The 72,089-nt window shown below is 45.8% G+C and overlaps 2 protein-coding genes across 2 annotated transcripts; both read right to left on the bottom strand.

The window, feature by feature from the left end:
* Positions 1-18,128: 18,128 nt before the first annotated feature.
* On the bottom strand, positions 18,129-49,029 carry LOC147102845 (uncharacterized). Its single transcript, XM_085963728.1, has 4 exons — positions 48,856-49,029; positions 38,001-38,154; positions 25,634-25,804; positions 18,129-20,137 (listed from the first exon to the last, which is right to left on the bottom strand). The coding sequence occupies exons 2-4, from the start codon at positions 38,148-38,150 to the stop codon at positions 19,367-19,369; spliced, it is 1,092 nt and encodes a 363-aa protein (XP_085819854.1). The 5' UTR covers positions 38,151-38,154; positions 48,856-49,029; the 3' UTR covers positions 18,129-19,366.
* A 4,635-nt stretch (positions 49,030-53,664) lies between these two features.
* LOC147102844 (uncharacterized) lies at positions 53,665-69,990 on the bottom strand. Its single transcript, XM_085963727.1, has 4 exons — positions 69,844-69,990; positions 64,535-64,688; positions 59,230-59,400; positions 53,665-58,044 (listed from the first exon to the last, which is right to left on the bottom strand). Exons 2-4 carry the CDS (start codon positions 64,682-64,684, stop codon positions 57,247-57,249), a joined length of 1,119 nt encoding a protein of 372 aa, XP_085819853.1. The 5' UTR covers positions 64,685-64,688; positions 69,844-69,990; the 3' UTR covers positions 53,665-57,246.
* Between the last annotated feature and the right edge of the window lie 2,099 nt (positions 69,991-72,089).

Genomic DNA, 72,089 nt, shown 5'->3' with positions numbered 1-72,089 from the left:
TTCAACATACATTTGGCTTGTAATACATTAACATAAACATAACCATAATAAAGTGCATTGGCAGATGTGCAGGCTTTAGAGTTTATTTGTGGAGTTCAGTAGGATGACAGCCCTGGGAAAGAAGCTGTTCCTAAATCTGGTTGTACGGGTGCAAATGCATCTGTAGCGTCTCCCAGATGGCAGGAGGGCGAACAGACTGTGGCTGGGGTGGGTAGGGTCTTTGATGATGGACCGTGACCTCCGTAAACAGCGTTTCTGGTATATGTGCTCTATGGTCGGTAGCCGGGTGCCGGTAATGCGTTGGGCAGTTTTGACTACCCACTGCAGGGCTTTCCGGTCATAGTAGCTACAGCTGCCATACCATACTGTGATACAGTTCGTCAGGATGCTCTCTATTGTGCAGCGGTAAAAGTTAGAGAGGATCAGGGGTGACAGGTTACATCCCTTCAGCCTCCTTAGGAAATATAGGCGCTGCTGGGCCTTCTTCACCAGAGAGGAGGTATTGAGGGACCAGGAGAGGTCTTCCGTGATGTGGACTCTGAGGAACTTAAAGCTGTCCACCCTTTCCACCACAGCCCCATTGATGTGGATGGGGGTGTGACTTTTGCCTTTAGACTTCCTGAAGTCCACAATGATTTCTTTGGTTTTCTTGATGTTAAGGGCCAGGTTGTTATCGGCGCACCACTTCACGAGATGCTGGACCTCCTTCCTGTAGGCTGACTCATCGTTGTTGGTGATCTGGCCTACTACTGTGGTATCATCCGCAAACTTGATGATGGTGTTGGAACCATGAACAGCCACACAGTCGTGGGTGAAGAGGGAGTAGAGGAGGGGGCTCAGCACACATCCTTGTGGGGCCCCCGTGTTCAGGGTCGGGGGGGGGAGGTGTGGTTACCTAATTTGACAGACTGGGGTCTGTTTGTTAGGAAGTCCAGGGTCCAGTTGCAGAGGGAAGTGTTCAGGCCAAGAGTGTGGAGTTTGGTTGCCAGCTTGTTGGGGACGATAATGTTGAATGCTGAGCTGTAGTCTATGAACAGCATTCTGATGTAGGTCTCTTTACCATCTAAGTGATTAAGTGCAGAGTGTAGAGCAGTTGTGATTGCATCCTCCGTTGATCTGTTTGCACGATAGGCAAACTGGTGTTGGTCAAGAGAGGCGGGAACACTGGCTTTGATGTGAGCCAGGACCAGTCTCTCGAAACACTTCATTATGATGGGTGTGAGTGCGACAGGTCGATAGTCGTTCAGGCACGTCACAGCCGTTTGTTTTGGCACAGGAATAATGGTAGCGGTCTTGAAGCATGTAGGGACTACTGCCTGGGCCAATGACAGATTGAAGATGGCGGTGAAGACATCAGCCAGCTGATCAGCACATTCCTTGAGTACCCGTCCAGGGATGCTATCCGGTCCAGCAGCCTTTCGTGTGTTCACTCCGCGTAGAACACCCCTTACGTCGGAGGTCGAAAGAGTGAGCACCTGGTCTTCTGGGGGTGGCAAGGCTTTGGTAGCCGGCTCCCTGTTGTCCCTGTCGAAGCGAGCGTAGAAGTTGTTAAGCTCCTCCGGAAGGGAGGCATCGCTAACCGGGGGTCTGGTGTTTTTGCTCTTGTCGTCAGTGATGGACTGGATGCCTTGCCACATGTGCCGGGGGTCCGAGTTGTTGTGGAAATGATCCTCTATCCGCAGTGTCTGTTTCCTTTTGGCAGTCCTGATACCCTTTTTTAGGTTGGTCCTAGCTGCACTGTAAGCCGCCGCGTCGCCAGATTTAAATGCTGCGTCGCGTGCTTTCAACAGCGAGCGGACCTCTCCGTTCATCCAGCGTTTCTGGTTGGGGTATGTCCTGATATTTTTATGGGTCGTGACGACCTCGACGCAACTGTTAATGCAGAATAGCACTGTGGATGCGTATTCCTCGATGTCATTATGGGCAAACATGCCCCAATCAGTGCGTTCGAAGCAATCCTGAAGCTCCGAGACTGCCCCCTCTGGCCATACTTTCACTGATCTCACTGATGTTCTCACTCTTTTGATGAGCGGTTTGTATGCCGGGGCTAGAAACAGGGAGAGGTGGTCAGACTTCCCAAGGTGGGGGCAGGGAATGGCCTTATAAGCATCTACAATGCTCGTGTAGACTTGATCCAGTGTGTTCTCCCCTCTTGTGGGGCAGGAAACATTCTGGTGGAATTTTGGTAGTACAGTTTTTAGGTTTATGTGATTGAAGTCCCCCGCGACGATAAAAGCTCCGTCTGGGTGCGCAGTTTGTTGTTCGCTGATGGCCCTGTAGATGTCCTTCAGTGCTAGTTTGGCATTAGCGTGTGGTGGGATGTAGACCGCAGTGATGATAACAGCCGTGAATTCCCGAGGCAGGTAGAAGGGTCTGCACCTTACCATGAGGAATTCCAAATCAGCCGAGCAGGATCTATCGATTATGTCCGTGTTAGTGCACCAGGCATTGTTAGTGTAAATGCACAAACCGCCTCCCTTGCTCTTACCGGAGTCTGCAGTTCTGTCGGCGCGGAAGACTGTGCGTCCTTCTAGTTGGATGGTGGTGTCAGGGATGCCGTTGTTCAACCAGGTCTCTGTGAAGATCATGGCGCAGCATTCCTTTGTCCTTTTCTGTGAGGAGAGATCAAGTTTGATCTCATCCATTTTATTTTCTAGTGACCTGACGTTGGCCAGGAAAATACTTGGGAGGGAGGGTTTGTGTGGGGCCCTCTTCAGCCTATTTTGGATTCCGGCCCTCTTACCCCGCTTCTGCTTGCGTTCCCTGCGCGGTCTGCGACGACTTCCGGCTGGGGAAGGACGCCACGCTGGTCCCGGGGGTCGGGCGATGTCAGGAGGCAGATCGATGGCGCCGAGTGTGAGCCGCACGCAGTCGGCCCCGATGTCGGGGAGCGTCTGCCGGCTGTACAGTAGGTCTGCCCTCAATTCCTGTATCAGCAGAGTCCAGAAGAGACTCAGAAAGAGGGTGAAAACGCTCAGTCTCGGGAGAGACAAAGCCGCTGCGTCCGTGCGCGCCGCCATTTTTTTTTTTTTTTGAAAAATAAAAATGAAAAGCCTTGCTAGGGCTTATGTGTGGTGGCTGGGAATCGATCAACAAATCGAAGACCTAACTAAGAGCTGCTTAGGATGCCAGACGGTCCAAAATGCACCACCACATGCCCCTCCACACCCATGGGAGTGGCCCTCCTCTCCATGGCAATGGGTGCACATTGATTTCGCTGGTCCATTCATGGACTCAATGTTCTTAATAGCAGTGGATGCTCATTCAAAGTGGCCTGAGGTGATAAAGATGTCTTCAACCACTACAGAGAAAACGATTGCAGTCCTACGGACCATATTTGCCAGAAACGGTTTGCCAGAGCAGATCTGCTCTGATAATGGACCACAGTTTGTGTCCGACGAGTTCCAAAAATTCATGAAAAGGAATGGGGTAAGGCATTACACATCCGCCCCGTATCATCCAGCCACCAATGGATTGGCTGAGAGGTTCGTACAAACCTTTAAGAAGGCGATAAAGGCCATGTGCGACAAGGAAATTCCACTACAGCATAAGATGGACAATTTCTTATTAGCCTACCGAAACGCGACACATGCAGTTACCAACCAGACCCCAGCCATGATGTTCTTTAACCGAAGGTTGAGATCTTGTCTGGACTTGCTCAGACCAAATGTGCGAAGAAATGTTGAGGACAAACAATTCCAGCACATCAATGAGAAGCCGACAAGGAGCTTCAATGTAGGGCAACCAGTCTTGGCCTGTGACTATCGACCAGAGAAGTGGCAACCCGGAACGATATGTACAAGACAGGGGCCATTAATGTACACAGTGGATGTCGGGGAGAACATTGTGAGACGCCACGTCGATCAGATCTTAGCGTCACAGGAACGCGTCAACCCCATGTCTCGAGTACCTGGGGATGAACGCGACATAACGGTAGTGATGCACTATCAATTGCTACAAAAGACTGGAGATTGAGAAAGTAATAAACAGGCTTTTATTACCAAAGAACAGAGCATGCCTCTTGTGGTTGCCTGGTATCCAAAAGGGCCGGAGGCTTCTGAGCAGCGACCTTTATACCCAGCCATGAGGGTGGAGCCAGGGGCGGAGTCAGCTGAGGCATGCACAGACAAGTACAACAATATGCAAGAGTGAACAACAGTACTAACAGTGAACAACAGTACTAACAACAGTGGTGAACAACAATACTAACAACAGTGGTTTACCACATTCACCCCTTGTTTAGAATTGAGTCCGGCGGGGTGAAGTGCACTAAAAATTCGTGTACTGAAGTCTATCAGGAGGCCTTGTAAGCCGTCCTGAGCGTCGCAGCAGCGGCGGTGATGGTGCAGCATCCAACGGTGAACCCGGTGTCTCGTTCAGAGGAGGTGTAGCAGGTGGCGGACCCTGGGGCTGCTGCATGCCGTCTACAGGGGTCAGAGCATGGGTAAATGGGAGGTAGCGATGGTGGTCTCTCAGAGGCACCCGAAGGTGCGAGGTCTCGTGCGGGGACTGTGTCCTGGGGGTAGGCAGGAGTAGCGGTGGGTGGCGAAGAAGGTGTTTCAGGAGCACCTGCAGGTGCGAGGTCTCGAATGGAGACTGTGTCCTCCCGCCCGTCCGGGTACACCACGTAAGCATACTGCGGGTTGGCGTGGAGGAGGCTCACCCTCTCGACCAGGGGGTCCGCCTTATGGGTCCTCACGTGCTTCCGCAGTAGGACGGGACCTGGAGAAGTCAGCCATGTTGGTAGCGAAATCCCCGACGTGGACTTCCTGGGGAAGGAGAACATTCTCTCGTGAGGAGTGGCATTGGTGGGTGTACAGAGCAGCGACCGAATGGAATGGAGCGCCGCAGGGAGGACCTCCTGCCAGCGGGAGGTCGGAAGGCCCTTAGATTTTAAGTTTAAAAGGACTGCCTTCCAGACTGTCGCATTCTCCCTTTCCACCTGGCCGTTACCCCGGGGGTTGTAGCTGGTGGTCCTGATTGTAGCAATGCCTCTCGCGAGCAGGTACTGCCGAAGTTCGTCGCTCATAAAAGATGAGCCCCTGTCGCTATGGATATAGCTAGGGAAACCGAACAAGGCGAAGAGGTCATTCAGACATTTAATGACCGTGGTACTGGTCATGTCCGAGCAAGGGATGGCAAACGGGAAACGGGAGTACCTATCAATTATATTGAGGAAGTACACATTGCGGTCAGAGGAGGGGAGGGGCCCTTTAAAATCGATGCTCAGCCGCTCGAAGGGGCGCGTGGCTTTGATCAGGCTCGCTCTGTCTGGCCTATAAAAATGCGGCTTGCACTCGGCACAGATCTGGCAGTTCCTGGTCATGGTCCTGACCTCCTCGATGGAGTAGGGCAGGTTACGGGATTTGATAAAATGGAAGAACCTGGTGACCCCCGGGTGGCAGAGGTCATTGTGGAGGGTCTGTAGTCTATCAACCTGCGCGTTGGCGCACGTACCACGTGATAGGGCATCTGGGGGCTCATTGAATTTCCCGGGCCGGTACAAGATATCGTAATTGTAGGTGGAGAGTTCGATTCTCCACCTTAAGATCTTGTCATTCTTGATTTTGCCCCGCTGCTTATTATGAAACATAAAAGCCACTGAACGCTGGTCAGTGAGCAGGGTAAATCGTTTTCCGGCTTCCACAATGGCCTGGGCCTCCTTTTCGACAGAGGAGTGTCGAATCTCGGGGCCCTGGAGGGTCCTTGAGAAAAAGGCCACGGGTCTCCCCGCCTGGTTAAGGGTTGCAGCTAGGGCAAAGTCGGATGCGTCGCTCTCCACTTGAAAAGGGAGGGACTCATCCACAGCGTGCATTGTGGCCTTCGCAATGTCTCCTTTTATGAGAGTGAAGGCTGCACAGGCCTCTGCTGTCAGGGGGAAGGAGGCGGACTTGATGAGGGGTCGGGCTTTATCCGCATAGTTGGGCACCCACTGAGCATAGTAAGAGAAAAACCCCAGGCATCTCTTCAGTGCTTTCTGGCAGTGGGGGAGGGGGAGCTCCATAAGGGGGCGCATTCTATCGGGGTCTGGGCCGATGACTCCGTTCTCCACTACGCAGCCAAGAATAGCAAGGCGCGTAGTACGAAACATACATTTGTCTTTGTTGTATGTGAGATTCAGCCGCTGGGCCGTCCGGAGGAATTTCTCTAGATTAACGTCGTGGTCCTGCTGGTCGTGGCCGCAGATGGTGACGTTGTCTAGATATGGGAAAGTGGCCTGGAGCGCGTTCTGGTCAACCATCCGGTCCATCTCCCGTTGGAAGACAGAAACTCCGTTGGTGACGCCGAAGGGAACTCTGAGAAAGTGATAGAGCCGACTGTCAGCTTCAAAAGCTGTGTACTGGCGGTCCTCAGCCCTGATGGGGAGCTGGTGGTATGCCGACTTCAGATCAATCGTCGAGAACACCCGGTATTGTGCTATCTGATTGACCATGTCAGATATGCGGGGGAGTGGATATGCATCCAGCTGGGTGTAGCGGTTGATCGTCTGGCTGTAGTCAATAACTAGGCGCTGTTTGCCGCCAGCCTTCACCACCACCACTTGTGCTCGCCATGGGCTATTGCTGCTCTCGATAATCCCTTCCTTCAGGAGTCTCGCTACCTCGGATTTAATGAAACCCCTATCCCCGGCACTGTAACGCCTACTTTTGGTAGCGATGGGCTTACAGTCGCGGGTGAGGTTAGCGAACAAGGAGGGGGGGGAGACTTTAAGGGTGGAGAGGTTGCAAATGGCGCGCGGCGGGCGATTTAAAAACTGCTGGCTGCAGACTGTGAGAGGGGGGAGGGGTCCACCATATGCTAAAGTGACACTCTTAAGGTGGCACTGAAAATCCAACCCCAGTAGGACGGCAGCGCAGAGATGGGGCAGGACCAGAAGTTTAAAATTTTTGTATTCAGTACCTCGCACTGAAAGAGTCACCATACAGTAGCCACCGACGTCCGCTGACTGGGCTTTGGAAGCCATAGAGATGCGATGACGCGTCGGCAGGACCGGGAGAGAGTAACTGCGCACCGTGTCGGGGTGTATAAAACTCTCCGTGCTCCCGCTGTCAAAAAGGCAGGTAGTGGCGCGGCCGTTTACCGTAATGTCCATCATGGACCTGGACAGTTGATGCGGGAGAGATTGATCCAGCGTCACGGAAGCCAGCGTATGTTCAAGCGTGTCGATGCGGTCGTCCGATGAGGCGGTGGTGGAGTCCGGGTCCCCCGTAACCGAAGTCGGAGGCGTCCAAGATGGCGGACAAAATGGCGGCGCCCACGGTCCCGATCCCCACGCGGCTGGGGGAGCCCAAGGTGGCGGACAAGATGGCTGCCCCCACGGTTTGCACGCAGCGCTGCTGGTGTTAGCGGTCTTCCCTTTGCAGGCGCTAACGTAGTGACCTTTCTTCCCGCAGCCGGAGCAGGTAGCATTCTTCGCGGGGCAGCGTGCTCTAGGGTGTTTAGCTTGGCCACAAAAATAGCATTTTTGTGCCTTGGACATCGCTGCAGCAGTCGGAGGTGGCGGTCCCATGGCCCAAGATTGCGGCGTCCACGGCGCGGGGCGATGAGGGGAGAAAGCGTCCATATTTCTGTGGGCCGCGTCGAGCGACAGCGCAAGGGACACTGCCTTTGTCAGGTCTATTTCACCCTTCTCCAGCAGCCTCTGCCGGGAGTAGTCGGACCTTAGACCCGCAACGAAAGCGTCTCGTATCAGTCCCTCCGCATGTGCCGCGGCCGATACTTCCTTGCAGTCGCAGCCGCGTCCGAGTACCCGCAGTGCCCGTAGGAAGGCTTCCACCAATTCCCTGGGCTGCTGTCTGCGAGATCTTAAAAGGTGCCTGGCATAGACCGTGTTAACCGGGCGTGCATACTGCCCTTTCAGTAGGTCGATAGCCGCCGCGTAGGTCGTCGCATCTTGGATTAAAGTATAGACTTGGTGGCTCACCTTCGAGGCCAGGATTTTCAGTTTATTTTCATCAAGAGTCACGGTCGAGGCTTCCAGATACGTCTCAAAGCAACGCAGCCATTGTGCGAATTTAGTCGACGAACCCGCTTCTTGGGGGTCTAGGTCCAGGCATGTTGGTCTGAGGGCTCGCAGCAGCGCCTGCTGCTCAGCGTTTTGCGCCATCGGTTGATCAGCATCCGCAGCCAACATTTAACTTTGGTAATAAAATTGATGCACTATCAATTGCTACAAAAGACTGGAGATTGAGAAAGTAATAAACAGGCTTTTATTACCAAAGAACAGAGCATGCCTCTTGTGGTTGCCTGGTATCCAAAAGGGCCGGAGGCTTCTGAGCAGCGACCTTTATACCCAGCCATGAGGGTGGAGCCAGGGGCGGAGTCAGCTGAGGCATGCACAGACAAGTACAACAATATGCAAGAGTGAACAACAGTACTAACAGTGAACAACAGTACTAACAACAGTGGTGAACAACAATACTAACAACAGTGGTTTACCACAGGTAGCATCTACGTCAGACCCAGTAGCAGTGGAACCCGATGAACTACCCGATGAAAAGGGGTCAGAATCGCCTCTGCACCAAGAACAAGTACCTTTGGAAAGGCGCTATCCCGAAAGGGTCAGGAAGCCGCCCCAAAGACTGAATCTATAAATGGACTTTTGTTATTTAATGTACATGTAAAAAATGTAATTGTTATTTGAATATTAAGGGGGTATTATTAATCTAAAAGGGGAGGAATTGTAGTGTATGTGCCTTTAAGTCAGAACTACTTTTTACAGCTCCTGTATACTGTAGTACCGGCAGTGACCACACCTGTATATAAGCTGTGCGTATGCCTCTGTACCCCAGTCTAGAGATTACCCTCCTCCAGTAAAGACCTGTTATTTGTTAATGTACAGCATCCGTGTGATTATTTATCCACTGAACCACGGATCTAACACCCTCAACAATTGAAGATCTCCAGCAAATATTAACACACTCCCAGGCAGGCAGGGCCTCAGTTTAACGTCTCATCCGAAAGACAGCACCTCAAGACAGTGCAGCACTTACTCGGTCCTACACTGGGAGTTTCAGACTAGATTTTTCTGTGCTCAAGTCTCTAGAGTGGGACTTGAACCCACAACCTTCAAACTCAGAATGTAACTAAAACTTACAGATAAATACACACTCCAAAGATTGCACATATTTAAAGATACTGTTAAAGTGACTTAACATTTAGTTACAATATTTTTAATGTCAGTAGCAACTATTTTTCTGATAATTTGTGGCACTACAAGTATTTTCTGACTAATTAAGATGCACAAACAGAATTGTATGTAAAGATTGGTACTTCGATGTCCTGAACAGGAAAAAATAAACATATTGAAGCTGATGGATGACAGTTGTACAAAGATTGGCTGGACCCATTATTTCAATGTTTCAGTCATTAAAAATAACATTTTCTATTAATAGTAAAAGTGCTGTTGGACTGGGATTTCACCCTCATTCAATGGATACGCAACCTCGCACTATTTCAGTGAACTGTCAAAGCACACAGAAAATCATTAATCAAGTTTCAATTGATTGAATTACAGAAACCAGCCTATTTGAAAAGCAAGTGTATCAGCACATGTGAGTTTATGGTATCCTGTTCACTCTTCTCCACTGGTCCTAGTTCAGGCTCGCATCCATACCTCTTCTCCACTCCTGGACCTAACTGGTGCTGCTCTTCTAAGGAATGTGATTCTACTGCACACATGAGCAGGAATTCCCGTCCTTGCAAAACTATTGAGAGAATTTCTGTTCCCAGTGTGCAGTAGAGTTCCATCTCTTGGCTGCCATGATAGACCACACCTGGAGTACTGCATCCAGTTCTGGCCACTGAATCGCAAGGGAGACATTCGAATCCCGGAAGAAAAAGCTGCAAAACCGATGCCTACCGTCAGAGGAATGAGTTATGAGAAAAAACTGGATAAACTTAAAACTACTTTGAAATAGTGAAAGACTGTTGGTGAATTGGTAACAAGGGAGCATAAACTCAAGAGTATTATTGGAAGAATGAAGGGGGAAGTTAGAAGAAGTGTTTTCACACTGCGGCTTATTAGAAAATGGAATGTTTTACGAGAAGTACTTAGGCAGATAATATAACATAATTTTAAAAATAATTGGGTATGTATCTGAAAAGGAAGGCTATAAAAGAAAAGGGAGAAAGGGCAGGGAACTGAGATTAAACTTGATATCACCGATGAAGAGCCAGTGACAGCAACAGCACCAGTATAGGCACGATGCGTTGGATTCTGTGCTTTAATTTTTATGATTCTATTCAGTCTTGAAAGGAGGCAACTGAGAAATGATCTTTTAGAGGTATATAATATAATATATACCTCTAAAAGTATAGTCCTTGAACATGTTGTCACCTCCCAAATCTGTGTCCATCCTTCCCGTAACGCTACCTCTGAATCTCTCCAATCAGGTTTCCACCCTTGCCACAGCACTGAAACGGCCCAAACAAAAGTCACAAATAATGTCCTCTAAGATTGTAACCATGGTACATTTTTCTGCCTCGTACTGCTCAAACTCTCTACAACCTTTTACACGGTTGACCACAAAATTCCCCATCCAACACTTTTTCTCTGTTGTACAGCGTAGTGGGACTGCCCCAGTTTGGACCCACACTTGGCCATCCAATCATAGCACCAGAGCATCTCCAGCAATGGCTTCTCTTCCCACCCCCACACCATTATTTCTGGAGTCCCCTAATGATCTAACCTTGGCCCCCTTCTCATCTACTTGCTGCCCCTTGGCACAATCATCCGAAGACGTAGGCCTCGATATTAAATCCCCCACAATGTGTGGGAGAGGGGCGGGGGGGTGCATTAAAAATGAAAAAATGGGCAACGCAACCCCCAACCAGCCGCGCATGCGGCCATTGTCATTTTTATGGTGGCGGGTTCATGGCATCCGAGTTTCCTGCCATGGAGAGGCAAGGCACCTAATTAACATATTTAAATCAGGCTCCCACAGTGTAATTGGGAGCCTGATTTAAATTTTACATTTGCTGCGTGGGTTTCCCAGGGCTCAGGAAACCTGGCAGTGAAAGAGAGGCGGGAGCTGCCGGCTCCACAATAAGTGCCTTTTACAGCAATCCTTGTGGGCCAGGAGGAGCAGGAGTGCTTCAAGGAAGCCTTCGGCCGCCCCTCTGCAAATCACGGGCGATCCCAACCACCCTGAAGCCCCGATCATTGACCTTCCTGCCTCCCGCGATGGCCTCTCCCCCCACCACCTCCCCCCCCAATCAAGCTCCGATCGCCGACCTCTCCATGCTGTGATTGCGGCCTCCCCCCCCCTCCCCAAGCTTCAAATGCAAACCTTTCCACCACCTGATTGCCAGGGACTGCCCCAGCTCCACCTCTCCATCACCCGCCTCGCCCCTCCATTAGAAAGAAAGAACGAACCTGCATTTATATAGTGCCTTTCACGACCCCAGGACATCCCAAAGCACTTTACAACCAATGAAGTACTTTTGAAATGGAGTCATTGTTGTAAACTGGTTGTCTTGGATGAGTTGCAGTTTCCTCCAGTTGAACATTGGGAAGACCAAACCTAGAGGGCTGGATTTTACCAGCCCTGTGGAGGTGGGCTTGGAGGCGGGACTGCTGGCAAAATCAAAATGAATGGTGGCAGGTCCCAAACCTGCTCCCAACCCGCCTCCAAACAATCTTCCTGGGAGTCAGGTCCCTGATTTGCGCAGGGAACCGACTCCTAGTGGCAGGAAGAGGATTATAGCCATTTAACTGCCTATTAACAGGTAGTTAACAGGCGGTTAAAGAGGCTTTTTATCATTTTGCGACTTCTGCTGCGGGCTGCCTGATATCAGGGAACCCCGCCAGGGTAAGTGAGGCGTGCTGTAGGTCTGTTGTAATGTCTGTGTATAGATGACAGCTGCAGAAGTGGTGTGAAGGATCCAATGGGACACTGGTGAGTATCAGAGGTAAGGAGATGTTGGGGAAGTCATTTTTAGAATGTGTTTAGATTTTTCTGAAGGTAACAAGCTTTGAAGTGTTTGTGTGGCCTCACCTCATTGGGAAAAATGACAGATCGCTTCTGTAACCTCACCTGCAGCTGCCATCTGTTTTATCCTAAGGAGAGAGTCATTGGAGAGCCTGGGTTCAAGGGCTCACCTTTGTACAGTGATTGTCAGTGTTTGACAGCACCTCAATGCTGTCAAACACTGACAGGTCATCTGTCAAAAATAAACGGTACATGTCCCTTTAAGAAAACCGGCAGATGAAGCGTCATCTGACACCGGCTTTCCCTTAATTGGCCAGCAAGCCCGCAGAGTGGGCTTAACAAGGCCAATCAGGGGAAAATAGCATCTGTGCGTCAGACATCGCTGGGGGCAGGACTAGAAACCGGAAGGCAGCAGTCCCGCCCCCAACTTGTCTCAGCAGGTAAAATCCAGCCCCCTTCGCCCCCGCCACCAACTCCATGCCCTTGCCACTGATTCCATCCCCTTTCCTGGCCACTGTCTTACGTTGAATCGGACTGTTTGCAACTTTGGGGGGCGATTTTGTGACTGGGGGCGCATTGGAGGCGGGACTGCTGCTTGTTGGGTCGATGTCCCGCCTCCATCAATTTGTGGCCAACCCACACTATTTTCCCTTGATTGACCTTGTTAAGCCCACCCAGCGGGCTTAGCAGGCCAATTAAGGGAAAGCCGGTTGCAGAGCAAGTTAATGTATGACGTTTCATCTGTCAAAAATTTTTGACAGATGAATTGTCATCGTTTGACAGCTCTGTGAAGCTGTCAAACAGTGACATTCTCTGCAGTTTGATGAGGTCTTGAATACAAGACCCCATCAAACTTCTTTCTTTAACATAATTGAGATGGTTGTTGCATCTGTGAATGCAACGGCCACCTGTCAATCCCAACACGGAGGTGCGAGACTCCCCGCATACAAACCGACTGAAGCCTGCAGGAAGAAACAAAGGTAAGTACACTTTTAAAAACACTTTCCACTCACCTCAGATACTCACCTCTACACTGTTGCACCCATCACTTACCTTCACACCACACTTTTGCACCCCCCCCTGAACCCCGCAGACCCAGTACTCTCTTCGCTGAGCTGGCGGGTTTTGGAGCCTTTGGGAAGCCCGCACTTGTGAGGGCAAAAAGGGGATAATCCTATTTTCTGCCTGTTAATTACTTGTTAACAGGCAGTTAATAGGCTTTAATCCCTTCCCGCCACCAAGGAGACAGGACCTGGCGCGGGACAGCTACCTGCCTCCTAGGAAGATGGCATGGAGGTGGGTTGGGCGCGGGTTGGGCACCCACCCCCAAATTCTGCCATTTTCCCGGCAGTCCCGCCTCCATACCCACCTCCCCAGGGCTGGCAAAATCGTCCCCTTGGAGTCCAATTCAACCTGCGCTGTGCTTCCAACCCTATATCCTCTCTATCACAAGGACTGCCTACTTCCACCTCAGTAACGTTGCCTGTCTTTGCCCCTGCCTCAGCCAACCTCCTGCTAAAATTCTCATCCATGCTTTTGTCTCCTCCAGACTGGACTATTCCAATGTTCTCCTGCCTGCCTCCTATGCTCCATCATTCTTGTTCTTGCTGATCTATATTGGCTCCTGGTATCCCAACGTCTCCAATTTAAAATTCTCAACCTTGCATTTAAATCCCTTAATGGTCTTTCCCCTACCTATCTCTGTAACCTCCTCCATCCCTAAAACCCCTCCAGAACTCTCTATTCCTCTGCATCTGGCTTCTTGTATATCCCTGCTCCCTTTACTCCACCACTGGCAGCCATTTGAGCCCCACACGCCAAAATTCCCTCCCTAAATTCCTCCTTCTCTTCACCTCCTTCTCTTCCTTTAAGACCCTCTTAAACCCCACCTCTATGACCTAGCTTTTAGTCACCCCTCCTAATATCACCTTCCCTAGCTTGGCGTCTATTTTTGTCTGATTACATCTCTGGGAAGCACCTCGGGATGTTTTTTATGTTAAAGGTGTTATATAAATGCAAGATGTTGATGCAATAAACAGTGAAAAGGTAAATCAGGATAACTACAAACGAAAGCATTATTGGAGGCATAAGTTCAAATTAGTAAAAGTCAAATTTAGGACAGATTTCAGTAAATTCTTCACACACAGAGTGATCACCCCCTTTCCCTTCCCTTAAGGTAAAAGAGCTTAAAATTTGTTTGCAAGCGAAATATAGCCTTTTAGTGGGAGGGTCAACCATTTTCTCCTCAATTAGCCGGCAGGTCAATATTATTCATAGGCAAACATTCTGAACTCAGCAAATACACAAATTATAGATAGTGCTCAAAGCAACACATCTGACTGGGATAAATGTCATTTATTCACATATCACTAAAAATGTTGCGGCAGGCTGGTATGAGCAATATGTATTAATCCACCATACTTTCTTTCCTGTCTATCTTGTGTACCTATACTAGTATTATGCTACATTCACACATTGTAAGTGAACAGGAGGGACAGTAAAGACGTGAAAGAGAAGGTCCACGTAGTATTGTTTCACCCTGGTAAAAACTCTGATTTGTTAGCCTGGTAAAACATCAGTAAAATTTACCGATATCTACACATTCATAGATGCAAATATTTTACCATGCATTTCACAGAGTAACATTTTCTGAACTTTGGTCTCTATTACATTCTTAATTTCAGCTGGCCCAGAAATTCGGGTCGGGGGCTTCCCGCGGGTGTAAGCCCCCGACCTGCACTTACCTTGCGCGCCGGCCGTTGAGCTGTGGGCCCCCGTGGTATTCCGATCCTGGGTCTGGTCCAGCTGCCGGCGCGCAGTGCTTGTGTATCCCAGGGGTGCCGTTAGTTCGATGCATCCCCTGGGATCACGTGGGCCATGGAGAGCCAATCGGAGCAGGGAATGCTCCATTCATAAGATTGACAGGAAGGCCTGTCAAAAGTTATAAATACTACGGCCCCAAAACAGCACTAAATCTTCAAATAAATTTTTAAAAAACATCACATTTTTTAAATAAACTATAAATTACATGAAATAACTATTTTAAACAAAAATTTAAATTTTTGAAAAAAATTATTTTATTTTCTAACAGGGCTAAAAATAAACTTACCTTGCTTTAAAGTATTTAAAAATAATAAACCTGTGGAAAAAATGTTTTAATTTTAATTAATTCACCACTTACTTTGTAAAAAGCAGGCCTTGCGCCTGCTTTTTATATGTGTAACTTCTGGAGACTTACCCTCCCGGGAAAACCTGCAAAAAAAAACGAAGTTCGATGCGCACGCGCAGCCTCTCCTGCGCACGCGTTCGACCTCTGAACCCCTTCGTTCAGGGGAACGGAAGTGCCGGTTTCCCACACATGCGCAGTGTATGCAGGAAACTGGCACTTCCATTGGGCCTACGGGTGAGTACCCCGTGCGTGCTCACCCGTGGAGACCCGAATTTCTTGGCCTATATAAGCTACTTGGTTATTTTTGCTTTTGAATATATTTTGTGAATTAACCTATGGCTTTGCTGCTTAAATATAGTAAATTACAACTTGAATAGCTTCAACCATCTTACTGACAATTCGCATTATTAACTGTAGAATAATATGCTTCTCCGCCATGGTCCAGCTGAATGGCGCTGCCCTTGCTTGGTTCCACTCTTACCTATACAATTGTAGCCAGAGAATCTCCTGCAATGGCTTCTCTTCCTGCCCCCACATTACAGTTGGAATCCCTCAAGGATCTATCCTTGACCCTCTCATATTCCTCATCTACATGCTGCTCCTTGCTGACATGGCATCAGGTTCCATGTGCATGCTTACGACACCTAGCTTTACCTAGCTAAGACTTGCAGAAGGGGTGTGTAATTGGCAAATTAATTTCAATATGGATTAAGTGTGAGGAAGAATAAGGAGGCCACCTACTTCTTGGAAAATACTGTAAGCATCCAAATGGAGTAGAGGAGATTCACAAATCATTAAAGGCAGCAATGCAGATTTACAAAGCCATAAAAAAATGCAAACAAAGCACTGGGTTTCATTTCTAGAGGAATAGAATTCAAAAGCAGAGGAGTTATGTTAAACTTGTAGAGCTTTGGTTCTGGCCTCCATATTACAAAGGGATACAGAGGCACTGAATAAAGTGCCAAAAAGATTTACAAGGATGATACCAGAACAGAGGTTATAGCTACCAGGAAAGACTGAATAGGCTGGGGTTCTTTTCTCTAGAAAAGAGAGGCTAAGGGGTGACCTGAAAGAGGTCTTTAAAATTATTAAGGATGTCAATAGGGTCGATGCAGAGAAGATGTTTCTGCTTGTGGGGAGTCCAAAACTAAGGGCTATAAATATAAGATAGTCACCAATAAATCCACTAAGGAATTCAGGAGAAACTTCTTTACTCAGAGAGTGGCTAGAGAGTGGAACTCGCTACCACATGGAATATCTGAGATGAATGGTATAGATGCATTTAAGGGTAAGCTAGATAAGTACATGAGGGGGAAAGGAATAGAAGGACCTGTTGATAGGGTGAGATGAAGCAATGTGGGAGGAGGAGGCTCATGAGGAGCATAAACACCGGCATAGACCTGTTGGGCCAAATGGCCAGTTTTTATGCTGTAAATACTATGTAAAATTATATATCTACCTCTCGAACTACCCTCCATGTTGTCTGTCATCTAGTCCTGCATGAGCTGCAATTTTCACCAAACATTGGGAAGCCATTGACTTCAGCCCCCATCTCCCCCACTCCCACAAACTCAGTTCACTTGCCACCAATTTCATCCCCCTCCCCAGCCACTGTTTCATGCTGAACCAGACTGTGCAACTTTGGCGTCCTATTTGACCCTCAGTTGAGCTTCCAACCCCATATCCTCCCCATCACAAAGACCTTCGACTTCCACCTCCATAAAACCGCCCATCTGTGCCCCGCCTCAGCCCATCCGCCATGCTTTAGTCACCTCCAGACTCGACTATTTCAATGTTCTCCTGGTCAGCCTCCAATCCTTCACTCTCCATAAACTTGAGCTCATCCGAAACTCTGCAGCCCTTATCTGAACCCGCGCCAAGTCCTGTTCACCCATCACTCCTGTGCTTGCTGATCTATACTGGCTCTTGGTGCACCAATGCCTCAAATTTAAAGTTCTCATCCTCCTGCTCAAATCACTTCATGGCCTCGTCCCTCCCTATCTCTGTAGCTTCCTTCAGCCCTACAACCCTCTGAGAACTTTGGCTTCTTACCCATCCATCATTCCCTTCACCCCACTATTGGCGGCTAATTCTTCAGCTAAGCCCTTAGCTCTGGAATTCTCTCCCTAAATCGCTCTGCCTCTCCACCTTTAAGACCCTTCTCAAAATCTACCTCTGACCAAGCTTTAGTCAAACCTCGTAATTTCTAAATCTTTGGTTCAGTATCTATTTTAGTCTGATGAAGCACCTTCGGATGTTTTAGAATAAAATAGAAACTGTCGGACCAGAAGTGGAGGCCCTTGAAGGTAAGTAAAAATCTTACTTTTGTGCGACCACAAGAAGTAGGAGTGTTGCTCCGGACTCCACAAAAATAGTTGGGCTGCTGCCACCTCAGGGTACCCATTTTGCGTTCCCAAAACGCTCCCGAACCTCCGCCCATCCACCAACTTTGCTGTTGGCTGGATGGTTTTGGGCTGCCCAATATTGCACCTGGCGAGTTGCCTCTGGACTCCTGTTAGGGACGGGCAGTTCGCCGGCTCCATTTAAATGAGGTGCCACTGTTAAAACAGACCGGGCTTCCCCCCCACCCCGGACAGTTTGCTCGTGAAATTGGCCAGCTGGCCACCCGGGAGTTAAAATTCCCCGTTGTGACAAAAATATAATGAGACATGAAAGTAAATGAAGGAACAAAAGTCTGAATATTGCACAGCATTAAGTTTACCTGTAAATACTTGTATCGCCACGAATTACCAGAAAAATAGTTCTTGCTGACATTAAAAATATTGCAACTAAATGTTAAGTCACTTTAACAGTATATAGCTTTAAATATGTGCAATCTTTGGAGTATGTATTTATCTATAAGATTTAATTAAATTCATCTCATCAGTTTCTCTGAAAATATCATTTGTTATTCATACTTGTGTGAACCTCACTGTGCAAACTAAGTGCAAATAGATAATACAGTAATTTGCATGCAAAAATATTATTGTCATGTTCATACTGCACGTTCATCTTTATTCAAATAAAAAACACTGAAAATTGGAATTTCCTTTGCACAATTTTTATTTACATTGAGTTTGATGAAATAACAGTGTATTAAATTCAGAAACTTTTGGTTCCTGGTGGGTTATATCCTCTCTATACTTTTTTCTGACAAACATGTATTGTTTCCAACATACACTGTAGCCGAAATCTACAAACAATTCATGGTTCTGATCACACAAGTCATCAGTTTCTTGTTGTATTCCAACCCATCAAATACTGTCAACACAGACAAAATGCTATTTACGCAAAACCTGTCTTGTCCACCAAATTCTCTGACAAACTGAGAATCTTTTGATAGTTGTTAAAAGTTGACAGGTTAAGTCAAACTCTTTGCTGAATGCAAAAGAATGTAATAATCCCACAGAACAGATCAGAATATAAAACTGAAATGATTTCAGTCTGTAAAACTTATCAGATAAGTGCTGCAATAGATATAAAATACATTATGTCATGAAGTCTCCTACAAAGTTGTTTTATTCTAATTTTTGTTTGTGTGTTATCTTTAAAGGAGGTGACATTAATGTAGAATAAATTGTACTCAAAATGAAAGATAAAAAGAGCCCCTATGCATGCATTGTAAACCACGTCACAGTCCCAGGCTAGGGATTTATTTACAAGTACTTATTTTTCATCTGCAGTTTTATAAAATATATTTAACCTGTGCTCATAAATGTCGTCATCTTTTTAAATTGATTGATTTTGATTGATTACTGAAATGCCAACCCCCAGGATATGTGTTGCATTTCGGGGCGGTTATATTATGATACCATGCAAATGAGGGAAATAAGCTATACCACATATTTCCTGTCATTTGTACCCTAACAATGCTGGGTCCTAGGGGTGCCTGGGCATCCAGTATTGCTATCGGCATTGGGGTTTAGTTAAATCTGAAAAGGCCAGTTTGTCTACTGCAATTGATTGTAGAGCAATTGATTGAATTACAGAAACAAGCCTATCTGAAAATTGGGAATTCAAAAAAAATTAAAATTTCCTCAGACAGGTCTCGTCCTGGTGTGAACGATCACCCACAGGAAGCACAAACTGGGGAATTGTGCGGGTGCTGCCCAGAATTTTCAGTCCATTAAATTGTATCTTATAGTACAAAGAGTGAGACTTCTCAGGTGTATACATGCAACTGGATTATTAGATTACCAGGTATGTGACGTACTGAATGATATAATGGGCTTTCAGTGTTGGAATCTCTCCAATGCAGTACTCTCTATGCAAACGGATCATAAAATAAAAAATTAGTTCCCACATTAAGCCCTAATGATCTGAGATTATCTTTAAGTCTTTCCCATTTTCTACCAATCAGCTGATCAAGTAGATCAATTTGTTCAAATAAAGGATTTAGAAATTGTAGTCTCCTGACAATTTCCGGGTTAGTGTACAGAAGCTGGCTTAGAGATTCACACTCAGCACAGTTGCCATATTCGCAATGTTTATGAGTTACTAGAATTGGATCATAATTAATGTCTGTGAGCATATTGTGGCATTTCTCACAAGGTGCTCTGGGAATTAAGCTTATAGGTTGACTGAGAATTCTGCTAATTTCAAGGGAGTTAGGCAACTGGACACCTGATGGGAGATAATGTTGTCTGTCTGGTGTAGTGCCGAGTGCAGGAGGGTTTATCTTAAAAGCTATGGATTGTACTTCAGGGGGAAATCTAAAAGCTTGTTTATTAAACCAGTTGCCAATACATACTGCCAGGCAAATGGCCTTGTGCCATGTTCGATAGCACAATATATCTATCATAATTTCTTTCTGCTTCCTTCCTTTACATGACACTGAAGCACCAAAATAATTATCTGTTGTCTGCCTTCCGAAATCAACATCCCAAAAATGGCAGTAGCTGATGACTGTTGACACAAAGACATTTCCACATTTGCTGCTTTCAGCATCAGTAATTTCCACAAACATTTGTTCAGTCAGATCCAACAGACAATTCAAAACTTCATCAACCTTTCTTGTTTTTGTGATTTCAACAACCTGTAAAACAAACACGTACCAATCAATAAAGAAACAACTTGCATTTGTATAACAACTTGCATGGCCCCAGGGCAGCCCAAAGCACTTCACAATCAATGAATTACTTTGGAAGTAAGTCACTGTTATGTAGAGAAATATTGAAATGTGATAAACAATGGGGGGGGGGGGCAGGGAGGGAATGTTAACCCCCCACAATGGGTGGGAGAGGGTCAGAGGGGGTTAAATTGTTAAATATGTGAAACCCAACCCCAATCCACCGCAAACGTCCCTACTTCTGGTTTAACCACGGCGGGTTGGTTGGTGGCTGAGTAATCCGCTCTGGGGAGGCAGGTCCAAGTTTATAATATTTAAATGAGGCTGCATTCCTCAGATTTTGACAGCCATTTATATTTAATGGCTGCGGGCTGGGTTTCCCAGGGTGCTAGGTCATGTCAGAGATGATGGCCTTGATTGGATGGCCAGCCACTGTGTAGTGATCTTTGAACACTGAAGCTAAAGGACTTACAAGGTAGAGTCTTAACCTGGCACATTTCCTTAAATCCTACCAGCAGAAACTTTTAAGGAAAACAGTACAGAACCTTGGAGTGCAATAGGTCCTGGATAAACATAGTAACATAGAAGATAGGAGCAGGAGTAGGCCATTCGGCCCTTCAAGCCTGCTCCGCCAATCAATGAGATCATGGCTGATCATCCAAATTCAGTACCCTGTCCCTGCCTTCTCCCCATATCCCTTGATCCCTTTAGCCTCAAGAAATATATCCAACTCTTTCTTGAATATATTTAATGAACTGGCCTCCACCGCCCTCTGTGGCAGAGAATTCCACAGGTTCACCACTCTCTGGGTGAAGAAATTCCTCCTCATTTCAGTCCTAAATGGCTTACCCCTTATCCTTAGACTATGACCCCTGGTTCTGGACTCCCCGGTCATCAGAAACATCCTTCCTGTATCTAGTCTGTCCAGAGCTGACAGAATTTTATAGGTTTCGATGAGATCCCCTCTCAATCTTCTAAACTCCAGTGAGTATAAGCCCAATCTCTCCTCATACGTCATTCCTGCCACCCCAGGTATCAGCCTGGTGAATCTTCGCTGCACTCCCTCCATGGCAAGAATGTCCTTCCTCAGGTAAGGTGACCAAAACTGCACACAATACTCAAGGTACGGTCTCACCAAGGCCCTGTACAACTGTAGCAAGACATCCTTGTTCCTGTACTCGAACCCTCTTGCTACGAAGGCCAACATACCATTTGCCTTCTTAACCGCCTGCTGCACCTGCATGCTTACCTTCAGCGACTGGTGCACAAGAACACCCAGGTTTCTTTGCACTTCCCCTTCTCCCAATCTATTGCCATTCAAATAATAATCTGCCTTCCTGTTTTTGCCACCAAAGTGGATAACCTCACATTTATCCACATTATAGTGCATTTGCCATGTTTCTGCCCAATCACCCAACCTGTCCAAATCGTACTGGAGTTTCACGACATCCTCCTCACAGCTTACCCTCCCACCCAGCTATATAGTTAGCAGCAGGTGTACTGTTATCTCTTCCACTCCAGATTTTCACCTCATCAGTGGCCAAAAATATATATTTAACTCTCTTCTCTTGTATTGTACATTGGGACTCTTAATACCTTGCAGAAGATTCAAAGCTTTATTAATCTCAGCCAGAATCTATATTGTTCCTCCAAGCACTAATCTCTAGACCACCTCAGTGTTCTTTTTTTTCTGTGCCAGTGTCCTGAGTTGCTGGACATTTACTCAGGTCATAGTCTGTTAGTGGCGCCACTTTTCAAGGCCTGCAAGATTTCCTTTCTCACTTGAAACTCCAGTTTACCGTCCAGCACACAGGGGGGAGAAGCAGAAGCTCCTCCCAACATGTTAAGGGACCATTGTGCCTATGATATTTATCAACTGATGGTGAGCTAATATTTGGTAAATGTTAGATAATGAATGAAGAAAGACTGTTACGGTACTAATCACTGTGCATTGCCTAACACAGTCTTTAGTTCAACATCCCATTTATTATTGAATGAACTCAAGGTGGAGAGCCAAGGCCCACAGTGTAAGATTCCATCAAGACTGGAAAGAGTGAAAGAGAAGGCAAGGTAAATTGGGAAGTAATGATTAGGCGACACAAAGCTTGAGTTTTAAATGTCTGAAGATTACAAGAGGGAAAAACTATGGGAAGTAGTGAGTTCCACAGTATTGATGTCCTGAGAAAGAATAAGTTGTAATAGGAAACGTGATGATGTGTTGATTTGATCAGAGTGAGAATTTGTGGAGGGGGAAGAGCTTATAAGATGGCAGCTTAGATAGAACAAGAATGCTCAGCAGAAGAGTGACTATCACAGATTATCAATAAAATAGAGTAAGACAAGAAAAATTGTAATGGAGAAAGAGAGGGACTGGAAACTAGCAGTGGAAAGGGATCTTCTATCAGACTCCAACACCAACTACTTTGTAAAAATTGCATCCTGCCATCACAGTCCCCTTTGACAACAAACTCAACTCAGTCGCTAGCTGGCATGTAGTTCTCCTTTATAACTAACAAGGCCCCCATTTTGGAGATCATTTTGAAACTCCTTTGCTGAGGCATTCTCCCACCATTCCACAGATATTCCATCAGTGACAAAAGTATCTCACTGAAAACAAATCTAACAGCCTTCCTACTGTTTAAGACCACCGAGTCTCCCCTGGATGCCTGCTATATTTGCCCTACCATCCTAGCCTTCTAATTCTCCTACAGTGGTAGGAGGTTCTGAGGGAGCTGGCCAATGACTTCTAGCAGGAGCCTTGGGTGAATTGAGGCGATACATCGTTGTCTTTGGTTGTGGGCCATTTTCCCATTAATAAGGAAGTATTGAATGAAGATACTCTATATGCCATCATATGGAATACAATTCGGCTTTCTTAAGACGTTCCATAACGTGGGGGAGAACAGGTGCTGGCAATGAAAAACCCATCATCTAAGCGTCCCACAGCTTCCTGACATGTTCAGCTGTGAAAAAAGGAATACATAGGATTACATAGGATACTAGCTGGGGGAGCCCGACTTTGCCAGGGCTGTTTTGGGCCGGGCGGTTTAAATCGAGTGCCAGGCTTTGGGGCCTCTCTGTGTCCCTCTGTGAATCTGGTGCCGGGCAACATTTTAAATCGAGTCCCAGGCTTTTGGGCCCTGTCTCTGTGTCCCTCTCTCAATCTGCTGCCGGGCAACATTTCTACCTTTTAATACCTTGAAAGATGAAAGTGAAAGTACTTATAAAACGTTTTTGGTAAATCTTTTAAAAATAACATAAGAGATACTAACTTTTTCGAAGCCGGATCAGCAGATTTTGAGCTGGAAGTAAATGGGGTTTTTAGCTTGAGGCAATGGCTGCCACATCCCTGAGATGAAAATGATTAGTCCCGCCCACAGACGCAGCGATTGGCCAACCATCAGGCGACTGAACTGTAGGATTGGTCAATCGTGATGGCACAGGATTGGTCGAACCTTGACGTCAGTCAATCAATGCTAATTAGCAGATAATGAGTTTAATTTTGAAGGTTTTTTGCATAAGGCGTGAACAATTTTCGTCCGACCGAAAAGTAAATACGCTTATGACGGTTCTGGAATCGTAAGCTTTCTTTGGAGGTAATGCATGCGTAGGTACGCTCTATAACTTTCGAGTGCATAGCCGGACAGACGCACACCGGAGGACAGACAGACAGACAGATCCTTTTATATATATAGATACGGCACAAAAACAGCTATTTGGCCCAACCAGTCCATGCTGGCGTTTATGCTCCACTCGAGCCTCCTCCCGTCTTTCCTCATCTAAATCCATCAGCATAACCCTCTATTCCCTTTTCCCTCATATGCTTGTCTAGCCCCCCCTTAAATGTATCTATACTATTCGCTTCAACCACTCCCTGTGGTAGTGAGTTCCACATTCTCACCACTCTCTGAGTAAAGAAGTTTCTTCTGAATTCCCTATTGGATTTCTTGGTGGCTATCTTATATTGATGGTCTCTAGTTATGTTCTTTCCCACAAGTGGAAACATTCTCTCTGTATCCACTCTCTCAAAATTTTTCATAATTTTAAAGACCTCTATTAGGTCACCCCTCAGCCTTCTTTTTTCAAGAGAAAAGAGACCCAGCCTGTTCATTCTTTCCTGATATGTATACCCTCGCATTTCTGGTATCATCCTTGTAAATCTTCTCTGCACCCCCTCCAGTGCCTCTATATCCTTTTTATATGGTGACCAGAACTGCACGCAGTACTCTAAGTGTAGTCTAAGCAAGGTTCGATACAGGTTTAGCATAACTTCACTACTTTTCAATACTATACCTCTAGAAATAAACCCTAGTGCTTGGTTTGCTTTTTTTACGGCCTTGCTAACCTGTGTCGCAACTTTTAGTGATTTGTACTCCGAGATCCCTTTGTTCCTCTACCCCATCTAGACTCACACCCTCCAAGTGATATGTGAATATTTTCAGAGGAGGAAAGGACTATCAAGGGTATTGTGGTACCTCTTGCACATTACTGGTAAGTTGCAGGTGATGTTCAATACAGTGAGGGCAACGTGGCTAAAACTGGAAAATATGCTTAGAACTGTTATCTGTTACAAGGTTTGACTGCCTCCAGCTACCTTGGAAGCCCTGGAGAACGCAACTATTTTTGACTTTCCGTGGCCTTTAGGGGATGGGGGTGGGGGGCTGGTGTCGGGAGGTGGGGGAGATTGCTTGTGGTGATACTCATTGCCAAGAACACCTCCTTTCAGAAGGCCATAATCATGCGCTCTGTGAACCTTCTTTCCTCAGAGGGTTCAAAAAACTGGGTCTTCCTTTGCTGGATTACAGACAGTAACACCTCAACTGAAGAGTCTTTGTGAGCACCGTGTGTTAAATCTCAAGAGTTTAATAACCTTGCTTGTATAACAATTAAAAGAGTACGCAGGAGACAGAGTTCAGTTAACAGCCATCACTTTCCAGAGAATCTTCTCAACTCAATGCACTCTATTTCCCATAGTGCATTGCACATCACAACTACGGTAAGCTATGTGTGACAATTCAAATACAACATTCAAAATACCCAACACCGTGCCCTGGAGAAGCACCAACCTCAGACACTGCAGTGAGCTTAACACAAAATGGCTGCCTTGGCTCTTTCAGATGTTGCAGCAGCACTGGATTGTCCCCCCAGCCTCACCCTGCAAGGTGGATTCACTATAGAGGAGTGCCAGAAACCTACCATAAATTCTGAATGATGCTACACCAAGTAAAATTGGGCTGGTTCTCTGCACTGCAACATTGGTTGCTGAAGTAAAGTTCTTGTGAACTTCCAGCAGTAACCCCAATCACAGAGGAAAATCTGGCTGGCTGTACGTTTGCATAGGAATATTAAAGGTTGTGGGGAGTGAGCAGGGATTCGACTAAGTGGCTCAGACTTCACTGACTAAATGGCCTATTTCTGTGCTCTAACCTACTGTGCTTCTCAGGGTGAACTGATTGAACTTACCGCATGAAGTAGCACCGCGTAAGGAGGACGTGTTGGGAGGTGGGTGTTGTATTTCTGAAAGACATCTGGATACTTAGAAGATAATAATTGGATTTCACTTTGTTCCAAAAGTTCTTCCGGTTGAATAATAGGAAGATTAATGTTGCCATAAAATAATATTGTATGCAATATCTGCAAAATTAAAAAAAACATGTTAACATATAACATTTTAGTCATTAACAAGGATGTACTTATTAAAAAAGCAGGTATTAAAATTAAACTAGTTGAGTTAGAGTGAAATAAAAGCAGAAAATGTGAGAAATATTCTCATCCTCAACCATGGTGGATCCCAGCATGTGAGTATAAGAGACGAGGCTGAAGTGATTGCAAGCGTCTTCAGCCAAAAGTGCCAAGTGGATGATTCTGCTCGGTCTCGTGAGGTCCCCACCATCACAGAAAGCAGTGTCCACCCAATTTGGTTCACTCCACATGGCATTATGAAGGTGCTGAGTGCAAACGCTAGGGGTCCCTGACAACATCCTGGCTGTAGTGCTGAAGTCCTATGCACCAGAGCTAGTTGCCTTCCTAGCCAAGCTATTCCAGCATTGATCCCTTGACCAACAGCATTAAAACAGATTCGATCTGGTCATTTATCTCATTGCTGTTTGTGGGATTTTACTGTGCACCTATTTGGCTGCTACGTTTGCCTACAATACTTCACTTCAAAAGCACTTAATTGGCTGTGAAGCACTTTGGGATGCCTGAGGTCATGAAAAGGCACTTTTTAAATGCAAGTTCTTTCTTTCCAGCACACTGGCATCTACCCAACAAGATGGAAGATTGTCCTGGTATGAGCGATGCACAAAAAAAAGGATAAATCTAATCTAGCCAATTACAGCCCTCTCAGCTTCCCTGCTATCATCAGTAAAAACGATGAAAGGAGTTATCAGTAGTAGCATTAGGAGACACCTACTCACCAGTGATCTGCTCACTGACTCACAGCTCAGGTTCCACCAGAACCATTTGACTCCAGACCTCATCACAACCTTGATCCAGACAAGAGCAAAATGCCACAGGAGAGGTGAGAGTAGCTGCTCTCGACATCAAGACAGCAATCGACCAAGTACGGCACAAAGAAGTCCTAGCAAAACTAAATTCAATGGGCAACAAAGGAAAAACTCTCCAGTGGCTGGATCCATACTTAGAGCAAAGGAAGGTGTTTTTTGTTGTTGAAGGCCAATCTTCACAACCCCAGGACATCACTGCAGGAGTTCCTCGGGGAAGTGTACTTGGCCCAACCATCTTCAGCTTCATCAACAATAATGACAACTTGCATTTATATAGTACCTTTAACAAAGAAATATCATCCCAAGGCACAAGGAAAGCAGCGATTTCCCTGCTTCAGTGTCAACACATGGAACTGACATAACTTACAGGGTGAGGGCAGGGTGGGTGGGCGGTGAGGAAGAGTTAAGAGAGGAAGCAATGGAGCTGTTCGCTGACAATTCCAGAGTGTCCAGCTCCGTTTGCAACTCTTCTGACAATAAAGCAACCCATGCCAGCTTACAGCAGGACCTGGATAACATCCAGGCTTGGTCTGTCAAGTGAGAAGTAACATTCGCACCATATGAGTGCCAAGTAATAACCATTCCAAACAAGAGAAAGCCAAGCTATCTCCTCTTCACCTTCAAAGGCACCACCATCGCTGAGTTCAGCATCATCAACACTTTGGGGGGTCACCACTGAGCAGAAGCTGAACTGGACCAGACATCTCAACACTGATAAAGCAGAGCAGAATCTGGGTATTGAGTAGTGGCTCACATCCTGCCCCACAAATCCTCTCCACCATTTACAAGGCTGAATTCAGGAATGTGATGGAATACTCACCACTCTCCTGGATGGGTTCAACTGTGGCATCACACCATCCAGGACAGAACAGTTAGTTTGATCGGTGCCCCTGCCACTGGACTCAATATCCACACCCTCCCTCAATGGTGGACTGTGGCTGCAGTTTGTATGATCTACAAGATGTGGTGCAGCAACTCACCAAGGTTACTTCAACAGCACCTCCCTCCCTTGCTAACTCTACCACCAAGAAGGACAAGAGCAGCAATGTCCTGGGAACACCATCACCTCCAGGTTCCTCTCCAAGTTACACATCTTCACTGTTCCTTCACTTGACATTCCTTCACTGTCACTGGGTTAATATGCTGGAATTCCTTACCGAACACCGTTGTGTGGGAGCACCAGAAGGACTTCAGCAGTGAAGGAAAGGTTTGACTTTGCCCCTTTGGACATTACATTTGGACATTGTGGCCTAGAAATTCAGTGCCCTTAGCACCGATTTTGTGGCGCTAGAGGGCCTAGCGCTGCAATTGGCGCCGGTTCCTAAATTGCCTGGGGCCCTTCCGCGGCGGTAGACCGGTAGCGCTGCGCCGGCACCGATGACGTCATCGGTATGTGCAGCGTCCCGGTTGCCGTGGTAACCCGGCCCCAAGCCGAAATTCAGTTGCGGCCGCCTCGCCAGTGGCAGCCGCAACTAAGACTCCAGCAAACGAGTGTTGCCGGAGTCTGCGCCGGCGCTTTAAGGAGGCGCGGCGGCCGGACGCTTTCCCGCCGGCCGCCTGCCCGCAGCTCCCTCCCCGGACTTCTCCCCCCCGCCCCCCCGGAACAGATGCAAGCCCGGCACTTGTCCGAGGTGCCGGGCTCATTTTTGAAGAGATTTGCGCGGGCCGCGGCCGGGTGCAGGCAGCTCCTCCTTAACGGAAGGAGGAGGCCTGCACTTCCCGAGCCTGCCGCACCACAGCGGGCGCCGCAGCGCCGGAATAGCGCCGCAATGCGGCGCGTTGCGCCAGTTTTCAGGCGCTAAAACCCTTCAGTAGCGCCGGCAGCCGTTTGGGCGCGGCGCTACTGAATTTTTGGCGCGCGCAAAGGGACTTAGCGCCGGCGCTAACTTCCGGCGCTAAAGCCCTGGCGCAGCGCAAACTCAATTTCTAGGCCTGTAAGTTTAAAGTGCAAAGGCAGCAATGTGCAGACACTTCGAGAAGCTTTTCGAAGCTTCGCACAGGCCTTTGGAAAAACAGTGCTAAAACAGTTAGAAACCCTTGAGAAAGACAACTAAAGGTACAGCACCTGGTTTCACACGGACAAGAGGCTACAGAAGACTTCACACGCTGGTTTCGCATGGACAGAAGGCTATAGGAGGTTTCACATGTTGGTTTCACATGGTGGAAAGGCTGTGCCTGGGTTCACACCATTCTGAACGGCCCAGTCAACCGCCCAACGTTAATGTAGCAGTGGGTGAGTGGCCAAAATGGGACTTCTCTTAACTTTAACTCACACCCCAACTGGCAAAAATCATATAAAAATGGGACATCGTAGCAGATTCTTTACTGCAGTCGGAGGTGTCCTGAGAATCTACGCCTAGAGGAAGGACGCCCAAGAACAAGAAGAAGCTTATAGAGCTACGAGAGAGCTGATCACTCTTCTGCCTTGATGCTGAAATCCTTCGTTTTACGGTTGTCTCCATTTATTGATTTGCTTGATGCTTGTGTCAATTGTTTAAATCATTAAATAATCACTTTCTGATTAACGAACCTAACGTATACGTGTGACTTTCTTTGACTGACTACTGTCCAGGTTCATGAATCACTGGAACATCTGTATCCCTACAGCGGATCAAGGAGAAGGCCCACCACGACCTTCTCAAAACAACTAGGGATGGACAATAAATGTGGCCTTCACATCATCACCCACATTGTGAGAATGGAAAAAAATATATAGCAAATGAGTTTATTGCTAGTGAACAATTCCAGCAGTTTTTCCTTTTCCTCCCCTTGCTCTCCTTTCACCACTGGGGTACGGCTCCACAGGCAGAGATCACCCTCTGGTACTGTGCCCAAGTTGCCATTATTCATGTAGGAGCATTGCAGTCATTGGAAGCTCACCATTTGGGGGTGGGAACCAGTGTGCTGCTGCAGCATTAAAGGGCCTGTCACAACGTAAAGAGGCTGTGATAATAATAATAACTTCCGGGAAGTTATGTGCACATCACTTCCTGTGAACTGTGAACTCTGTGCATACATCACTTCCTGTGCATACGTCACTTCCTGTGTTTGGACTAGTATAAATACTGAACTACTCAGTATGGTAAAAGGGCTTCACCTAGAGGCATGGTGAAGACCGCTCTTGTATATAGTTTAATTATAAGTTGCTTAAAGCTTACTTTAAAGTTCCTTGATGTGTGAGACTCTTTTGTTACATCAATTTAAGCAACTTAGTATTTACACTCACAAATACTAGACCTTCGGACAAACTCGGAGTTAAGGATCCAGGGAACCACCCATCATGGAAAACATCCTTAAACCTACTCGTCTGGACTTGGACCCAAACGCACCAGCAGCTGGCAGGGTATGGAAGCATTGGTACCGTACTTTTGAGAATTTTCTTGATGAATGTAAAGCGAATGCTTCTACTAAACTGAGGATACTTATCAACTATGTGACCCCAACAGTGTTTGAATATGTTGATGAATGGGATAATTACGATGAGGTGATCCGGGCACTTAAAAAACTATATGCCAAGACCGCAAATGAGGTCTATGCTAGACATCTACTGGCCACAGCCCGACAAGGGCCAGGGGAATCGATTAACGAATTCCTTCAAGAACTTCGCAGGCTCAGCGTAGATTGTAACTTTCAGGCAGCCTCGGCTGAGCTGTACCGCGAAGAAATGATTCGTGATGCTTTCATCTGCGGGATTGCCTCTCCATTTATACGCCAGCGTCTACTAGAAAGTAAAACACTTGAGCTACAAAAGGCTTTTGACCTGGCTTGTTCTCTGGATTTGGCAAAGAAAAATGCAGACCTCTATCAGCTGCCCAGATCTCGATCTGCTGCTGTAACTGCAACCAGACGATTCAAGTGGCCTCAGGTGAACCCTATCATGGAGGAATCTAATCCTGATGATACTTCTGATGAAGAAGAGTATGACCCCACTTTAGCAGCCTCTTGGCAATCTAGGAAGGAATGCTTCTTTTGTGGAGATTCTTTTCACCCTAGGAAATTCTGCCCTGTTCACAATGCGATCTGCAGTCATTGCGATAAAAAGGGACACTTTGCAAAAGTTTGCCAATCAAGAGCCTCTACGAGGGCCTATCCAGCTAAGGCCTACCGAACTGCCCCAATTAGGGCCTATAAAGATGCTCCGGCTAGGACCTATCAAGCTTCCTCTCGAGCTCTCTCCCGAAGAAGCACACCTAGAGTTTCAGCCACTCTCTGTGCAACCACACCAATTACAGCTGCTTGCCCACAGAACCTGTTTCATGCAGCTACAAAAGTTTCAATTAATGGGCATACCTTAGATGCCTTAATTGACTCAGGAAGTACTGATAGTTTCATTAGAGAACAGATTGTTGCGAAATTGAAACTACATATCTTCCCATCGGACCAGGCAATTGCGATGGCTCAGTCATCACTTAATACCAGAATCTCCGGCTTTTGTATTATTGATATGACACTTAATGGTCGCATGTATCCCTCCACCCGACTTTCGGTGCTCAAGGACTTATGTAGTGATCTCATCTTAGGGCTGGATTTTCAAAAACAGCATAAGAAACTGAGTTCAGCGGATCCAAACCTGGACTTACTATTTCTAATATACTGTCTAAATTACCGTTTTGTGCATTATCAGCAGCTTCACTTGATGAACCCTCATTATTTGCCAGTATTCCTCCTCGATGCAAACCAATAATAACGAAATCGCGGCGCTTTAGTCAGGAAGACCAATCTTTTATTGAGGCTGAAATCTCTCGACTTTTAGCAGAGGATATCATCGAACCATGTTCGTCGCCCTGGCAGGCTCAAATCGTCATCGTCAAGAACCCTCTAAAACCTCACAAACAACGACTATGCATTGATTATTCGCAAACCATCAATCAATATACTGACTTGGACGCCTACCCATTGCCACGCATTGATGATATGGTTAATAAACTGGCCGAATACAAAGTGTTCTCAACTTACGATTTAAAAAGTGCCTATCATCAGGTACCCTTGAAGGTCTCAGATAAGCAGTACACGACCTTTGAGGCTAATGGACGGCTGTACCAATTTCGTCGCCTCCCATTCGGGGTTACTAATGGAGTGGCTGTCTTCCAACGGGCAATGGATGGCCTGGTTAAGCAGGAAAACTTAAGGGACACTTTTCCCTATCTTGATAACATTACTATTGCAGGTCACGATCAACAGGAACACGACGCCAACCTCCAAAAATTTCGGGATGCCCTCCATCACCGTAACTTAACTTTGAATGAATCTAAATCTGTTGAGTCGCAACCGACCATCAACATCCTTGGCTACTGCGTAGGCAATGGTATCATTAAGCCAGACCCAGAAAGACTTCGCCCGCTCCAAGAGCTCCCGTCACCTAAGAATCCGGCTTCTTTACGTCAGGCTCTCGGTCTGTTTGCATACTACGCTAAATGGATTCCTCATTTTTCAGACAAAATCCAACCCTTGCTGCATGCTCGATCATTTCCATTGGAAACAGCGGCTGTTGCAGCCTTTAACCTTCTCAAAAAACAGTTGGAGAAAGCGGCTCTTCACTCCATCGATGAGAATCTCCCTTTCATAGTCGAATGTGATGCCTCGGAGGTGGCGATCTCGGCTACTCTAAATCAGGAAGGTCGTCCTGTAGCATTTATGTCCAGGACCTTGCAACGTGCCGAGCTACATTATCCTCCGGTTGAGAAGGAAGCCACAGCCATCATAGAGGCGGTACGGAAGTGGAACCATTTCCTAGCTCGCCAGCACTTTACATTAATCACGGACCAGCGATCAGTCGCCTTCATGCTCGATAATCGAAAACGAACCAAAATTAAGAATAATAAAATACAGCTTTGGAGGATGGAACTGGCCTCTTTTGGTTACACCATTCACTATCGACCTGGCAAGGAGAATGTGGCCCCGGATACCCTCACACGAGCATTCTGCTCCACTATGTCGTCCTCTACTCTCATAGATGTCCATAATGGATTGTGTCATCCTGGCGTTACGCGCATGCTACATTTCGTACGATCACGGAATCTCCCTTTTTCTACTGGAGATGTAAAGAAAATGTGCTCAGAATGCCGGCTTTGTGCAGAATTAAAACCTCAGTTCTTCCGCCCCTCAGATGGTATGCTCATACACGCAACCCAACCGATGCAACGACTTAGCATCGATTTTAAGGGCCCAGTACCCTCTTCAACTCGGAACACATATTTGCTCACCATGATTGATGAATATTCACGTTTTCCGTTTGCCTTCCCCTGCTCTAATATGCTGGCATCCACAGTAATCTGCTGCCTTGAGCAGGTATTTTCTCTCTGTGGCATGGCGGCTTACATTCACTCGGATCGGGGTCCATCCTTTATGTCAAGGGAACTCAAGGACTACCTCTCAGAACGGGGAATTGCTACAAGCAAAACGACGCCATATCATCCCATCGGAAATGGGCAGGTAGAGAGGTATAACGGTATCATCTGGAATTCCGTACATCTTGCTTTAAGATCTCGGGGCCTACCAAACCAGCAATGGGAAACAGTGCTTCCGGATGCATTGCACTCTATACGGTCCCTTCTTTCTACAGCCACAAATACTACACCTCATGAGCGGTTCTTTGGATTCCAGCGTCGCTCATCTTATGGGACATCCCTCCCGTCATGGCTAACTACTCCTGGACCTGTACTACTCCGAAGATACGTTCGGACGTCTAAAAATGACCCTCTCGTAGACGAGGTCGAACTAACCGATGCCAACCCCACCTATGCATACATACGATATCCCGACGGCCGAGAATCTACCGTATCATTACGGGATCTGGCTCCCTGCCCACCAGGACCTAGTGGGACATCGAGTGATGGTATTTTACCAGGAGCCTCTTGGAACCTACCGGGTACCCCTCTCCAGGATCCTGATCTGACACCAACTAGCTTGGTGCCGGTAGAACCCCGTACTCAAAGTTGCGACCCTCCCAGTACCGCGCACCAAAGTACTGATCCGCCACAGACCAGCTCTGCACCTCCCTCTGAACAGAGACAGACCGACTCTGCACCTATTGGGATTCGTACACGAAGTCATGATCTCCCCGACCCTTCACAGGGTAATCCAGGCCACACAGACTCTGACCAATGGCCAACAGCATGTAAGCGGACCAGCGACCCTCTACGACGGAAACCCAAATGGGTGCGACTCTTCCTCGTTCGGCGGCTGCGGAATAAAAGGAAGACCACAGCCTTCTAATCTCGCAGGAGGGAAGAATGTGATAATAATAATAACTTCCGGGAAGTTATGTGCACATCACTTCCTGTGAACTGTGAACTCTGTGCATACATCACTTCCTGTGCATACGTCACTTCCTGTGTTTGGACTAGTATAAATACTGAACTGCTCAGTATGGTAAAAGGGCTTCACCTAGAGGCATGGTGAAGACCGCTCTTGTATATAGTTTAATTATAAGTTGCTTAAAGCTTACTTTAAAGTTCCTTGATGTGTGAGACTCTTTTGTTACGTCAGAGGCCATGGCAGCTAAAACTGTTTTGGATCCAAAGAATGCCTGGGAGGTCTGCAGGAGGGCTGGGAGTTCCCAGGGTTAAGTGACAAAGCTATAAAAGTGCATCTGCATGAAGTTAGGCAGAGCCGGGAAGGTGCTGTGGCCGGAGGTGGTCAGAGCCAACTCCAACATTCACACAAGTCAACTCAATGCTTGAAAGAGTTTAATGACTTCACCAGGCTGGGAAGGTAAGTGGACCCAGTCATACCTTCTAATAATGCACTGTACTAAGTACATTAGCCATGAACATTGACTTCCCCTCACACTGTGTTAAAATGCTTGAATTGTTTACTATGTCCAGTGGGCCATGTGGTGCCTTTCACATCCCCAGCCTTCACCTGGAACTGTTTCTCAACACGGCCTCACATGTAGTTACAGTACTAAAAGCCTCGCATGGAATCTAACTGATTGGTGCATAAACCTGTAATCACCCCATTATGGGCTGCCTGCTGACATGGGTTTTACTGCATCGCATTGGAATTTTAATTTCTGCAAGGATATGGCAGCCCATAACAGCAGAGAGAGATTGGCAACCGGTGGACCCAGAAACTGCTGCTGCTGCTGCTCTCTTTGGGGCTGCGTTGCGCTGTACCAAAAAGCCCCTCCCCCATCTGCCTAAATTCATGCAGAAGCACTTCCGCAGATTCTTCATTGAATCTGGGAACCCTCAGCGCTCCTATAGACCTGACAGATGCTCAGTAACAAACTTACAGTTGCGCTTCCAAAATAATGTCAGCTGTTATGGTGCAGGCCTTCAAATCTACTTCCCATCCCTCTGACCCCTAAGAAGAGAAAGCATTCAGATCCTGTAGAAAGAGGCCACAGAGGGAGTTGGCGATGGGGGAGTAGGGAGGCAGGTACCAGCTGCAGGTGTGTGATGACATTGTCGGCCTCCTCATCCTATTATATCCCACATTACCTGTCAGCAAATCACCAAACCCTCATGGCACTACTGAAAGTCACATGTGAACTCTGCTCCTCAGCAACACATTCTAAGCTCTCTTCCCCTTTTCTCCTCTCGATATTCCGAACGAAGAATCGGTCCCTTCCAGCGCTTCATCCCATGCACTGTCACTCACTCCATCCCTCCCAAGCATGAACTCAGAGACATTCATTGCCAGGGAAATGGAAAATGAGCCAGATGGGAGTGAAATAAAGGAAACTACGATGGTCTGAGGCGCGAGTTGGGTAGGATTGATTGGGGAATGTCACTCAAAGGGTTGACGGTGGATAGGCAATGGCAAACATTCAAAGACCGCATCGATGAACTACAGAATTTGTTCATCCCAGTTTGGCATAAAAATAAAACAAAAAAGGTGACTCAACCATGGCTAACAAGGGAAATTAGGGATAGCATAAGATCCAAGGAGAGGACATATAAATTGGCCAGAAAAAGCAGTAAACCTGAGGAATGGGAGGAGTTTAGGATTCAACAAAGGAGGACAAAGGGATTAATTAAGAAAGGGGAAATAGAATGCGAGTAAGCTTGCAGGGAACATAAAAACTGACTGTAAAAGCTTTTATAGATAGGTGAAGAGAAAAAGATTGGTGAAGTCAAGCGTAGGTCCCTTGCAGTCAGAATCAGGGGAATTTATAATGGGGTAACAAAGAAATGGCAGACCAATTAAATACATATTTTGGTTCTGTCTTCACAAAGGAGGACACAAATAAATTCCCTGAGATGTCGGGGAACATAGAGTCTGATGAAAGGGAGGAACTGAAAGAAATCAGTATTTGTAGGGAAATGGTGTTAGGGAAATTGATGGGATTGAAGGCCGATAAATCCCCAGGGCCTGATAATCTACATCCTAGGGTACTTAAGGAAGTGGCCCTAGAAATAGTTGATGCTTTGCTGATCATCTTCCAACATTCGATGGAATCTGGAACAGTACCCATGTATTGGAGGGTAGCTAATGTTACCCCACTATTCAGAAAAGGTGGTAGAGAGAAAACGGGGAATTACAGACCGGTAAGCCTGACATTGGTAGTGGGGAAAATGCTAGAGTCCATTATAAAAGATGTAATAGCAGAGCACTTGGAAAACAGTGACAGGATCGGACAAAGTCAACAGGGATTTACAAAAGGAAAATCGTGCTTGACTAATCTACTGGAATTTTTTGAGGGTGTAACTGGTAAAATAGATAAGGGAGAACCAGTGGATGTGGTGTATTTGGACTTTCAGAAGGCTTTTGATAAGGTCCCGCATAAGAGATTAGCGTGTAAAGTTAAGGCACATGGGATTGGGGGCAAGGTATTGACTTGGATAGAGAACTGGTTGGCAGACAGAAAGCAAAGAGTTGGAATAAACGGGGCTTTTTCCGAGTGGCAAGCAATGACTAGTGGGGTACCGCAGGGATCGGTCCTTGGGCCCCAGCTATTCACAATATATATTAATGATCTAGACAAGGGAACTAGATGTAATATCTCCAAATTTGCAGTCGACACAAAGCTGGATGGGCGTGTGTGCTGTGAGGAGGATGCCGAGAAACTCCAGGATGACTTGGACAGGTTGGGTGATTGGGCAAAAGCATGGCAGATGCAATATAACGTGGATAAATGCGAGGTTATCTACTTTGGTGGCAAAAACAGGAAGGCAGATTATTATCTGAATGGCAATAGATTTGGAGAAGCGGAAGTGCAATGAGACCTGGGTGTCCTTGTGCACCAGTCGCTGAAGGTAAGCATGCAGGTGCAGCAGGCGGTTAAGAAGGCAAATGGTATGTTGGCCCTCGTAGCGAGAGGATTTGAGTACAGGAACAAGGATGTCTTGCTGCAGTTGTACAGGGCCTTGGTGAGACCACATCTTGAGTATTATGTGCAGTTTTGGTCGCCTTATCTGAGGAAGGATGTTCTTGCCATGGAAGGAGTTCAGCGAAGATTCACCAGGCTGATACCTGGGATGGCAGGAATGACGTATGAGGAGAGATTGGGTCGAATGGGCTTGTACTCGCTGGAGTTTAGAAGAATGAGAGGGGATCTCATTGAAACTTATAAAATTCTGACAGGATTGGACAGACTAGATGCAGGAAGGATGTTCCCGATGGTCGGGGAGTCCAGAACCAGGGGTCACAGTCTAAGGATAAGGGGTAGGCCATTTGGGATGGAAATGAGGAGGAATTTCTTCACCCAGAGAGTGGTGAACCTGTGGAATTCTCTACCAAAGAAGGCAGTAGAGGCCAATACATTAAATATATTCAAGAAAGAGTTGGATATATTTCTTAAGGCTAAAGGGATCAAGGGGTATGGGGAGAAAGCAGGGACCGGGTACTGAATTTGGATGGTCAGCCATGATGGCATTGAATGGCGGAGCAGGCTCGAGGGGCCGAATGGCCTACTCCTGCTCCTATCTTCTATGTTTCTATGAAACACAGAGCATGAGTGAGCAGGTGCAGCTAGGGTGGAACATAAGGAAGAAGATGTAGCTGACTGGAGGGTGAAGAGATGCTGTCCTCTGCTGTCCTTGGCTGAAGAGCCTGGGGATTCCGCTCTCACGGTTCTTGTGTTTATAAGAGGGCGGTGACAGACAGCGTGCTGCATATGGTGTTCGGGTGGAATTACGATGCAGAAGTGAGTGGGGACCTGGTGTAACGGATCCCCTTCCCTATCTGCCCACTCACTTAGTGCCACAAAATCAGGTGGATAGTGGGAGAAACGCCAACCTGTACATCAATTAAAATATTTCAAAATTAGTAAAACCAAGTTATCAATTCAACAGTATGTTTGCTATTCAGAGGGAAAACTGGGTCACCCACTTTCCAAGTTTTATGTGTCTTTAACATACAAGTTAAAAAAATACCTCTTTGAAGTAGGCTTTTCCTTTATCTTGAGAAAGCTTTCCCTCTCGCACAGATTTTGCAAAGAATAACCGAACCGTCTTCAAAAACTGATTTCCACTCTTGATAAAGTTTTGCACCTGTCGTACATCATGTCGCATGAAGTCCTGCATTCTCCTACGAGCACAAAAAGTAAATTAAACAGGTGACTTAACAGGTAAAAACAGAACATGCTTACTTTGTAGGAACTAATTGGGCTGTATTTTCCATCTTTTTACTGACTGTCTTTGGTCAGTATTGGGGTAATAAAAACAATAAAATGGGACAATATAGTGAACACCATAATACCGTCCCAAAAAAGTTGTGCCAAGATTATCCTTCTTAAAACCCACCAGTCTGCAGCATGAGCCACTGAGAGCCTGCCCCAGCACATGTAATTGAGGGCAGGTGGATGTGGCCAGAGCCTCCACGTAATTTCCCCAAATTATCACCCCAAACCTGATCTCTGAAAACACGATTACTGTATATAGGTGGTGGCATGAGCAGTGCAGCGTTATCCCTGAGGAGGCCATTGTGGTTGTGATATCTGAAGCTTTGCAAAACTTTGCATGGATTCTTGCTCTTTGCAGATCTGGAGTTTTCCTGAAGACTTCTCCTGCCAGTTATGGTGAGCCCTTCATAACAACTCCCTCAATTTGATTAATAGGGAAGGCTTTCATTCAATAACCATCCAGATACTGTGCTGTGAATGGGGTGGAGGAGGAAATGGAAGAGGCTAGATTGAAGAAATTTACAGTGAGGCATTACAGAATATGTTTAAGACTCCAACAGGAACTCTTCAGTCCACCAACAACAGCAATTTGCATTTATATAGCGCCTTTAACATAGTGAAATGTCCCAAGGTACTTAGCAGTGAAAGTGGCCATTTCCTTGAACCTTTTGCCACTGACTCCTTTCAGGCATCCTTGAGTTATCACTATCAATTTGGACAGGCAACAGCACACCATTGTATAAATAATGTCACTGATGCTCTCTTCAGATTCGACTTCTCCTTGGAACCTGCAAAACAAAGAAACTGTCCAATTCTACAGATCGGCAGTGTTCCCACAGGTATAAGGAGCAATTGACGGAACATGTATCACTGAAAGCCCTTCATAACAACTCCCTCAATTTGATTAACAGGGAAGGCTTTCATTTAATAAATATCCAGATACTGTGTAAAGCCAAGCACTTTATCATGTATGTTAATGTACACTACCTAGGAAGCGGTCATGATGTTTAATATGCAATATTAGTAAATAATGGTAATGGAGAAAATAATGGGACTGAGGATAGATAAATCTCCAGGACCCCATGGTCTCCACACCAAGGTATTAAAAGAAGTAGGCGAGGAAATTGCAGAAGCATTAGTTATAATCATTCAAAGCTCTCTTGACTCGGGAATTGCTCAGTTAGACTGTAAAATTGCCAATGTCACTCCATTATTTAAGAAGGGTGTGAGAGAGAAACCGGGGGGGAGGTGAGGTGGGGGGTGGTTTTAACATGGGTGGGTGAGCGCATGGATTTGGGTGCGGGGTGAAATCCAGGAAAAAAACGAATGCGTCTGGAAGCCGGCTCCAACCCACTGACATCTGGATTTCACTCCAGCGCGTTAGGCTGCTTGTGCACAACCCACTCAGGAGAGGCGGGTTGCCAATTTCAACATATAATTGCTCAATTTGAGCGATATTAACGTTGGTTCTGCAGTTTGACTTTGGCTCCATGGGTTTCCCGGGCTTCCCGGAACTCGCCAGTGAAAGCAAGGCAGGAAGACAGCGGCAATTGAGGGAACTGAAGTCATGACAGGGAAATATGCCAACAAGTACTCGGCACTCACAGCTACTTTCTTACCTGCTTGCGTGAAAGGGTTTGTTAACAGTACTTCTGCTGAGAGGTTACTTTACATACTTTGGAGGTTAGGAGGTCTGATCTGCACTTTGGAGATCTGATCTATTAGATCAGCATGGGTGCTGTTTACGCTATGTTACTTTGGACCTCAGATGAGGACCAGTTGACCACCAGCAGCAGCAAGACCTGCACCAGCTGAACCAGGACCTGCAGCAGCATGAGCAGCAGGACCTGCACCAGCAGCACCAGCAGGACCTGCACCAGCAACAGCACCAGCAGGAGCAGGACCTGCACCAGCAACAGCGCCAGCAGGAGTTGCACCAGCAACAGCTTGCTGCTCACGGTCCTGCAGCTCCACAGGAGAGAGGGGATCAGCAGAGAGGTGCAGCTCGCAGGAGGCCATATGCAGCACACAGGGTCTACAGGCAGAGGACAACCTTCCTCGACATGTCGGAACACCAGTGTCTGAGGAGGCTCAGGGTGTCACGTCAGGTGGTGGCAGACATTTGCAGCCTGCTGGAACAAGACCTGATGCCAACTGGACCTGGTAGCTAAGCTTTACCAGTGGCCGTCAAAGCCACCACCAATGTTCCCATCACTGAGCGCACGGCCGGTTTTTACATTATAAATATCACGCTTACGCAGAAATTTAAAGGGCCCATGCATTAAAAGCAGGCTGCGCAGAACAAAGCATTGGTCACCACTGCCCTGAACTTTTTTGCCTCTGGATCCTTCCAGGGCTCTGCCAGAGACAGTTTGCAGGGTCTCGCAGTCGGCGGCCCACAAATGCAAAAGACAGGTGACTGACTGCTTCTTCGCCAGGGCCGGCAATTATGCCAACTTTGCCTGCGATGACACCAGTCAGAATGAGCGGGCACTCGGGTTTGCGGCTCTGACTGGCTTCCCACAGGTGCAGGGCATAATCGACTGCACACGTGTGGCATTTAAGGCACCCATAGATCATCCAGGTGTGTTCGTCAACTGCAAGGGCTTCTACTTCAACAATGTGCAGCTGGTGTGCAACCACAAAAAGATGATTATGCAGATGTGCGCAAAATTCCTGGCCAGCTGCAGTGACGCTTTTGTGCTGCGGCAGTCCACCCTTCCTGATCTCTTCGCACCTCGAAGCAGGGTTACTGGCTGACTGCTCAGAGACAAGGGATACCCACTTAAAATGTGACTGATGACACCTAAAAGTAACCCGAGGAATGAGGCCCAGGAGCGATACAACGAATGATATATGACCACCAAATGTGTCATCGAACAAGCCATCGGCATGCTGAAGATGCGCTTCAGGTGCCCGGACAGATCGGGAGGCGTTCTTCAGCATGTACCAGCCAGGGTCTCCAAAATGGTCGTGGTGTGCTGCACAACATTGCACAACAGCGAGGTTTGGGCCTGCAGGAGGCACAAGGCGCAGAGCACAGAGCCTCTTCAGACGATTCCTAGGAGGAGGAAGACGAGGAGCAGGGGGAGAAGGAGGAGGCAGATGGTGATGCGGGCAATGCACCACCAGCGGTGCACATTGCTGCCCGGGATGCCCTCATTATTGCGAGGTTCACTTAGGTTCCACCAGTGCCCCCGTCTAACAACCACATGCAAAAGCCACTATTGCCATCCCCCCACCCCGCAATGCCACTAAAACAAAGCAGTCCTGCAAACAACCAAGCCTCCCTTTCACAGCCCCCCATTCCTTGGCACTAATTCATGTCTTCCCAGTCACCATCACACAACTGAAAAGGCCACTTGCCAGCCAGCAACCAAGAATGGGCAAGACGGGAAAGTGCTGCAAAAGAATCATATTTATGTGGCTCACATATAAAACAGAAACTTGACATTCTAACAATGTGCAACACACCTATGTGCATACACTTGTACAACTACAAATCTTTGCTCTTCCTTTTCCTAGCATTTCTGTGTGGTGCAACCCCTGTGGCTTCAGCAGAGGTAGAGGCAGGCTGCTCAGATCCCTGCCCTGACTGCTGAGATGCACTTGGCTGACGTCCTCTGGGTTTTGGAGCCCGTGAGGGCCCCGCCAAAGACTGCGCCACCTCCACCTGTGCGGGGACAGACTCAGCCCTCGGGACACGAGGTAGCATGTGGGGCACTGACCAATGTTCTCCCTAATTTTAAATTTGGCTGTGTGGTCCCTTTAATGGGCTGCGCGGCCCATTCAAAGTTTCGTGCATGCCCCAAATTTTACATTGAAAAAGCCGGTCCTGGGCTGCGGGCCGTGCGGCTTGGAGGGAATGTTGATACTGACTGGGGTGGGGGCGGGGGGCAACGGGTGAGAAGTGGAAGTGGTTTGAGGCGAGTCCCCACTTCCATGTCTCCACTCACCATTATCCCTCTCGGGGCCCAGCAGCACTTCCCTGCTAGCAATGAGCTGGAGAACACTTTGCTGCAGGTCAGTGGGGCAATGAATGGCCAAGGCAAGGTATCACTCATCCTACTTAAGGTGACATTCATAGTGTGCAAGCCATTGGTGAGGGCCTGCATGCGCTGGTGTGACTGCCGCATTTGATGCTCCTTGCAGGCCGCCTTTTCCATGGACGAAGACATCATCGCAAAGGCTTGCAACATCATGCCACTCGTGCTTGAGACAGACTCCTGCAATCTCTCTGCAAGAGTGCACAGTGCGGCTGGAACCCCTCCCAGTACGACACACATTCCCTGCTGCTGCTCCAGAAGTATGGGAACGGTAGCGTAGTGGTAATTTCACTGGGCTAGTAATCCAGAGGCCTGGACTAATGATCACAAAGATGTGAGCTCCAATCCCACCACGGCAGCTGGGGAATTTAAATTCAGTTAACTTAAATAAATCTGTAATAAAAAGATAATATCAGTAATAGTAATCTTGAAACTATCGGATTGTCATTAAAAACCCATCTGGTTCACTAATGTCCTTTAGGAAAGGAAATCTGCCATCCTTACCTGGTCTGGCCTATATGTGACTCCAGACCCACAGCAATGGGGTTGACTCTTAACTGCCCTCTGAAATGGCCTAGCGAGCCACTCATTTGTAACAAACTGCTACAAAAAGAATGAAACCGGATGGACCACCTGGCATCAACCTTGGCACCGGCAATGGCACACCTAGCCCAGTCAACCCTGCAAAGTCATCCTCACCAACATCTGGGGACTTGTGCCAAGATTGGGAGAGCTGTCTCACAGACTAATCAAGCAACAGTCATACTCACAGAATCATACCTTTCAGCCAATGTCCCAAACTCCTCCATCACTATCTCTGGGTATGTCCTGTCCCACCGGCAGGACAGGCCCACCAGTGGTATACAGTTGGGAAGGGGTGGCCCTGGGAGTCCTCAACATTGACTCTGGACTCTGGACCCTGTCTCGTGGCTTCAGGTCAAGCATGGGCAAGGAAACCTACTGCCCTCCCTCAGCTGATGAATCAGTACTCCTCCATGTTGAACACTACTTGGAAGAAGCACTGAGATTAGCAAGGTCACAGAATGTACTCTGGGTCGGAGACTTAACTGGACCAGCCACATAAATACTGTGGCAACAAGAGCAAGTCAAAGGCTAGGTATTTTACGGTGAGTGTCTCCTGACTCCCCAAAGCCTTTCCACCATCTACAAGGCACAAGTAAGGAGTGTGATGGAATACTCTCCGCTTGGCTGGATGAGTGCAGCTCCAAAAACACTCAAAAAGCTTGACACCATCCAGGACAAAGCAGCCTGCTTGATTGGCACCACCTTAAACATTCACTCCCTCCACCACTGGTGCACCGTGGCTGCAGTGTGTGCCATCTACAAGATGCACTGCAGCAACTCGCTAAGGCTTCTTCGGCAGCACCTACCCAAACCCGTGACCTCTTCCACCTAGAAGGGCAAGGGCAGCAGATGCATGGAAACACCACCACCTCCAAGTCCCACACCATCCTGACTTAGAAGTATATTGTTGCTGGGTCAAAATCCTGGAACTCCCTACCTAACAGTACTGTGGGAGTACCTTCACCACATGGACTGCAGCAGTTCAAAAAGGCAGCTCACCACCACCTTTTCAAGGGCAATTAGGGCTGGGCAATAAATGTGATGCCTACATCTCATGAACAAATAAAAAAAAGGGCTGAAAATGGATGGCAAGTCCTATCGCTGATGTGTTATGACAACGTATACAAGCTCTATTTCTAAATCTCATCAGGCAAGCAATCTGAATTGCACCTTCAGTCAGCAAGACACAATAACTGGCAAGGCCATAAATTGATTCTTATTAGCTTCAAAGATAAATTATACCCACAAAGAATATCCACGCAACAGCCTCTCGAGTTCATTTACTCATTACACAATACATAATTAATGTCCAGCTCGCTCTCCTTTTACCAAAAGGTAAATCATGCTTGACTATTCTACTGGAATTTTTTGAGGATGTAACTGGTAGAATAGATAAGGGAGAACCAGTGGATGTGGTGTATTTGGACTTTCAGAAGGCTTTCGATAAGGCAGGCAGTGACTAGTGGGGTACCGCAGGGATCGGTGCTAGGACCCCAGCGCAGGTAGACTATCCTTTATCCGAAAACCTTGGGACCAGCCTTGTTTCGGTTTTCGGAAAATTTCGGATTTCGGAAGGTGGGTCGGCGGGGGTCCGCTGGGGTCGGGGTCGGCGGGGGTCCGCGGGGTGGTCGGCGGGGGGGTCCGCGGGGGTCGGGGTCGGCGGGGGTCCACGGGGGGGTCCACAGTCGTGGCTTGTCCGTCGCTGCTAGCCTGGAATGCAATGAAGTTCCGCATTTCCACCAACAGGTCATCGTGCTCGGTCGGAACAGGGGCCGGCACCGCCGCGGGCTCAGAGCTCTCGTTGCTTTCGAGCCTTTGGAAGAGAGTCAGGTGGTTCCGTGGGGGTGTCGGCAGGGGGTCGTGCGCACGACTTACGCTGACCCTCTGCTCAGCGTAAGTCGGCGGGGGTCGGGGTCGGCGGGGGTCTGCGGGGGGGGTCGTCGGGGGTCCGCGGGGGGGTCGGCGGGGGGGTCCGCGGGGGATCGTGCGCACGACTTATGCTGACCCTCTGCTCAGCGTAAGTCGTGCGCCACTCTGGTCATGTCGTGTGCACGACTTACGCTGACCGAAAAAACCTTCGGTTTTTAGAGGGTTTCGGTTTTCGGAAGTTCGGATAAAGGGTAGTCTACCTGTATTCACAATCTTTATTAATGATCTAGACGAGGGAACTAGATGTAATATCTCCAAGTTTGCAGACGACACAAAGCTGGGTGGGGGTGTGTGCTGTGAGGAGGATGTCGAGAAACTCCAGTATGATTTGGACAGGTTGGGTGATTGGGCAGATGCAGTATAATGTGGATAAATGCGAGGTTATCCACTTTGGTGGCAAAAACAGGAAGACAGATTATTATCTGAACTGCAATAGATTGGGAGAAGGGGAAGTACAACGAGACTTGGGTGCCCTTGTGCACCAGTCGCTGAAGGTAAGCATGCAGGTGCAGCAGGCGGTTAAGAAGGCAAATGGTATGTTGGCCTTCATAGCAAGGATGTCTAGTCCTGTTAGAATTTTATAAGTTTCAATGAGATCCCCTTTCATTGTTCTAATCTCCAGCCCAATCGACCCAATCTCTCCTCATGCATCTGCCCAATCACCCAACCTGTCCAAATCATACTGGAGTTTCTCGGCATCCTCCTCACAGCACACACGCCCACCCAGCTTTGTGTCGTCTGTAGTTGTACAGGGCCTTGGTGAAACCACACCTTGAGTATTGTGTGCAGTTTTGGTCACCTTATCTGAGGAAGGATGTTCTTGCCATGGAGGGAGTGCAGCAAAGATTCACCAGTCTGATACCTGGGATGACAGGAATGACGTATGAGGAGAGATTGGGTCGATTGGGCTTATATTCGCTGGAGTTTAGAAGAATGAAAGGGGATCTCATTGAAACTTATAAAATTCTAACAGGACTAGACAGACTAGATGCAGGAAGGATGTTCCCAATGGCGGGGGAGTCCAGAACGTGGGGTCACAGTCTAAAGATAAGGGGTAAGCCTTTTAGGACAGAGATGAGGAGGAATTTCTTCACCCAGAGAGTGGTGCACCTGTGGAATTCTTTACCACAAAAGGCAGTTGAGGCCAATTCATTAAATATATTCAAGAAGGAGTTAGATATATTTCTTAAGGCTGAAGGGATCAAGGGATATGGGGACAAAGCAGGGACAGGGTACTGAATTTGGATGATCAGCCATGATCTCATTAAATGGCGGAGCAGGCTCGAGGGGCCGAATGGCCTACTCCTGCTCCTATCTTCTATGTTTCTATATTACAAGAATGCGACCACAGTATAGTTCTCCCAGATAAATTGAAAACAAATTTTCAAATCAAATTTTCAATGCTGTACCATGCAAATGATTGCAGTTCAAGAAGACACCCAGCCAATACCACGTTCAATACTGTACCAAGCCCTGAATTAAGCAGCCGGGCGGAATCTCACTGCTGTCATTTGGGGAACATATTGAAAATTGCATTAAAAATCATAGAAATTAACTTAAAATTTCAGAATGTTTATACTCTGAAAAGAAAATCGGGCGGGGTGTGAAACGGGCTGCTGATTCACTATCGCCTGTCTTACACTACCACCCAAACCTTCTTCACTTGTAAACAATGGAAGCTTATTTGCTACTTTGAGCAAGGGAGGAATAATGGAACATGTTATCGCGGGTCTTCTACCTATCCTACTGCCATAATACAAAGCAATTAGGTTAGTGTCCACAATTCTCTGCACGGAGTTCCTTCGTTTCGTTCTGCTATACTAGGTACAGAGTGGAGGCCAGTTAATTACCTAAAGGCAGGGAGTGATTAACCAGAGGAAGAGTCCACCTTGGCTACTCTTGTGTACTCGTTAATGTCTGTAAAGGGCAGAAAGGTCTCCTGCAGCATCACTGCAGAAATTTGGGTATAATGCGTCTGTAATGGGAGAACAGGGAGACAATAAATCCATTAAAAAAAAGTATAAGGGTTAGAAAAAAAAGTTACATTCTTTCCCATTTGTTTAATTTCCCAATACAAATTATTAATAGGGAGATCATGGGCTCTTGGCAAATATTACTTAACTTCAATTTGATAGAGTGCAATTCATTGCATACATAATTCATTGATCATGGCCTAACCCATAAAATTGGTGTCATCTAATACAAGGTGTATAATAACTTCATATTCAAGAACTTCCTGTGCAACATCCTCTGTCTGGTGGCCGGGGAATACAGGTATTGCCTAATAGCAAAGTAGAATCAAAACTCTAATATTAAATGGTTTCTGTACCTCCAGCATTACAATAAAGGCTGAGCATTATCCAACTATACCAATGAACCAATTTACAGATATACTACATTACTTTAGGAAGTTTACTTCACTTGCTAGTTGCCTGTTTGTGTTGAATCCAACAGGACATGTTGACCGCCGTATCTGCTCCGACGACGCCACCTTCCACACCAGTGCTTCAGACATGTCTTCCTTTTTCCGCAACCAAGGATTCCCCTCTACCGTGGTTGACACTGCCCTCGACCGTGTCAGTTCTATCTCCCGCACTTCTGCCCTCACCCCTGCCCCTCCCTCCCGGAACCACGATAGGGTTCCCCTTGTCCTCACCTTTCACCCCACCAGCCTCCACATTCAACAGATCATCCTCCGGCATTTCCGCTACCTCCAAAGTGATCCCACCACCAAACGTATCTTCACCTCCCCTCCCCTTTCAGCATTCCGCAGGGACCGCTCCCTCCGAGACACCCTAGTCCACTCCTCTATCACCCCAAACAGCCCTTCCCCTTCGCCTGGCACCTTCCCATGCAAGCGCAGGAGATGTAATACCTGCCCCTATACCTCCCCCCTTCCCACTGTCCAGGGCCCCAAACACCCCTTCCAGGTGAAACAGCGATTTACTTGTACTTCTTGCAATCTAGTATCCTGTATTCGCTGCTCACGATGTGGTCTCCTCTACATTGGGGAGACCAAACGCAGATTGGGTGACCGCTTTGCGGAACACCTCCGTTCAGTCCGTAAGGGTGACCCCGAGCTTCCGGTCGCCTGTCATTTTAATTCACCGCTCCATTCTCACTCGGACCTCACCGTCCTTGGCCTATTGTATTGTTCCATGGAAGCTCAATGTAAACTCGAGGAACAGCACCTCATCTTCCGATTAGGCACTCTGCAGCCTTCCGGACTCAATATCGAGTTCAACAATTTCAGATCATAAGCTCGGCCCCCATTTCATTTTCTCTTGTAATTGTTCCACTCCTTTCCCCCCCCCCCCCCTTTCCTTTTGTTTCTCTCTCACACCTGGCAGCTATCTTTTGCCCTGCCAGTACACTTTACACCTAATCCCAGCCTATTACCATGTCGTCTAGCTTCTAATCTCTTTTACTTCTTTTGTTTCTTTTATTCTTTTGTCCGATCGCAGCCCTGCCTTCGATCTAGTTTCTTTTCTTTCCAGTTTTGAAGAAGGGTCCAACCCGAAACGTCAACTCAAATTTCTCTCCACGGATGTTGCCTGACCTGCTGAGTTTTTCCAGCATTTTCTGTTGTTATTTAGGACATGTTGACCTGTACATTTGAAAACAATAAAATACCCAATTCTATTGAACTATAAATACAAATCTTATTAGTACCAATGCATTACTCTTGATAACTGCACCTCTGCATCACAAGCAAGAGATAAATATCCCACTCCCCAGCACTGTGATCCCTTACTTTGATCAGCAATAAAAATCACCACAAAATATCTTAAAATATAATTGATTGTAACAACATTTTCCGTATTGTTTTGACAATTTACTTCCTTATCCTCGTAACTATTTACTCGCCAATGTTACTAAACATTTCTACATATAAATGACCAAAGGCCCAACATTATTGCAGTCTCTATTCCTATTATTCTCCATAATTGCGTGCAAAGGGTCTGCGGCCAGCCTGAAGAGCGGGTTCACTGTCAGACTGCACTGAAGGGGGAGGCTGTCCAGCTGGGGTTCGGGATTTTTATTTACCTGATCCTGTAATAATGTCAGCAGAAGTCAGAGTGTCCCAATACCAGCCCACACCACAAGCGAATGGAAGCGGCCTGTCCTGAGTATAAGCGGCCGAATTCGATGATTTGCTGACGCAAGGAAAGAGAAAACGAAACTTATTTTTCACTTCCTTCTCACTCGAATGCCGTAATTGATTGGTTAAAACAGAGTTCTGGTAGCGAGGGGAAAGGTTAATTTTATACCCGGACCGACTAAATGGAATTTAAATGTTAAAAAACATTTTCCTCGATATTGGGAAACTATTATTGATCATTAGGTGTGGTGCACGCAAACACAATCTTCACACACACACACACAATTCGCAACAGAATTCTGGAGACAGATTGCAACAAGTTTAGTCCTGTCTGATCACAGAGAATCACAGAATCTACAGTGCAGATAGAGGCCATTTCGGCCCATCGAGCCTGCACCGACACATATCCCACCCTATCCCCGTAACCCCACGTATTTAATCCCCCAACACTAAGGGTCAATTTATCATAGCCAAATCAACCTAACCGGCACATCTTTGGACTGTGGGAGGAAACCAGAGCACCCAGAGGAAACCCACACAGACACAGGGAGAATGTGCAAACTCCACACAGACAGTCGCCCGTGGCCAGATTTGAACCCAGGTCCCTGGCGCTGTGAGGCAACAGTGCTAACCACTATGCCACCGTGCCGTGCTGAACGAGGATTTTCAGTGTGAAGCTCTATACTAAACCGAGGGCAGATGTTGCACTTTTCCCACTGAGTTTAACCACACATAAGGTAGACAATTTGCAGAAAATATTGCTAACCACCAGAATTTGAAAGTTATGAGACAGAGGTTACAAATTCATGTCTTTTCTTTTCAACAAATGGATGCTTAAGAAAATTATTGACAATGGCTCAGTTGGTAAACGCACCACATGATGGGACTCTGAAACATACCGACCAGGAGTGACTCAAGTTCAGTTTTTTACAGGGACTTCCCAAGTTAACTTTGATGTTGCCACTGGCTGCACAACGCCTGCACACTGGGAGCCAGCGGCACAAAGTTGGATAAAGAAGCAAATTTAATGGACCAATGTGATTGTTACTGGTTCTCACACAAGCCGTATTTATGGCCTCTCACCAAGAGTGGACCTGACCTCATTGGAAACTGGGTATAGACAACTTATGATTGACAACTTTATTTCATTGTGACAGATACCTTCCTATCCTTTATTTCTGGGGAAGGAGTTGATTGACAGTCCCTTGCCCTGACAGACATTTATTTGGCAGCTCTCTGCCAGTTCAGCAATTTTGTTCTACTGTTCCACACCCCATGTAGAGGTGAGCACTTGGAAGTGTTCTAGGGCTTTCACTCCATGTATATGAACTGTATATTACAGACATTGGCCCTGATATTAAATCCGAGCAGCATTCAGAGGGGTGGGGGGGGGGGTGGCGGTCTGATATCGCATGGGAAACCTGGCAGAAGTTTCAGTGAATCTGTCTGTGGCATTTTAACACAGACACTTCATTTTAATTTTACTTTTGCTTTGGTGCTGAATTCTCTGCCAAAGAAGGCAGTAGAGGCCAATTCATTAAATATATTCAAGAAGGAGTTGGATATATTTCTTAAGGCTAAAGGGATCAAGGGACATGGAGAGAAGGCAGGAACAGGGTACTGAATTTGGATGATCAGCCATGATCTCATTGAATGGCGGAGTAGGCTCGAGGGGCCGAATGGCCTACTCCTGCTCCTATTGTCTATGTTTCTATGTTTCTATGCGCGACAGTGGGCGTGGTGCAGACCCACATGCTGCAATCTTAACTTGGGTATTTGAAGGACCAATCCAGAGATGGAATTTGGAGGAGCTGGGAGGTTTTGCACATAGACCACAATCGGACAAGATAGACTCAGGACTCTCAAAGGCTGGGCCCCCGCTTTAACAACACCTTCCTTGATGTACTGCTGGGGGCAGTGAGGAGTTGGAGAGAGATACTCTTCCCCAGCAGTGGGAGGAAGAATCGTCCTGCTGCCATAGAGAAGGCGTGACTGGATGTGGCCGAGGGAGGTCAGCAGCAGGACATTGTGCCACACTCCTGGGTTCAGTGCAGGAAGCGCTTTAATGACCTAGCCACGTCAAGAAAGGTGAGTACAGTTACACATTCACCTACATCCTGCTATGTACATCACCCCACCCCTCACGCTGCCTTGTCAAGCCTACGCCATCACCTCACTCCTCACCCACTTACCTTGCAAGCGCATCCATCCTTCTCTTTCTAAACACTTCCTCACATCCCCATCTATCCATTCACCGCTGCCATTCACCCTGATCATTATGCAATTTGATACCTCTACCTGATAGTCACCTTCATCAAATGCACTTCATCTATTGGGTGAGCACATGCCATTACAGTGACTCATAGGTCTGTTCTTTCCCCCATTGAAGGAGAAGAACGCACAGAACACTAGGGAGAGGGAGCGAACTGGAGGTGGTCCTCCAGAGATCTAACAGCTAACAACTGCAGAGGAGGAAGCGCTGGAGATCAGTGGCATCTTGGCGTCCCTGATCATCGAAGATGGGGAGAAGGGGACTTCCCAGCTACCTGGTGACACAATTAAATATCAGCGACCCACATGTCATACAACATGTTGACTTGATTTCAGCAGCGAGTGAAGTACGATCATCTTCATAATGATAAGTTACTACATTCTTGCCTTGCCAGTACTAATTTATATCTTTTCTCTCTGCCAGGACTTTCACGCGGTGCAGAATGAGTTCATGATCCTCGCGGACAACGAATCCTCAGGGAAACTGATTCCTTCTGAGGGTGCACCTTCACAGGACTCGTGCTTACCATGCACCAGCGCAGATACTCGCACTTTGGTGGGTCCAGTTAGAGAGATAGTCGGGTTTTCACCTGGTGACTCACAGTTCACGAGTGAGCCAGAGCAGACAGTGGTGGCAGGGACAGCTGTGGAGAGGTCTGCATCAGAAGGCACAGCCTTCACAAACTCTGCTCAGCAAAACACAGATGCTGAACCCTGGGGACCATCAATGAAAAGTATAATCATTGAAGGGCAGCAGAAAATCTGTGTCATAGTGACAGGCCTTCCACGCACACTGTCCATGATTGCAGAGAGAATGGAAGAGTCCACCTCAAGCATGAGTGGGATGATGTTGCAGGGCATTGTGAGGATGTCTTTTTCCATGGATAGAGTGGCCAACTCCGTGGAACATCAATCGTAGAAATCAAATGAGTCCTTCTAGGCCTTAACAACGGCCGTGCAGACTCTGGATGCCAACATGCCTGACGCCATGAAGAAGATGACAGACAACTTAGCCTTGGCTTTACAGCGCCGCACTGATCTGCACCAAGCTGCTCTCTAGAGTGGCAGGAGTGAAGTGCAGCTGGCCCATGAGAGGGATAATGGCCTTCGATCTGGAAAAAATCTACGCAATTACCTGAGGGCTCCCGAGGTGCGTATAGTTCCGATGCTGGGCCTCTCCAACTCCAAGTCCACAGGGCCCACGTATCCCAGAGGCGCATGCGGTCTGCAAGCGTCCCTGGGATCACATGGGCCATGGGGAGCCAATAGGAGAAGGGAATCTCCCTTCATAAACTTGACAGAGAGACCTGTCAAATATATGAATGGAGATCACCCCAAAAACACTTCAAAACATTAAATAATTTTTTTTTTAAATCACATTTTAAAAAATAGTTGAAATTACAATAATTTAAATAAAAATTTAATTTTTTGGAAAAAATAATTAAAGTTTTTTACAGGGCTAAAAATAAACTTACCTTTTTTAAAAGTATTTTAAAATGATAAATGACTGAAATTTAAAAAAAAAAATTTTTTTCACTTTTTTCAACTCTTCTGGTAAAAGCCGGCCTTACGCCTGCTTTTACCAGGCATAAGATTTCTAAGGGTTTTCTGCGGGCGGCGGTTCTCCAGAAAGCGGAACTATCCGCCCGCAGAGGCCCTTCTCCAGGGCAGGCGGAGGATCTGTCATGCCTGAAACCGGCATTTCTGATATTCCTATGGGTGGGTACACAGCACGTACACACCCGTAGGGATCGGAATATCCGGGCCATTGTAACTAAATGTTGTTGTCACTTTAACAGTAGCGCTTTAAATATGTGCAATCTTTGGAGTATGTATTTATCTTTAAGATTTAATTACATTCATCTCATCAGTTTCTCTGAAAATATCACTTTGTTATTCATAATTGTGTGAACCTCACTGGGCAAACTAAGTGCACAGAGAAAATAATACAGTAATTTGCACGCAAAAATATTGTCACATTCATACTGCATGTTTGTCTTTATTCAAATAAAAAACGCTGAAAATTGGAATTTCCTTTGCACAACTTTTATTTACATTGAGTTTGATGAAATAACACGGTGTATTAAATTCAGAAACTTTTGGTTCCTGGTGGGTTATATCCTCTCTATATATTTTTCTGACAAACATATATTGTTTCCAACATACACTGTAGCCGAGATCTACAAACAATTCATGGTTCTGTTCACTCAAGTCATCAGTTTCTTGTTGTATTCCAACCCATCAAATACTATCAGCACAGACAAAATGTTATTTACACAAATACAAAAGCAAAATACTGCGGATGCTGGAAATCTGAAATAAAAACAGAAAATGCTGGAAATACTCAGCAGGTCAGGCAGCATCTGTGGAGAGAGAAACAGAGTTAACGTTTCAGGTCCATGACCCTTTGTCAGACGTCAGTTCTGACGAAGGGTCACAGACCTGAAACGTTAACTGTTTCTCTCTCCACAGATGCTGCCTGACCTGCTGAGTATTTCCAGCATTTTCTGTTTTTATTATTATTGTTATTTACACAAAGCTGTCTTGTCCAGCAAATTCTCTGGCAAACTGAGAATCTTTTGATAGTTGCTAAAAGTTGACAGGTTAAGTCAAACTCTTTGCTGAATGCAAAAGGATTTAATGATGTCACAGAACAGATCAGAATATAAAACTGAAATGATTTAATTCTGTAAAATTTAGCAGGTAAGTGTGAAAAGACTGCTGAAATAGATCTAAAAGTACATTATTATGTCATGAAGTCTCCTGCAAAGTTGTCTTATTCTAATTTTTGTTTTTGTGTTAACTTAATGTAGAATTAATCTTACTTAAAAAGAAAGATAAAAAGAGACCCTATGCATGCAATGTAAACCAAGTTCCGCATCACAGTCCCAGGCTAGGAATTTATTTACAAGTACTTGTTTTTATTTGCAGTTTAAAAAAATATATTTAACTTGTGCTCTTGAATGTCAACAGCTTTTTACTGCTCTGAAACTGGCCGTAACCTCAAGATTTAGCACATGCACAACTAAACGCGGAAATCCTGAAGTTGCAGTCAGTCATTCCCTGCCCCGCCACAGGCTGCGCTGTGGAATCCCCCTGCCCACCGCCCCCCCACCCCCAAGCCGGCAATCAGTGAAATCAATGGAACTGATGAAAACCTGAGCTATTAGGAACATAAGAAGTAAGAACAGGAGTAGGCCATACGGCCCCTGGAGCCTGCTCCACCATTCAATAAGATCATGGCTGATCATCGACCTCAACTCCACTTTCCAGCCCGATCTCCATATCCCTGGATTCCCTAAGAGTCCAAAAATCTATGTGTCTCAGCCTTGAATATACTCAAAGACTCAGCATTCACAGCCCTCTGGGGCAGAGAATTCCAAAGATTCACAACCCTCTGAGTGAAGAAATTCCTCCTCATCTCAGTCTTAAATGGCCGACCCCTTATCCTGAGACCCCTAGTTCTAGACAGTCCAGCCAGGGGGAAACAGCCTCTCAGTATCTACCCTGTCAATCCCCTTCAGAATCTTGTGTTTAATAAGATCACCTCTCATTCTTCTAAACTCCAGAGAGTATAGGCCCATTCTACACAATCTCTCATCATAGGGCAGCCCTCTTATTCCATGCTAATATTGCCGTTAAACACCCCATTAAATGTTAAGCCTTGTTGGAATAGGAGTAACTGGGGTTTTAACAGTGTATTGACTACTAAACAACCATTCTGGCCCTAAACTCATGTTATATTTGTGGAATGTCAAATTTTCCATTACCAGATTTTTAAAAATATTTTTAAAATATATTTTTTAAAAGTTTGTTCATGATATTTCAGCTTCTCCCTTAACCCCATGTGCATGTCCCAATCTTTATTTCGCTCTCTCTAACATTTTTAAAAAGTGCAGATAATCAGTGCTATTTATTTCCTGGTTTGCTGTCTGCGAGAATTCTTCAATGTAATTGGCTGCTTACATAGTTTGATGACATCACTGCTGCGGTTCGCTGGTGTTCCCTTTTTGACAGCGATACAATCAATTTCATGTCGAGGAAGCTAAAATTCTCGCCACAGCAATCATGAGATCTTTGTGGGCAGCTTTCGTTGAGGTTAGTGGCGATCAGTGTTGCTTCGCCGCTGACTGCAAATTAAGGGCCGTTGATTGTGTTTCCAAACCATACCAGTGCATGGAACAAACCAGAAGAACAAATTGGGACAATCATTCTTTTCTACCTGAAAGCCAATTCCATAATGTCATAAGAATATGTCAAAAAGAAAAGGCTATTTTGCCTATTCCTTCCATAGAATGTTTATGCCTGTTTACTATGGATTCTACCCAGTCTGTTTTATCTCCTGTCAAAGCTTATGCAAGTTTCTCTCGGCTTTTCTTACAGTAAATAAAGCAACAGTTCGGAGTATCCACCTGAGCTTACACCCTACATCTAATTTACTCACTAACGTTTTGTCGAAGGCCACAATCCAAGCCAATGTCTTGATCAAGGGCCATTTTCAGGAATGCTCTAACACATTGCATTATGGAGTGAGCCCCTGATTTCAGTCATATCACTATGAACAGTTACCAGGTGGGGATCAAGCATTTTCCCAAAGTAAGGAAATATATATAGAAGCAATTATTATATCAAAAAGTTCTATTTTGATAGGGCTACTATTAAATATTTTTATTTCAATATGAACCATTTACTTGCTGTATGGAAACTGGTATAGCTCTGCTTCCTAAAGGCATTCCCTTGCTTTCTTTCACTGGAGAACAAAAGAAGAGGGAACAAGACTGAATCTGAGCTCAGTTAGCAGGGTATATCAGGTCAGCTAGGAATGAAGACCCAGTGACACCTGAAGCAGCTATGTTGCAAAAGCCACAGGTGAAAAGGCGGGCTGAAAATGGCTCACAAGTTGTATTATCAGTACCAATGCCTTTTCTCCTAGATCTTCATAGCATGGCAGTTCCATGGTCTCAAAGGTTCAAGAATTGTCAAGTTCCACACAGCCCAGTTTGCTTCATATGTGACCTCACTGTCCATAAGCACTTTGTTATCCAATAACTACCTACTAGTTGGTTATTCTTAGTTTGGATCTCGTTGTTTTTCCCTAGTTTCTCCTTGTTAACAACACTACTCCTTGTAGTTCCTTATCTTTCCCAATGTTTCAACAGTCTGCAGGGCAGATGATGAGCCATACATATCCAACGTCTGTTAGTTGGGGTTGACTGCCAATCTCTTACCATGATGGTGTAAAAAGAATGTTACAAACAGCAAATCTGTACTTGAACAGTAAGCTTGTTGAGAATTAAATGAGTTTTCAAAACTGAAACTAAGCTAAACTTTGCTAGATTTGGGCTTGTATGAGCACAGTTTATCTGCTTTCCATTGTTCTCAATAATGGAGCAGAGATCTGGAATTCAACTAGGAAGGTAACAGTAATTTCAGTTCATATTCATCCCAGATTCAGTGGGAGATCATTCGCACCCATACGCTGCTGTTAAGCATCTTGGTTTAATTTGAGTAATAGGAAACCTGGAATTCTAGAAAGTTGGGCCTAGAATTTCTTCTGCCAAATCAGTGTAAAAACACTAAATGGGGCTTAAATGCCATCCCCCATTCATCCCACCGTTCAGGATTTGTTTGACATTTGTGGTGAGCCTATTATGATGCCATGAAAATGAGGGAAGTAGGCTGTACAACATATTTCCTACCATTTGCATTCGAGCAATGCTGGGTGCAAGGAGTGCCTGGGCATCCAGTATTGCTATCGGCATGAGGGATTATTTAAAACTGAAAAGGCCAGTTTCTCTACTGCAATTGATTGTAGAGCAATTGACTGAATTGCAGAAGCAAGTCTATCTGAAAACGGGGCATTTAAAAAAAAATTCCTCAGACGTTATGACAGGTCCAGTCCCGGTGTGAACAATCACCTGCAGGGAGCACAAATTGGGGAATTGTGAATGTGCCCCCCAGAATTTTCTATCCATTAAATTGTATCTTATAGTTCAAATAGTGAGACATGCAGCTGGATTATTAGATGACCAGATATGTGACATACTGCGTGATATTATGTGCTTTTAGTGTTGGACTCTCTCCATTGCAGCAGACGGATCATAATATGACAATCCACGTCCCACATTAAACCCTAATGATGTGAGATTGCCATTAAGTCGTTCTCGTTTTAAATCAATCAGCTTAGGTAGATGAATTTGTTCAGGTTGAGAAATTAGAATTTGTCGTCTATCGACAATTTTCTGGTTGGCGTACAGAAGTTGGCTTAGAGATTCACACTCAGCACAGTTTCCATATTCCCAAAATGAATGTTCATGGTATTTTGGATTTGGATGATAAATTATGTTTGGGAACATGACGAGGCATCTCTCACAAGGTGCTTTCAGAATTGTTCTATTATGTTGCCTAAGATTTCTGCTAATTTCAAGGGAGTTGGGTATCTGAATACCTGCTGGTCCAACCAGAGGGAGATCATGTTGACTGTCTGGTGTAGTGCCTCGTGTAGGAGGCATTATCTTAAAAGCCGTGGAGTGCACGTCAGGAGGGAACTTAAGAGCTTGTTGATTATACGTGCTGCTAATACATACTGCCAGGCTAATGTCATTGTGCCATGTTTGACAGCACAAGATATCTATCATAATTTGTCTCTGCTTCCTTCCTTTACATGACACTGAAGCACCAAAATATTTGTCTGTTTCCTGCCTTCTGAACTCAACATCACAAAAATAGCAGTAGCTGATGACTGTTGATACAAAGACATTTCCACATTTGCTGTTGCTAGTTAATTCCACAAACATTTGTTCAGTCAGATTCAACAGACAATTCAAAACTCCATCAACATTTGTTCCCGTGATTTCAACAACCTGTAAAACAAACATGTACCAATCACTAAAGAAAGAAGCAACTTGCATGGCCTCAGGGCAGCTCAAAGCACTTCACAGTCAATGAATTACTTTTGAAGTATAGCCACTGTTATGTAGGCAAATATTGAAGGTAATTTGCACACAGCAAGGTCCCACAAACAGGAGTGTGACCAACAATGGGGGAGAATTTTAGCCCCCCCCCCATGACAGGCTGAAGAGGGTCGGGGGTCGGGGGGGGGGGTTAAATTGTTAATATGTGAAAGGCGACATCAACCTGCTGCAAATGCACCTACATGGGTGAGAACAGGTGCTGGTAATGATAAACCCATCATCTAAACTTTCCACAACTTCCCTACATGTTCAGCTGTGAATAAAGGAATATTTTCAGAGTAGGGTAGGAGTAGGAAGGGTATTGTGGTACATCCTGCACATTGCTGGTAAGATGTAGACTCAATACAGTGAGGGCAACATGGCTAAAACTGGAAACATATGCTTACAACTGTTATCTGTTGCAAGATATGACTGCCTCCAGCTACCTTAGAAGCCCTGGAGAGATCAGCTATTTTTTTCTGACTTTGAGTAGCCTTTTGGGGGGATGGGGGAGGGGTTGCTGGAGGCGGTACTCATTGATAAGACCACCTCCTTCCACAAGGCCTCATCATGCCCTCTGTGAAACTCTTTCCTCAGAGGGTTCCAAAAACTGGGTCCTCCTTTACTGGATTACAGAGAGTAACACCTAAACTGAAGAGTCTTTAAATTTGTGATCTCCATGCCCTGAAGAAGCACCAACTTCAGTGATCTATACACAAAATGGATGCCTTTGCTCTTTACGATGTTCCAGCAGCACTGGATTGTCCGCCCAGCCTCACCCCCAAGGTGGATTCACTATAGAGGAGACTAATAGTTCCGGAAGCCTACCATACATTTTTTATGAAGCTACACCAAGTAAAATTGGGCTGGTTCTCTGCACTGTAACATTGGTTGCTGAGGTAAAATTTGAGTGAACTTCCAGCAGTAACCCCAATCACAGAGTAAAATCTGGCCCGCTGTACATTCGCAGAGTAATATTAAGGGATGTGGGGAGTGAGCAGGGATTCAACTAAGTGGCTCAGACTTCATTGACTAAATGGCCTATTTCTGTGCTCTAACATACTGTGCTTCTCAGGGTGAACTGATTGAACTTACCGCATCAAGTAGCACCGTGTAAGGAGGACGTGTTGGGAGGTGGGTGTTGTATTTCTGAAAGACATCTGGATACTTGGTAGATAATTTCTCAAATTCGTCATTTGTAAAAAAATCATTCGGGTCAATAACGGGACGATTAATGCTGCCAAAAAATAATATTGTATGCAATATCTGCAAAATTTAAAAAAAACAATTTAACATATAACTTTTTAGCCATCAAAATGGATGTACTTATTCAAAAATAGGTATTAAAGTAAAACTAGTTGAGCTAGAGTGAAATAAAGCAGAAAATGTGAGAAATATGCAGCAGGCATATCAGCATTTGAAAAAAATAGACAGGTTAGACTGTTGGGTCAAGACAATAGGATAGATTCTCAGAGTCCTCACTTGCAATAAGGTACCCTGCCCTCCACGAATGAGTATAAATTGAAAGACATCTGTGATTTTCCAAAACATGGCAGGCAAGATATCTTGCCATGGGTGAGGACTAAAAATCTACCCTAATTTGTTGGAAAAATTGAGAGAGAAAAATAATGAAAAAGGGGAAAAGCTAAATTTTCTATTCTAATGCAAGGAGGATAGGAAACAAATCTGTGGAATTAGAAACATCTGTATTGAAGAAAAAGTGTGATGAACTGTAACTAGGAATAACAGAGCCCTGGTTTAACCAGTACATTGACTGGGAGATTAAAATACCAAGGTAAACAGCTTACAGAATGGATAGACACTACCAAAGGGATAGAGCAGTAACAAAGTGAGTAAGAGAGGACATTGTTTCTATAGAGAGAAGTGTATTTTCAGCAGGGCAGGATATAGTGTACAGATTTTTTCTGGAGAGGATGATATATTATTGAACAACTTTTTCTGCAAGTCTGAGACAACCAATGGGTCAGAGCAAAGCTCTGTAGCCCTACCATATCCAGTCAAGAAAGGTGGTGGACAACCAGGCAAGTAACAGGAGGCCCCATGCATATATTCCAATCCTCAACCATGGTGGATTCCAACATGTGAGTGCAAGAAACAAGGCTGAAGTGATTGCAAATGTCGTCAGCCAAATGTGCCAAATGGATGATTCTACTCAGCCTCTTGAGGTCTCCACCATCATAGAAACCAGTGTCCACCCAATTTGGTTCACTCCACGTGGCATTACAAAGGTGCTGAGTGCAAAAGCTAGGGGGTCCCTAACAACACCCTAGCTGTAGTGCTAAAGTCCTATGCACCAGAGCTCGTTGCCTTCCTAGCTAAGCTGTTCTAACATTTATCCTTCATCTAACATCATTAAAACAGATTCGATCTGGTCATTTATCTCATTGCTGTTTGTGGGATTTTGCTGTGCACCTATTTGGCTGCCACGTTTGCCTACAATACAACAGTAACTACACTTCAAAATCATTTAATTGGCTGTGAAGCACTTTGGGATGCCCGAGGTCATGAAAGATGCTTTTTAAATGCAAGTTCTTTCTTTCCAGCACACTGGCATCTACCCAACAAGATGGAAGATTGTCCTGGTATGATCTATCCACAAAAAACAGGATAAATCTAACCCAGTCAATTACAGCCCTATCAGTCCTCACAATCATCAGTAAAAATAATGAAAGGAGTTATCAATAGAACCATCAGGAGACACCTACTCACCAGTGATCTGCTCACTGACTCTCAGTTCAGCTTCCACCAGAACCATTTGACTCCAGACCTCATCACAACCTTGATCCAGAATGGACACAAGAGCTGAATGCTACAGGAGAGGTGGAGGATATCTCAACATTGAGGCAGCAATCGACCGAGTACGACACCAAGAAGTCCTAGCGAAACTGAAGTCAATGGGCGTCAAAGGGAAAACTCTCCAGTGGCTGGATCCATACTTGAAACCAAGAAAAATCACTGCAGGGGTTCCTCAGGGAAGTGTGTTTGGCCCAAACATCTTCAGCTTCATAAACAATGACAGCTTGCATTTATATAGTACCTTTAATGAAGAAAAAACATCCCAAGGCTCTTCACAGAGGTACAAGGAAAGCAGCGATTTACAACTTTGGTGTCAACACATGGACCTGACATAACTTACAGGGAGAGTGGGTGGAGGGGGCAATCTGAGGAAGAGTTACAAGAGGAAGAAAATGACATTCCCTCCATCATAAGGCCAGCAATGGAGCTGTTCACTGACAATTCCATAGTGTCCGGCTCCATTCGCAACTCCTCTGATAATAAAGCAACCCATGCCAGGTTACAGCAAGACCTGGATAACATCCAGGCTTGGGCTGACAACTGAGAAGGAACAAGCAACATAAGTGCCACGTAGTGACCATTCCAAACAAGAGAAAGCCGAGCTATCTCCTCTTCACCTTCGAAGGCTTCACCACCATTAACACTTTGGGGATCACCACTGAGCAGAAGCTGAACTGGACCAGGCATATCAACACTGATAGAGCAGAGCAGAATCTGGGTATTCTGTGAGCTCACCTCCTGACCTCTGAAAGCCTCCCCACTTAAGGCTTGTCAGGAATGTGATGGAATACTCACCACTCTCCTGGATGGGTTCAACTGTGGCATCACACCATCCAGGATAGAGCAGTTAGTTTGATCAGTGCCCCTGCCACTGGACTCAATATTCACACCTTCCCTCAATTGTAGACTGTATCTGCAGTTTGTATGATCTACAAGATGTGGTGCAGCAACTCACCAAGGTTACTTCAACAGCACCTCCCTCCCTTGCTAACTCTACCACCAAGAAGGATAAGTGTGAGAAGTCACACAACACCAGGTTATAGTCCAACAGTTTTATTTGAAATCACTAGCTTTCAGAGCACTGCTCCTTCGTCACCTCTGAAAGCTTGTGATTTCAAATAAAACTATAACCTGGTGTTGTGTGACTTCTCACATTTGTCCACCCCAGTCCAACACCGGCATCTCCACATCAAGAAGGACAAGAGCAGCAATGTCCTGGGAACACCATCACCTCCAGGTTCCTCTCCAAGTTACACACCACCCTGACTTGGGCATAAATTGACCTTCCTTCACTGTCATTGGGTTAATATGCTGGAATTCCCTAACTAACGCCATTGTGGGAGCACCACAAGGACATCAGCGGATCAAGGAGAAGGCCCACCACGACCTTCTCAAAACAACGAGGGATGGGCAATAAATGTGGCCGTGTCAGCATTGCCCACATTGTGAGACTAAACAGGAAAAAAACATTTCAAATGAGTTTATTGGTAGTGAACAATTCCAGCAGTTTTTCTTTTTCCTCCCCTTGCTCTCCTTTCCTCACTGGGGTACGGCTCCACAGGCAGAGATCACCCTCTGGTACCGTGCCCAAAGTTGCCATCATTCATGTCGGAGCATTGCAGTCATTGGAAGCTCACCATTTGGGGGTGGGAACTAGTATGCTGCTGCAGCATTAAAAGGTCTGCAGCAACGTAAAGAGGCCATGGCAGCTAAAACTGTTTTGGATGCACAACTGAAAGTTTGTTACACAATGGAAAGTTTGTTACTAAAAAATGTCTGCGAGATTGGCAGGAGGGCTGGGATTTCCCAGGGTTAAGTGGCAAAGCGATAAAAGTGTACCTGCATGAAGTTCGGCAGAGCTGGGAAGGTGCTGTGGCAGGAGCTGGCCAGGGTAGTCAGAGCCAACTCCAACATTCACACAAGTCAACTCAATGCCTGAAAAAGTTTAATGACTTCACCAGGCTGGGAAGGTAAGAGGAACCAGTCATACCGACGTAACGCGGCGACTGGTTAAGATCTGGAATGCACTGCCTGAAAGGGTGGTGGAGGCAGATTCAATCACTGCTTTCAAAAGGGAGTTGGATAAGTATCTGAAGAAAAGAAATGTGCAGGGCTACGGGGAAAGGGCAGAGGAGTGGGACTAGCTGAGGTGCTCTTGCAGAGAGCCGGCACAGGCTCGATGGGCTGAATGGCCTTCTTCCGTGCTGTAACCTTTCTATGATTCCTTTTAATAATGCACTGTACTAAGTACATTAGCCATGAACATTGACTTCCCCTCACACTGTGTTAAAATGCTTGAATTGCTTCCCAAGTCCAGTGGGCCATGTGGTGCCTTTCACAGCCCCAGCCTTCACCTGGAACTGTTTCTCAACACAGCCTCACATGCAATTACTCTGCTAAAAGCCTCGCATGGAATCTAACTGATTGGTGCATAAACCTGTAATCACCCTATTATGGGCTGCCTGCTGACAAGGGTTTTACTGCATTCCATGGTAAATCTCAATTTCTGGAAAGATATGGCAGCCCATGACATGAGAGCAAGATTAGCAACTGGTGGTAGACCCAGAAACTGCTGCTGCTGCTGCTTTCCTTGGGGCCGCGTTGCGCTGTACCAAAAAGCCCCTCCCCCATCTGCCTAAATTCATGCAGAAGCACTTCCGCAGATTCTTCATTGAACCTGGGGACCCTCAGCGCTCCTATAGATGTTCTGTGGTGTCAAAATTACAGTTGTGCTTCCAAAATAACGTCAGCTGTTATGGTGCAGGCCTTCAAATCTACTTCCCATCCTTCTGTCCCCTACGAAGAGAAAGAATTCAGATCCTGTGGAAGGAGGCCGCAGAGGGAGTTGGAGATAGGGGAGTAGGGAGACAGGTACCAGCTGCAGGTGTGTGATGACATTGTCGGCCTCCTCATCCTATTATATCCCACATTACCTGTCAGCAAATCACCAAACCCTCATGGCACTACTGAAAGTCACATGTGAATTCTGCTCCTCAGCAACACATTCTAAGCTCCCTTCCCCTTTTCTCCTCTCGATATTCCGAACGAAGAACCAGTCCCTTCCAGCACTTCATCCCATGTCACTCACTCCATCCCTCCCAAGCACGAGCTCCGAGACATTCATTGTCAGGGAAATGGAAAATGAGCCAGATGGGAGTGAAACACAGAGCATGAGTGAGCAGGTGCAGCTAGGGTGGAACATAAGGAAGAAGATGTTGCTGACTGGAGGGTGAAGAGATGTTGTCCTTGGCTGAAGAGCCTGGGGATTCTGCTCTCATGGTTCTTGTGTTTATAAGAGGGCGGTGACAGACAGCGCGCTGCATATGGTGGTTCGGGAGAAATTACAATGCAGAAGTGAGTGGGGACCTGGTGTAACGGATCCCCTTCCCTATCTGCCCACTCACTTAGTGTCACAAAATCAGGTGGATAGTGGGAGAAACGCCAACCTGTACATCAATTAAAATATTTCAAAATTAGTAAAACCAAGTTATCAATTCAACAGTATGTTTGCTATTCAGAGGGAAAACTGGGTCATCCACTTTCCAAGTTTTATGTATCTTTAGCATACAAGTGAAAAAAATACCTCTTTGGAGTAGGCGTTTCCTTTATCTTTAGAAAGCTTCTTCTCTCGCACAGATTTTATAATGAATAACCAAACCGTCTTCAAAAACTGATTTCCACTCTTGATAACGTCTTGCACCTGTTGTATATCATGTCGCACAAAGTTCTGCATTCTCCTTCGAGCACAAAATGTAAATTAAACAGGTGATTTAACAGGTAAAAATGGTTCATGCTTTTTTTGTAGCAACTTTTTGGGCTGTATTTTCCATCTTTTTACTGCCTGTCTTTGGTCAGTGTTGGGGTAATAAAAACAGTAAAATAGGGCATTATAGCCAACCACCACAATACCGTCCCAAAAAGGTTGTGCCAAAATTATCCTTCTTAAAACCCACCAGTCTGCAGCATGACCCACTGAGAGCCTGCCCCACCACATGTAACTGAGGGCAGGTGGATGTGGCCGGAGCCTCCATGTAATTTCCCCCAATTATCACCCCAAACCTGATCTCTGAAAACACGATTACTGTATATAGGTGGTGGCATGAGCAGTGCAGCGTTATCCCTGAGGAGGCCATTGTGGTTGTGATATCTGAAGCTTTGCAAAACTTTGCATGGATTCTTGTTGTTTGCAGATCTGGAGTTTTCCTGAAGACTTCTCCTGCCAGTTATGGTGAGTACTGGAGATGGTTATTATTGGGATTGGAGAAATGGATTTCCCAATGGGAATCCCTCTCTTCCTGTGCTGTGAAGGAGGAAATGGAAGAGGCTAGATTGGAGGAACTTACAGGAGGCATTACAGAAGATGTTTGTTTACAACACGTATATGGCCACTTCACAGGGTTTACTAACGTGGAAGGTCTTTTGGTTAGATTTCTCTGGCTGTTAGTGCCTCAGAAAGCTGCCCTGCCCCAAGGCTAGTGGGCAGTTATGCCAGCTGCTGGGTAAATGCCTGCAGCCCACTTGCACCAGGGGAACAGCATCGACTGTAGCAACAACAACAACTTGCATTTATTTAGCACCTTTAACGTAGTAAATCGTCCCAAGGTGCTTAGCAGTGAATGTGATCACGGCCTTCAACTTTTGCCATTGACTCCTTTCAAACATCCTTGAGTTATCACTATCAATTTGGACAGGCAACAGCACACCATTGTATAAATAAAGCCACTGATGTTCTCTTAAGATTCGACTTCTCGATTGAACCTGCAAAACAAAGGAACTGTCCAATTCTAAAGATCAGCAGGGTTCCCACAGGTATAAGGAGCAATTGACGGAACATGTGTCACTGAAAGCCCTTGATAACAACTCCCTCAATTTGATTAATAGGGAAGGCTTTCATTTAATAAACATCCAGCTATTGTGTAACCAAGCACTTTATCATGTATGTTAATGCACACTACCTAGGAAGCAGTCATGATGTTTAATATGCAATATTAGTAAATAATGGTAATGGAGAAAATAATGGGACTGAGGATAGATAAATCGCCAGGTTTTGATGGTTTCCACTCCAGATTATTAAAAGAAGAAGGCGAGGAAATTGGATAAGTGTTAGTTATAATCGTTCAAAGCTCTCTTGATTCGGGAATTGTTCAGTTAGACTGGAAAATTGCTAATGTCACTCCATTATTTAAGAATGTTAGGGAGAGAAAGCATGTAACTACAGGCCTGTCAGTTTGTGGGAAGCTACTAGAGTCTATCATTATGGATAGAGTGGCTGAGCACGTGAACAAATATGAGCTGATCGATAAATTTCCACACAAAAGATTATTGGCAAAAATGAGAGCACACGGATTTGGAGGTAGCCTTTTGACTTTGGTTGCTAATTGGTTGGAAGGTTGGAGACAGAGAGTGGGATAAAGGGTAGGTACTCAGATTGGCAGGGTGTAGTAAGTGGTGTTCCTCAGGGATCTGATCTGGGGCCTCAACTTTTCACAATATTTATTAACGACTTGGATGAAGAAATAGAGAGTTGTACATCCAAGTTTGCAGATGATGCTAAATTAGAAGGGAGAGTAAGTGGTGCCGATGGGAGCAGGACGTTACAAAGGGACTTAGACAGATTAAGTGAGTGGGTAAAACTATGGCAGATAGAGTTTAATGTAGGCAAGTGTGAGGTCATCCATTTTGGACCTAAGAAAGCTAATTCGGAATTCTTTCTAAATGGTGAAAAACTAGGATCTGTAGAGAAGCAAAGGGATGTGGGAGTCCAAGCCCCGTTCACCCATCACCCCTGTGCTCGCTGAAGTACATTGGCTCCCGGTCCGGCAACGCTTCGAATTTAAAATTCTCATTCTTCGTTTGATATCCCTCCATGGCCTCGCCCCTCCTTATCTCGGTAACCTCCTCCAGCCCTACAACCCTCCAAGATCTCTGTGCTCCTCCAATTCTAACCTCTTGCACCTCCCCAATTTTCATCGCTCCATCATTGGCGGACGCGCCTTCAGCTGCCTCGTCACTAAGCTCTGGAGTTAAACCTCTCTGCCTTTCTACTTCTCTTTCCTTCTTGAAAACACTCCTTTAAACTTACCTCTTTGGCCAAGCTTTTGGTCTCCTGTCCTAATATCTTCTTATGTGGCTCGTGTCAAATTTTGTTTGATAACGCTCCTGTAAAGCACCTTGGGACATTTTACTATGTTGAAGGTGCTATTTAAATGCAAGTTGTTGTTGGTATCCAAGCACACAAATCCTTATGTAAATGTTTTGGACTCGGGAATCAGATGTACAACTTCAAAATTTGCAGATGACACCAAATTGGGGGTATAATTAATACTGAGGAAGACTGTGAACAAAATACAAGAAGAGGTTAATAAACTTGCAGAATGGGTGTGTAAATGGCAAATTAATTTCCATATAGATAAGTGGGAGGTGGTGCAATTTGGTAGGAGGAATAAGGAGGCTACATACTCATGGAAAATAAGAGTCTAAATGGGGTAGAGGAGCAAAGGGATCATTCTAGGATACTGATTCACAAATCACTAAAAGTGGCAACACAGCCAACAAAGCTATTAAAAACACAAACAGAGCACTGGAGTTCATTTCTGGAGGAATATAACTGAAAAACAGAAGATTTGTTAAACTTGACAGAACCTTGGTTAGACCACACTTACAATTCTCATCTCCATATTACAAAAAGGACTGGAGAAGGTACAAAAAATATTTGCAATGCTGATACAAGGCTGATACCGAACCTGAGAGGTTACACCTATTAGGAAAGACTGGACAAGCTGGGGCTCTTTTCTCTAGAAAAGAGAAGGCTGAGGGGTGACCTGATCGGGGTCTTCAAAATTATGATAGGGTAGACGTAGAGAAGATGTTTCCACTTGTGGTGAGTCCAAAACTAGGGGTCATAAATATAAGATAGTCACTAATAAATCCAATACGGAATTCAGGAGAAACTTCTTTACCCAGAGAGTGGTTAGAATGTGGAACTCGCTACCACAAGGAGTAGTTGAGGCAAATAGTGTAGATGCATTTATGGGGAAGCTAGATAAGTACATGAGGGAGAAAGGAATAGAAGGATATGCTGATAGGGTTAGATGAAGAAGGGTGGGAGGAGGCTCGTGTGGAGCATAAACACCGGCATGGACCAGTTGGGCTGAATGGCCTGTTTCTGTGCTGTAAATTGTATGTAATTCGACATCCCTCCTAAATAGAGTAACTCTAATTTTCCACACAAAGGTTAGTATATATCTATAATTCTCTCCCCCAACAGGCTGTGGTGCTGGGATAATTGAAGATTGATGAACTTATGTTAGGTAAGGGCATTAAGGGAATCAAGGTGGGTAAATGGAGTTATGATATAGATCAGCCATGTTGTAATTGAATGGTGGAACAGACTCGAGGGGCTGAATGGCCGACACCCGCTCCTATGTTCATATGATGCTTATATGATGCGGCAATCCACCACAATGGCTTCCAATGGCAGTGCTGGGTTTGGAGCAGGAACAGTTGTTCATGTTGAGGGAAGCACTGGAGGTAGCGCAGAGAGGAGCCACAAGGCTGATCCCTCATGTGAAAGGCTTGTTCCTGTGGAAACAGGACTCGAGCTCATTTGTTATAGTTGACTTAACGCCCCGTTTAAACTAACAGATCGAGATTGGTATTGGAGGGTGTCAGCCAGCTTGCTACAAGTTTAGTCCTGTCTGCGGCCAGCCTGTAGAGCGGGTTCACTGTCAGACTGCACTGAAGGGGCAGGCTGGCCAGATGGAGTTTGGGATTTTTTTTTACCTGATCCTGTAATAATATCAGCAAAGTAGAATTAAAACTCTAATGGTTTCTGTACCTCGGCATTACAATAAAACCTCAGCATTATCCAACTATACCAATGAATCAATTTACAGATCACTGGCTTCCTTCACTTGCTCGTTGCCTGTTTGTGTTGAATTCAAAAGAAGGACATGTTGACCCGTACACTTGAAAACAATAAAATATCCAGTTCTGTTGAACTATAAATACAAAGTCTATTCGTACCAATGCGTTACTCTTGATAACTGCACCTCTGCAGCACAAGCAAGATATAAATATCCCACTCCCAGCACTGAGATCCTTGACCTTGATCAGCAATAAAATTCAACACAAAATATCTTAAAATATAATTGACTGTAACAACATTTTCCGTATTGTTTTTACAATTTACTTCCTTATCCTCGTAACTATTTACTTGCCAATGTTACTAAACATTTCTACATATAAATGACCAAAGGCCCAACATCGGTCCAGTTATTTCAGCGTCTATTCATTTTATTCAGCTGATGAATAGAAACTAAAGAACTCTCCACAATTCCGTGCAAAATGATATAAGGTGCAAAGCTTTGACACACATTTCGGTATGGTACAAGCAAACACAATCTATACACACACAGAACATTCGTAGCAAAATACTGGTGACAGATTGCAACAAGCACGGTGGCATAGTGGTTAGCACTGTTGCCTCACAGCGCCAGGGACCCTGGTTTGAATCCAGCCTCGGGTGACTGCCTGTGTGGAGTTTGCACATTCTCCCCATGTTTGCGTGGGTTTGCTCCTGTTTCCTCCCACAGTTCAAAGATGTGCGGGTTAGGTTGATTGGCTATGATAAAAATTGACCCTTAGTGTTAGGGGGATTGGATCGGGTGGGATATGTGTCGGTGCAGGCTCGATGGGCCGAAATGGCCTCTATCTGCACTGTGAGGTTTCTGTGATTCTGTGAAGTCATTGAAACCAACCGATTGGTATTGGAGGGTGTCAGCCAGCTTGCTACAAGTTTAGTCCTGTCTGCGGCCAGCCTGTAGAGCGGGTTCACTGTCAGACTGCACTGAAGGGGGAGGCTGTCCAGCTGGGGTTCGGGATTTTTTTTACCTGATCCTGTCAGCAGAAGTCAGAGTGTCCCAATATCAGCCCACACCACAAGCGAATGGAAGCGACCTGTCCTGAGTTTAGGCGGCTGAATCCGATGATTTGCTGATGCAAAAAAAAGAGAAAACGAAACTTATTTTTCACTTCCTTCTTACTCGAACGCAATATTTCATTGGTCAAAGCAGAGTTCTGGCGCTCAATTTTATAACGGACCGATTAACATTTTCCTCGATATTGGAAAACTATTTTGATCATTAGGTGTGGTGCACGCAAACACAATCTTCACACACATACACAATTCGCGGCAGAATACTGGTGACAGATTGCAACAAGTCATTGTAACCAACCGATTGGTATTGGAGGCTTTCAGCCAGCTTGCTACAGGTTTAGTCCTGTCTGAGGAACGAAGATTTTCAGTGTGACGCTCTATACTGAACCGAGGGCAGATGTTGCACTTTTCCCACTGAGTTTAACCACCCATGAGGTAGACAATTTGCAGAAAATATTGCGAACCACCAGAATTTGAAATTCATGTGACAGAGGTTACAATTTCATGTCACTTCTTTTCAACAAATGGATGCTTAAGAAAATTATTGACAAATGGCTCTGTTGGTAAACGCACCACATGATGGGACTCTGAAACATACCGACCAGGAGTGCCCCAGGTTCAGTTTTTTACAGGGACTTCCCAAGTTAACTTTGATGTTGCCACTGGCTGCACAACGCCTGCACACTGGGAGCCAGCGGCACAAAGTTGGATAAAGAAGCAAATTTAATGGACCAATGTGATTGTTACTGGTTCTCACACAAGCCGTATTTATGGCCTCTCACCAAGAGACCCAACTTGCGCTAAATTACAGGTAGTTTTGTGTTCTGGACTTGACCTCATTGGAAACTGGGTATAGACAACTTGTGATTGACAACTTTATTTCATTGTGACAGATACCTTCCTATGTCCTTTATTTCTGGGGAAGGAGTTGATTGACAGCTCCTTGTCCTGACAGACATTTATTTGGCCGCTCTCTGCCAGTTCAGCAATTCTTGTTCTACTGTTTCACGTGGAGGTGAGCACTGGGAAGTGTTCTGAGAGCTTTCACTCCATGTATAAAGTTTATATTACAGGTTGGGTCAAGTTCCGTATTATTAGAAGAGTTAGCAAAGCTTTGCGTCTCATATTATTTTGTAAACCAGGATGTTAGAATTGAAATGTTGTTGTCTGCCGTGTTGCTCTTTTGCTGCTGTTTAATTTTTACTTTTAAATAAATCTGATTAGGAGATACAAGCCTAAGTCACATGGTTCGATAGAGTGGAGTTCATTGCATGCATAATTCATTGATCATGACTAATTCATAAAACTGGTGAGTCATCTAATTCAAGATGTATAATAACGTCATATTCAAGAATCCTCTATCTGGTGGCCGGGAAGTAGAGGTATCGCCTAATAGCAAAGTAGGATTAAAACTCTAATGGTTTCTGTACCTCGGCATTACAATAAAACCTCAGCATTATCCAACTATACCAATGAATCAATTTACAGATCACTGGCTTCCTTCACTTGCTCGTTGCCTGTTTGTGTTGAATTCAAAAGAAGGACATGTTGACCCGTACACTTGAAAACAATAAAATATCCAATTCTGTTGAACTATAAATACAAAGTCTATTCGTACCAATGCGTTACTCTTGATAACTGCACCTCTGCAGCACAAGCAAGATATAAATATCCCACTCCCAGCACTGAGATCCCTTACCTTGATCAGCAATAAAATTCAACACAAAATATCTTAAAATATAATTGATTGTAACAACATTTTCCGTATTGTTTTTACAATTTACTTCCTTATCATCGTAACTATTTACTTGCCAATGTTACTAAACATTTCTACATATAAATGACCAAAGGCCCAACATCGGTCCAGTTATTTCAGTGTCTATTCATTTTATTCAGCTGAATAGAAACTAAAGAACTCTCCACAATTCCGAGCAAAATGATATAAGGTGCAAAGCTTTGACACACATTTCGGTATGGTACAAGCAAACACAATCTATACACACACAGAAAATTCGTAGCAAAATACTGGTGACAGATTGCAACAACTCATTGAAACCAACCGATTGGTATTGGAGGGTGTCAGCCAGCTTGCTACAAGTTTAGTCCTGTCTGCGGCCAGCCTGTAGAGCGGGTTCACTGTCAGACTGCACTGAAGGGGGAGGCTGTCCAGCTGGGGTTCGGGATTTTTTTTTACCTGATC

Source organism: Somniosus microcephalus, chromosome 21, assembly GCF_052327205.1.
Source record: "Somniosus microcephalus isolate GS21.2 chromosome 21, FLI_Smic_1.0, whole genome shotgun sequence".
Taxonomy (NCBI): Eukaryota; Metazoa; Chordata; class Chondrichthyes; order Squaliformes; family Somniosidae; genus Somniosus; species Somniosus microcephalus.
The sequence above is the reverse complement of the archived record's forward strand: the minus strand, read 5'-3'. Positions and strand labels throughout refer to the sequence as shown.

What these genes read in the sequence shown, in the direction of transcription:
- LOC147102845 (XM_085963728.1), bottom strand. Translation starts at nt 38,150, where the DNA reads ATGCAGGACTTCATGCGACATGATGTACGACAGGTGCAAAACTTTATC. An exon ending in GAAAAGCCTACTTCAAAGAG is followed by an intron (nt 25,805 to 38,000) that starts GTATTTTTTTAA and finishes TTAATTTTGCAG; the next exon opens with ATATTGCATACAATATTATT. An exon ending in ACGCGGTGCTACTTCATGCG is followed by an intron (nt 20,138 to 25,633) that starts GTAAGTTCAATC and finishes TTTGTTTTACAG; the next exon opens with GTTGTTGAAATCACAAAAAC.
- LOC147102844 (XM_085963727.1), bottom strand. Translation starts at nt 64,684, where the DNA reads ATGCAGAACTTTGTGCGACATGATATACAACAGGTGCAAGACGTTATC. An exon ending in GAAACGCCTACTCCAAAGAG is followed by an intron (nt 59,401 to 64,534) that starts GTATTTTTTTCA and finishes TAAATTTTGCAG; the next exon opens with ATATTGCATACAATATTATT. An exon ending in ACACGGTGCTACTTGATGCG is followed by an intron (nt 58,045 to 59,229) that starts GTAAGTTCAATC and finishes TTTGTTTTACAG; the next exon opens with GTTGTTGAAATCACGGGAAC.